General features: G+C 32.9%; 1 pseudogene; it reads right to left on the reverse strand.

Annotated features, from left to right (window-relative positions):
- Nucleotides 1–27488: 27488 nt before the first annotated feature.
- On the reverse strand, nt 27489–29450 carry LOC111720031 (annotated as a pseudogene).
- Between the last annotated feature and the right edge of the window lie 42639 nt (nt 29451–72089).

The following is a 72089-nucleotide window of genomic DNA, read 5'->3' on the forward strand; positions in this document are numbered from 1 at the left end:
GTCACTCATTAATTTTCAAACAGCTTTCTTGATAACAAATTTTCTCCTATGTCAACCTGAAATTTTTTCTCTTTACAGTTTCCATTCATTTCTCCATTTAAGTATAGCAAAAATTCATTAAATACTTGATAGTGTTTAGAGCATGATGCTGAAAATATTTAAAATCCTAGCTGCATTATAAAATCACTCAATGTTTGAGCCAGAATGGACACAAATAATTTGACCTGTTGTTCTTGGAGAGCAGAACTCTCACTGGAGTTACTGACAAATGCCATGGAGAGTCATGTTCAACATATTCATTCTGGCACTCACGTGGTAGCAAAGCATTTCTGTATAGTTTTTTTTTTTTGTCTAGACTTATAAAAACTGCCAATAAAGGAATGGAGACATACAAAAGCTTCCAGCCCTGTGGAAAATGCCAGCAAGCCCAGGTCATGTAGCATGCTATAAAATGACCTCTGGGCTTGTGACTGCTTGTTTAGTGCCTCCCGTGCATCAAAGAAAGGAAATCAGGAGCTATTCCCATTAATGGCACAGTATAGGGATTGTCTAGAAAGCTTGGGGTTAAGAAAGATTTTTATCAAGGGCTGAAACAAGTGAAGTAATTGTTTTATGATAAAGAACATCATTGTGAAAAACAGATTTAATCTGGAGTTTATTTCATCATATTTTGCCAGTAGTACATCCGTGCACAAGGGGAAGCCCATTTTCATCGCCCCAAGATTGAAACCATACCAGAAAATTGATGCCAGCTAACTCAAGTAAGATATCCTTTATGATTGTATACAGTGTAACCTTATTTTATGTTATATGCTTCCAACTAAATATTTTAAAGCTATAACATTTCTTACATTAAAAGACAGCAAAACAGAAAATAAACTAAAGTGAATGAGGAACAAATTCAGCCCACTTCCTTCATTGAAAGCAGACTGTCATTTCATCATATCTTTGGAGGGATAGACAGTCCCCCACTTCCAAAAAAGCTGGATAGCATTCATTTTTATTCTGTTCATTTGTACATTGGAACATATTTTCTTATATAATTGATGCTATGTACTTAGATACTGTGGTCAGCCCACAAAAGTTTATTTAGCATATCAAATCATTAATCTGTAAATAATGATTAAGAATTTACTATGTATTAGGATACACATAGATTACTGCTCTTGTATGTTATGGATTATTATTTTTTTTGAAACAGTCAGAGTTCCAAACTTGGATTCTAGGAATACATCTCTCTATTCACTGCTTTGGGGTGCATGCTTCTAGCTCCTTTTCTCACTACCTTGTGGGTATGTGGTAGTAGACTGAATTTTGAACTTAAAGTCAGAAAATCTGAATTCAATTCCTTCCTTAGATATTTAGTAAATGTGAGACTTTGGGGGATATTATTTAATTTTTCCCAGTCTCAGTACCCTCATCTGCAAAATGAATAAATTGGATTCAGTATTTGAGGTCCCTTCCAGATCTAAATCTATAATCCATGGTATGTTGGGACCAGCAAGGAACATAATGGGGTACAACTCTCTCAGAACCCAACACTTTTGTGGTTCTTTCTGGTGAACTAGATGCTCTATTAGGGTAATGAGTATTGTTAATAGAAGAGATAGGTTAAGAGCCAAGTGTACTTGAAACAAGAAAACTTGAAACAAGGTGTTAACTCAGTGGAATTGAGGAGATAATGGTTCTCTAGTTCACATATATCTAGTATATAATGATATGATCACTCTAGTTTGATATAATGGTACAATCACTCCAATTGGTATATACTCAGTATAATGAAATGATATAATTGTAATAGGGTATATAAAAACTGGAGACAGTCAGAAAGGAGGAAGTCAGATTCAGACTGCTGAGGGAGACTGGCTTAAGACTGAGACTGGGTCAGACTGTGACCCAAAACTAGCCAAAACATTACAGGCAGGGAAGAAAGAACCAAGAAAACAAGAATGTTAAGCACTTTGCAAATAAAGTATTAGATCTGCATACCTACCCTCTGAGGTAGGTTGTATTATTATATCCATTTTATAGAAAAGGAAACTGAGTCACAAAGAGATTAATTTCTTCCCCAGTATTCCACTTCTATTAAATGTCTAAGACAGGATGCAAACTCAGGTCTTTCTGATTCCAAGAAAGAAATGTTCTCCCTTTTGTTATTTAACTGTTTGTATGTGTGTTGTGTGAGTGGTGTAATAAAGAGTTGGAAAGGCTTGTTTTTCTCTGTTGCTGTAAAATAGGGACACTTTTCCAACATGGTTTTGATTAACTTTGCTGTTATTCCTTTTTTCAAGAGATTCTAAACAATTTCCCACTTGATTTCCTTTCTGTGGCCACCATCTTCGATTTTTCACCAAGGTTAGTCTTGGTTAGATTCACTATAAAACAGATTATATTCTTAAAAGATTCTCCGCTTTATTGGTCTCCCTGGATCAAGCATCAAATGGAAACCAAGGAATAATAAATATTCTCTCTTACAATTCCTACTTACCCCTTTCCATCATTTTCAATATAGATAACACTAGAAGAAAGAAGTTTTAGCCAAATCAAAGCATGAATCAACGGTGGATGAAATTGGTTTCATACAAAGGAAATAAGAAATACAAATTCATGACATATTTGTTCACTTTCTATTATAGTACTTGTGATAACCATTAAAAAACAAACTTGCCATAAAAATAATCGTAACATAGGTGCTAACATCCGTTGCAGCAAATAAAGAAGTTAAAGAAATTTGATGAAGACTTTCCTATCAATATATTATTAATATATTAATAGATATTTAATCAACATATTTGATACTTTGTTACTTCAATATAGAGAATATATGAAGATGGTGAAAAATATTTTGGAAAAGATAACTTGACAAAATGAATGAGAAAAGTCTTCTATATTATGTGAGAAGATGTGTTTGTACAAAGAAGCTTTATAGCTATATATTATGAATTCTTTCTTCCTGAGAACAATTAACACTGGACCAAGTGAGTTCAGAACAAAATCACAAAAATGATTTTTTTCCAGTTTTAATACAAAGAAAACAATTCATTGATGATGTAGGAATCAGTTATTTGTGTAGTCAGAGCAATATTAGAACAAAGCAAGAAAAACAGAAATAAGGAAAAAAAGAATGTAAAATTAAAGCAAGTTATACATGATCAGGTGAAAGAGTTACTGATACTGAAAAATAGAATTAGACATAATAAAGTATATAACAATTTTATATATATATATATATATTTAACTTATGCAAATTAATTGCTTTAAAAAGAATATAAAAAAACTAAAAAGCTCCTTAGTAATAATTCAACCTATCTATCTGAGAGACATGGCTGCAAAGGGCAACACAATTTAATATGTCCGTGTATCTATGTACATTCAAATATATGTATATGTATGTCTACTTATTTGTAAAATCTATTCGGGATGATGGGAGATTACGAAAAATATAATTTCATGAAAACAGAGAACCAGCAAATAGTAAAAATAGTTCAAATAAAACTTGTGCTTAAACCCAGCTAAACAAAGGTAGCATTTAAGGCATTTAAAAATGAAAGTGAGAAAAAAAAATAGAAGAAAATGGAAAATCTCTGTAAATATTTTTCTATTTTTTCAACAACACTTTTCATTTTTATATAACTTTAATTTTTGATCTTATACCTTTTCCTTCTACTTCCCTTAGAGTCATCTTTTGTAGCAAAGAGGGAAAAGCTAGCTTAGTAAAATCAATAAACATGTTAATTATTTCCAAGAATATATGCCCTCTACCACAAACATAGTTCTTTGCTTCTAGGAAGAGGGATATATTCCCTCAACACTTTTCTGGATCAAGTTTGGGCATTCTAACATAATAAACGACATTTTCTTTCTCTTTTTTCTTTCCATTTGCATTAATGTAATCTCGTATGTATTATTTTTCTCCTTCAGATTCCTTTATTATGTATCAGTTTATATAAATACCTTCATGCTTTGCTAAATTTATCACATTTTCTCCTTTTTATAATGTAAATGTATTCTGTTATATTGTTTAAGCATAATCTGTAAGTTTGTTTAATGTTGTTTTTTTTTCCCCCTCCAGTTTATAAAGGAGTTGTTGAATATGTCTGTCTCTCTCCATATGTGTATGTCCTTTACTTTCTGTACTAGACAATTGATTCTCTTTTTGAAAACTTAAGGATTTCTATTTTTGCTCCTTGTCATTTTTTCTTGTTCTTTTTTCAAACTTCTCAGCCACTCTGGAGATTGTTTTTCTCATCTGGTAACCGACAGTTACTATATCTTTATACCATACACAATGAATATAGAATTATTTCCTATTTTGAAGATTTTTTTCTTGCATTTGTTGATAAAATTTCTTTATTTTTATTATTTTTGTATATTAATTTGTTTAGTAGCTTTAATGGTTTTTCCATGGAGTTTTCCTCATGAGGTTTCTTTTTTTCTCTATTTTTTCTATTTTTGCTCTTATACTTTTTTGGACATAAATATTGCCATTTTGAAATGATGAATGGAATGTGATCTTAGTTATGACAATATTCACTCATCCACCTTCTTGATAATCTAATGTTTCATCTCACATCCTACACCAATATAAGGTTAAAATGGGCACACGATTTAGATATAAAGTTTAATAACATAAGTAAATCAGGAGAACAAGGAATACTTTACCAGTCAGATCTATGAGAAAGGAAGAATTTATGACCAAACAGGAAAGAGAGAACATTATAGAATGCAAGATGAATAATTTTGACTATGTAAAGTTTTTAAAAATCATAAAGTCAATGCAAACAAGATAAAAAGGGAAGCAGAAATCTGGGAAATTATTTTTATAGGAAGTATTTCTGATAAAGGCCTACTTTCTAAAAACAAAGAGAACTGAATCAAATTTATAAGAATACATGCCATTCCCCAAGTGATAAATGGTCAAAGTCAGGAAAAGATAATGATAAATGTTGGAGAGGATGTCGGAAAACTGAAACAGCAGTGTAATATTAGTGGAGTTATGAACTAATCCAGCCATTTTGGTGAGCAATTTGGAACTATGCCCAAAAGCCCATTAAAAAATGTACATACACTTTGATCCAATAGTGTCACTATTATCTCTGTACCCCAAAGATATAACAAAAGAGAGGAAAAGACTTGCATGTGCAAAACTGTTTGTAGCAGATCATTTTTTTGTGGTGGCAAGAAATTGGATTGAATAGACGTCTATCAAATGGGGAAAGGCTGAATAAATTTTGGTATATGAATGTAATGGAATACTATTGGTCAATATAAGAAATTCTGAGCAGACAGATTTCAGAAAATCCAGGAAAGCCTTACATGAACTGATGCTGAGTGAAGTGAGCAGAATCAGAACATTTTATACCACTGGTAGGGAATATCCATACATGGGCTGTATAAGGCTAAGGCAACCACAAGCGATGATGACTGAAAGCAGGGTACAACTCCTCTATCCTCGCCACTGCTTGGGTTTTATAAGTTGATAATTTTTGTTATAAATATCAAAATGATCTTTGGCAGAAAAAAAGTTTCCATAGCCTTGTTGTACACAGTCATAGAAAAAATTAATAGATGATCGATTTTGGTATATTTTGCACTTCTCAGCAATACAGTGATCCAAGACAATTCTAAAAGACTCATGATGAAAAATACTATCTACATCCAGAGAAGCAACTTTGGAGACTGAATGTGGATCAAGGCATGCTATTTTCACCTTTTATTTGTTTTGTTTTGTTTTGTTTTTCTTTCTTGTGGTTTTCTCCTTTTGTTCGGATTCTTCTTTCACAACATAATTAATGTGGAAATATATTGAACATGATTGCATGTGTATAATCCATGTTGGATTGATTGCTATCTCGAGGAACAGGAAAGCAAGGGAAGGAGGAAGGAAAAAATAGAAATCAAAATCTCATAAAATAAATGTCAAAAACTAATAAATTAAAAAAGAAAATCTAATGGATACTACTGAATCATGATTGAACTTTGTTCAATATCCCACTGAGTCAAAAATCTCATTAAATGAAACATAAATCATGGAATCTTTTGTTTGCTTACAGTGCTTGCCAACATCACAGAAGCTGTCCCTTATAGAGTATTTCCAAAATAAATATTTCATATTGAAAGTAAGTTTTTCTAAGTACATGTGTTTATAGATAGTAATATAGTAACTTCAACAAGATTCAGAACATTACCAAGACAATTACAAAAATCCATACTTTCATAAAATATACACCCTGTTTGAAAAACATAAATTGATGAAATTATGATGTATAGCTGGATTGATGGTATATTAAATTAGTTCCTCAATATGTTCAGTATAATATAGTGAAAAGAATACTGGCCTTAAAGTTATAAGGTTTTGGTTCAAATCTAGAACTGAATAATTTTAAGCTTTTATCTTGTGAGAGACACTATGAGACAATGTTATAGATTTTACTTTACCTTCTTTAATTTTTTCATGTCTAAAAAATGGGGACAATAATATTTGTATTACATACTTGTCAGGTTAATTGTACCAAAATGGCTTTATGATCAAACTTCTAAAGAGAAGTGAATAATAATAATTAATGATTTAAAAAATCATCTTTTAAGAACATAAACTCTCTCCAGCATTCTGCTAGCCAGTAAGCAAAAACAAAACAAAACAAAACAAAACAAAACACCAATAATATAATTCTTACCTTTAGATAGCTTATATTCTAACAGAGAAAAATAACTTATAGGGCAATATTAGACAGTGAAAGCTGTTTTGGACTGGAATGTTAAATCTATGTTGAACAAAGCAATAAGGCACTCAATTCTTTTGCACTTTGCAATAGCAATGGTATAATTGGTTTAACTATTATTCCAATAGCAAAAAAATGGATATTTGGAGAAAAGATATTTGGGTAGAAAGAAAATGGATATTTGGAGAAAGATTTGTTATATTATTATAAGATATATGACAAGATGCCCAGAGTGAAGTGAGAACTGGGTCTATTTTGTGGATTAAGTGAGTTTCTAATGAGGAAAGGTAGTTCTCAGGAAAGAGTTGAAAATTGGGATAAAATGTTTTTTTGGAAATATGGAGGGTGTTATTCCCATTGGAAAGAAGTGGCAGAGAAGATAACAAGATACGAGGGATGATTGGAAGAAACTAATATATCTACAATATACCATAATATATCACTAGATGTATTAGTATATGAAGTACTAGACCCAAAATTGAATCAGGGAAACAGATTGTCCTGGAATGAATTTGGACAACTAGGCAGTCACACTCTCCTCCCAAATTCCAAGATTTTGTTGCCACAAAAGCCCATTTCTTTAATTCTGGTATTATTCTGATGTTGTTATATGGCTATGCATCCTTTAATATCAGATGTTGTGATAATCTATTGTTAAACAAAGAAAGGCTACAAAAAAGTCCCTGATTTCAACGAGTTCATATTCTAATAAGGAAGTCAAAATGCAAACAACTACATATATCCAAAATAAGTGGGAGGGAATCTTAGAAGGAAGGAAAAACTAAACCATTAATTTTTTGTGGAAGCTGTGGGTACTCTTTGATATCCTCCTATAACACCTGTCTGTCCAATTTATTGCTTTTACAAATCATGGAGATAAAAAAGTCATAATTTAGGCTGTACTTGGGTAGTTAGGTGACTCAATGGTTAGAGAACCAGGCCTGGAGTCAGAAAGACCTGACATCAAATCTAGCCTCACATACTTACTAGCTATGCAACATTGGGCAAGTCTTGTAACCCCTTTTGCCTCACTTTCCCAATTTCTAAAATGAGTTGGAGAAGGAGATAGCAAACCACTTTAGCATCATTGCCAAGAAAATCCTAAATGGGGTCATAAAGATTCTCTCTTTCTGTCTCTGTCTCTCTCTCTCTCTTTTTCTCTCTCTCTGTTTCTCTCTGTCTCTGTCTTTCTCTGTTTCTCTCTCTGTGTTTCTCTCTCTCTCTTTCTTTCTCTCTCTCTCTCTGTGTCTCTGTTTCTCTCTCTCTCTTTTTCTCTCTCGCTTCTCTCTCTCTCTTTTTCTCTCTGTGTGTCTCTCTCTGTCTTTGTCTGTCTCTCCTTCTTTCTTGTCTTTCTAGCTCTTCAGAATAACTAAATAACTTATAAAATAAAATGAAGAAAAAATAAAGATGGAAGAGGGAGTAATAGGATTAACAATTCATCATAGATAAATTTTATTAATGCTTTCCCTTAACACTTTTATTACCAAAGAGGTTCAGATAGAGTGAGACCTGGATGGCACTCAGACTACTGATACATCTATGTAGCACTTTGCAAAGTTTGCAAAGCACTTTATGAATATTATTTTATTTGATACTTAGAACAACTCTAGAAGAAAGGTTCAACTATTTTCTCCATTTTATATGTTGAGGAAACAGTGGTAGTCTGTCACAGGTTAAGTGATTTGCCTTAGGACACAATTAATATGTCTAAAGCCATATTTAATTCAGGTCTTCCTGACTCAAAGTCCAGTCCTCCATCCTCTGTATCACTGAGCTTCCTGCTTACTTTTTTGAAAGAACTGTTGAAAATAATATGAATTTGGAGTGGGAAAAACTTCAAGATTTTAAAATCCTAAACAGTATTTTAGACCTTTCCATTGTCCTCTGTTTAGAGACTTGGTTTCATATGGTTTTCAAGGGAAACAAAGGAAACTGGAAGATCTTGAGAAGCTTCCTGGCTCCACCATGTTGGCTCCACCCCTGAAGATGAGTCAACTCTTTATACTGAGATCAACCATTGGCAATAAAACTACCTGAATTTCATCATCCTGTCCTAGGAGGCCTACAAATATAACACTAGCTCATATTTATATGGAGCTTTTGGGTTTATAAAATGTTTTCCTAAAGATCCAAGGAAGACAAGAATTCTTATAGCCATTTCACAGAAAAAGATGCAGAAACTCAGAGAGGGAACTTACTTGCCTCACATGACAGTGAGTTCATGGCACAGTCATAATTTGAGCCCAGGTTTTCTGACTGTAGTTCTGGTGAGCATCTCTATATGCTATATCTCCACAAAACTAATGTCATAAAAAAGTTTTCATAAAAGCCTTTTTGTAAAAATAAAATATTTTAAAAATCAATGTTTACCAAAAACAAACTTTTTAAAATGATAAGATCTCTATGGAATAAACAATTTATCTTACTGTAAAAAGGCAAGCTCACAATAACACAAATCTCACATGACCTGGAGGTCCCTTCAAGTTTGATGATTTGTTATTATGTGGAAGCCCTGTAATTACTTACTCTTCTAGCACTTTGTAGAATCTATTCAAATGAAGTTTATTCACAATGAACCTTAAAATATCAGTACCAGGACTTGTTCTGGAATAGTAATATAAATGCTAGTTGCAAAGCCACAAAAAGCATTCCAAAATGTGAATGATCCTGATTTTTAAAAGATGATTAATATAGAAAACACGAGTAAATTAAAGGGATATATCTATATGTTTATTAGAAGCATATATCTATATAATATACTCAGATTACTTTAGTGTGTGTGTGTGTGTGTGTGTGTGTGTGTGTGTGTGTGTGCAGATATACAAAAGCACCCAAAGCAGATCTCCTCATAATTTGAAAAAGAAAGTCATTTGAGAATCATTTGTTAAGATAATTTGATGGTATTGCTGCATACTTTAAACTATGAGGAGGAAATTAGTTATAACTTAAAGCACCCATGAGTCTTTCTGTTCACCTGAAAAAGAGAGAGACAGAGAGACACACACACACACAAAGAGATAGACAGAGAAAGAGAGACAGAGACAAAGAAACAGAGAGAGACAGAGAAAAGGAGAGGGAGGAAGAGAAGGAGAGAAGTAGAAAGAGGTAGCGAGGGGGGAAGGAAGAGAGAGAATGAGAGAGAGACTGGTCTTAATCTCTAAGGCTGTCATTTATTTCATTCACACAAAAAGTATGGGACACAGGTGGCCAGAAGTCAAAGATCATACTCCATCTGCATGCTTCATAAGGCATGGTACAAATGTATGAAACCTGCTGGATGAATACAAAAAAGTCACTAGAACTGGGTGCCATTTCAGTGACCCAGGTTAAAGGTCACATTGCTTTTGGTGTTTTACAAATGTTTGACAGATTAAATACTCACCTCCTATGGTTAACAAATAAGTTTCGCAAGCAAGAAGAGTTCATAAGCATTAAAGCTTCCTTCAATATTCTTATTGTGAATGATTCAGGTCCAATAATAAATTTTGTAATATTGCTATAATACTCTGAATCTATTCTGGTTTCTACAAATTATAAATAAGACAATGGTTATAAGTGCAACATTAATTTGTATTGTAAAAAATTATTATTTGATACCCACAATATAACTAAGTCATATAGACTTTTTTCTGTAGCTTGAATAGAACAGTTTTTTCCTTTGGTATCTACTTTTCTCTTATATTATTTGATTTTTGAAAAGGCAATGGTTAAATCTCTGAAATCTAGCAACAACTAATGATCATTATCTTCAAGAAAAAAAAATGGATATATGATTATCTTCATTCCTCCAGATAATTGTGAGATGTTATCACAACATCGTAATCTAGCATTATTATTTCACTTAATTTTGTGGATAGGGTTGGGGTGAGAGGGTAAAGATAATTAAATTGTTTTGTAATATGATTTCCAATAAATTTTGTACTTTTTTCTTTGGCTCTGGTTTTCATAAGAGAAAAGCAATGATTTCTGTTTATGTAATAACTGCTCCTATGAATGACCTATGAAAACTTCAAGAAATATGTTAAGTACTGGCAAATGTTGTCTAGATAGACACTGTAATATAAAATAATAATCCTCCCAAAATTTTCATTTTTTATTGGCGAGATTTAAGACCAAATAGACCCCACTTTTCTTTTTGCCTTAGGTTTACTAATTTTATCATTACTTTAAAGAATCTTAAATCTTATCTTAAGACCATTTAAAAGAAACTGAATTTTTATTGAAACTGCTGGACCTTATTATATAATAATATATAACATTTGTATAGTGCTTTAAGCTTTGCAAAGTAAATTATATTTGATCCTTATAACAACTCTGTGATATAAGTGCAATTATTTTCCTTGTTTCATTTATTATTTGAGAATATTAATCATTACTTAGACATTATTCATCATATCTTACAGATGGAGAAATTGAGGCACAGAGACATTAAGTTACTTGCCCAGAGTATCACAGTGTCTGAGGCAGATTTAAACTGAGGTCTTTCTGACTCCAAGACCCATCTTCTCCATATTATGTTCCCTGACTGCCTATGTATTTTAGTTATTAACTAACTGAAGATAAGACCCACAATATTCTTGTTTTTATGGATGTAGGTGAAATATTTTTTAAATAAAGAACATGCTTTGTATATTAGCTTGGTGTCTGTGACTTCTATTTAAAGATTGCTTTAAAAAAAGTTTCTTCTTTTTGATATTTCCAAGGCAGTAGAACTTTGCTTCTACCCATCCCTCTTAGAAATTCTGTTTTATCACCTCATGAGTTGACATACAAATAGAAATTTCATTTTTTTCAGTCTTACATCCATCAGGCCATTTGATCTTCACAAAAGCCTGTGAGGTCAATGATTTAAGTTGTATTCTCATTTTATGAATGAGAAACAAATTGTGAAGTTAAGTGATTTCAAAGTTACACATAAAGTACCAGACCTAGGATTAGAACAAACTGACCCCTTCTAATTTTGAAACATAATCTTTCCAATAGGAAACCTATTAGCAAGATTGTTTATCTTCCACAATACCCACATTAGTTGGATAGAGATACACTGTACACATAGATACATATAGGCACATAGATACATGTACACACTTAACTCTATGAGCAAAGCGGAACTGAAGTAACTCAGCAGAAATGTGAGATGCTCAAACTTAGAGAAGGCACCCAAATGTCCCTGGGGATTACTTCTGTCTGAACAGGGGCAGAACATTCCAAGCTTGTATTGGTCCGATCACCCACAATCAGCCATATTGTATCTTGACTCTAATATGTTGATGTTGGTCCTCTGAGAAATAAAGACAAACACCACCAACCAACCAACATGTGCCTATATTTCAGGATGCAGATACACATGTATATGTGTGCCTGTAGGGATGTAGTGTGTATATGTATATATTAATGTATTCCCCACTCCACACCTGTAATTTCCATGGTATAGTAAAGTGTGTGTGTGTGTGTGTGTGTGTGTGTGTGTGTGTGTGTATGAATTAATTTTTAGCTTGTTCCCTATTTTCTATCTCTGTGCCTTTGTACTCTCTCATTAAGATTATCTCTTGGAATTCTATATAGATTAAGCATCATTTTCCTTGTGAGATTTTTTTCAGATCCCCCTGGCTGCTATTACATCTTCTTTCACATCAAATCACCTCATATTTATTTTGTGTATATCTCTATATGTGTCTTTTTCTCCCTTGGTAGAATGCAAGCTCCTTGAGGGCTGGAATTTTTTTCTTTCATTTTTGTCTTTGGAATACGTGCTAGATAGGGCTAGATAGCCCAGCACCTAATAAGTACTTTTAAAAGATTTTTAATTGAGTTAATTGAGCAATTGATTCACTAATGAAACTTCCTTTATTAAAGTTGCAGATGAACAAATGGTCTGCTATTTAGCATCAGACAGATATCTGTCTGAAACAGAGAGAGTTCAGATGATGTCCACAAGGACATGCAACGAAGATGTACCATGGATTAGAACTTGAACACAGATCTTCCTTATGGAAGGTGAGTCTCTCTTCATTATGTCACACTTCCTTTCAAATGCTACACTGACTTAAAAATATAGAAATAATTGAAATTGATATGCTATCACAACTATTTCCCTGTTATCTGTGCAATTCTTTATAGCATTAAAATATAATTGAATGTAGCTAAATTCAGCTTATTTTAATTCTTTTGGTTTAGACAGGAAATTTTCTGATAACAATGAAAATATGAACCCTGATTTGTGATATTCTTTCCAATATATTCCAGTAACACATATACATGTACACACAAGCATATATGCATACACACACAGGAATTTCATGTTTTGTAACTGCAACAAACAAAAAAAAATAAATCAATTTTGGAAAGGCCAGTTACAGATGAATACAGGAAATGTACTTAACACAAAAGCATATGTTAAAATAACATTGAGTTAAATTTTTTTTTAAAATAACCCCATTGGAAACTTAGAACTAACAACTGTTTTTAAGTTTAAAATTTTATTTTTATTTTTTAACTTGCGTCCTGTCTTTTGGGGGTGGAGGGAAATGAGGGAGAAAATGGAGATATTGAATAACAGTAGAAGTTGTTTTTTTTTTTTTTTAAGATACATGGGTTGTCAACTCATTCTGATCTTCCTTCCCCCCCCTTCATTTTCTTTATACTGGTTTGACAAAATTTCATCTATTTGGGCAGAGGTAATATCCACAAGAAGATTTTTAAAAATTGTTACCATTCACCAAGTTTCTATCCTCTTTCTCCTCTAAGTCCATTTCTTTTCCACTTGATTATTCTCTTGCATTCCTAGTGTTATCTCCACTTATTGAAAAGCTAGTTTGAGAAAAAATTTGATATCAAGTATTTATACCTAATTGGTGATGAGTTTTAACTCAGTGGCATTTGTGTTTCAAACTTTACCTCTAATCGGGAACAAAGATTTTGATCTCTACTTAAAAAAAAAAAAAAGAAAGAAACATCATGGAAGAGTTTGATACAATACATTTTGGATCTTTCACGTGGCCTAATTTAGTCTGTGAATGAGATCTATCCTTATCCCTGTTTATTTAAATGTTTCTATTGTTTATGCTTTAATACATTTCATTCACGTTTGACAGGTATATTTCCCTTTCTCTTTCAGATTATAAACAGAGTACTAGCCAGGATGGTGCTTTTGAGGATGTTGTTATATTTAGGCATGGTGGAAAGTGCAAGACCTTAATTGGATATAATGCCCTTTGCTCTAATTACTAACCTATTTATATGACTTAACTAATGTAGTAGATAAAGTCAGGAAAATGTAAATTAAAATTTTCCCTTTGACACTTTCTAGCTGCCTGATCAAAGAAAAGTTACTGATTATCCTAAACCTTAGGCAAATTTCTCTTATGTTAAAAGATATAGGTAGATTATGATTTTCTTTGATTAATGAGATTTCCCACATTGAAGATATTGGTTCTTCACAGTGATTTAACTAATGCACAAGCCTCATTTGAAGGCAGATTCATAATAAGAACCTTAATTCTAATCATGTCCTTTGCTTTTTTTGTGAACACTGCATAGCACCTTGTGCATAAATCAGAACAGAAAAGAAGTCCAGCAGAAGCTGTTGACTGGATTTTTATTAAAGTTCATTTTGTATTTCTTTGGTTCACAAATTCAGGGTCTCAAATTAGGTAATGAATTTCCACAAAGACATAATTAAAGGCAAAATGAGAGCTGGGTTGATAGTTGCTTTTAGAGTTACACTGGTACAATACTTTAGATGGAAGGAAACTCTGGGACACATTAATGAGGCCCCAACAGTCAACATCATTGTGGAAGATCAACAAATGTCACAAGAACATATATTGAGGAAATGTGTGATTCAGGAAAGAATTTTCTAGTTTCCCTTGTATCTACTCAGAGTAGAGGCTAAGGAAAATATTCATATTAATCTTACCAAACTTTAAAAGAATCTGGATTATTTCAGTCACCTTGTGAAACCTGGACAGTATAACAGTGGCATACCAGGAAACGGGATCTGTTCCATTTGGGTTGTCTTAGGAAGATTCTGAAGATCACCTAACAAAATAAATATCAATCACTGATATCCATTTTCTTTTTTTTTCTTTTTTTTCTTTTTTTATTTAATAGCCTTTTATTTACAGGTTATATGCATGGGTAACTTTACAGCATTAACAATTGCCAAATCTCTTGTTCCAATTTTTCACCTCTTACCCCCCCCCACCTCCTCCCCTAGATGGCAGGATGACCAGTAGATGTTAAATACATTAAAATATAAATTAGATACACAATAAGTATACATGACCAAAACGTTATTTTGCTGTACAAAAAGAATCAGACTTTGAAATATTGTACAATTAGCTTGTGAAGGAAATCAAAAATGCAGGTGGGCATAAATATAGGGATTGGGAATTCAATGTAATGGTTTTTAGTCATCTCCTAGAGTTCTTTCTCTGGGCGTAGCTGGTTCAGTTCATTACTGATCCACTGGAAATGATTTGGTTGATCTCGTTCCTGAGGATGGCCAGGTCCATCAGAACTGGTCATCATATAATATTGTTGTTGAAGTATATAATGATCTCCTGGTCCTGCTCATTTCACTCAGCATCAGTTCATGTAAGTCTCTCCAGGCCTTTCTGAAATCATCCTGTTGGTCATTTCTTACAGAACAGTAATATTCCATAATATTCATATACCACAATTTATTCAGCCATTCTCCAACTGATGGACATCCATTCAGTTTCCAGTTTCTAGCCACTACAAAAAGGGCTGCCACAAACATTCGTGCACATACAGGTCCCTTTCCCTTCTTTATAATCTCTTTGGGATATAATCCCAGTAGTAACACTGCTGGATCAAAGGGTATGCACAGTTTGATAACTTTTTGAGCATAGTTCCAAACTACTCTCCAAAATGGTTGGATTCGTTCACAACTCCACCAACAATGCATCAATGTCCCAGTTTTCCCGCATCCCCTCCAACAATCATCATTATTTTTTCCTGTCATCTTAGCCAACCTGACAGGCATGTAGTGGTATCTTAGAGTTGTCTTAATTTGCATTTCTCTGATTAATAATGAATTGGAGCATCCTTTCATATGACTAGAAATAGTTTCAATTTCTTCATCTGAGAATTGTCTGTTCATATCCTTTGACCATTTTTCAATTGGAGAATGGCTTGATTATTTATAAATTAGAGTTAATTCTCTATATATTTTGGAAATGAGGCCTTTATCAGAACCTTTGACTGTAAAAATATTTTCCCAGTTTATTGCTTCCCTTCTAATCTTGTCTGCATTAGTTTTGTTTGTACAAAAACTTTTCAGTTTGGTATAATTGAAATTTTCTATTTTGTGATCAGTAATGATCTCTAGTTCTTCTTTGGTCATAAAGTCCTTCCTCTTCCACAGGTGTAAGAGGTAAACTATCCTGTGTTCCTCTAATTTATTAATAATTTCATTCTTTATGCCTAGGTCATGAACCCATTTTTCCCTTATCTTGGTGTACGTTGTTAAGTGTGGATCAATGCCTAGTTTCTGCCATATTAGTTTCCAATTTTCCCAGCAATTTTTATCAAACAGTAAGTTCTTATCCCAAAAGCTGGGGTCTTTGGGTTTGTCAAAGACTAGGTTGCTATATTTGTTGATTGCTTTATCCCTTGAACCTAACCTATTCCATTGATCAACTAATCTATTCCTTAGCCAATACCAAATGGTTTTGGTAACTGCTGCTCTATAATATAATTTTAGATCTGGTACAGCTAAGCCACCTTCATTTGATTTTTTTTTCATTAATTCCCTTGAAATTCTTGACCTTTTGTTTTTCCATATGAATTTTGTTGTTATTTTTTCTAGGTCATTAAAATAGTTTTTTGGGAGTCTGATTGGTATAGCGCTAAATAAATAGATTAGTTTAGGTAATATTGACTGATATCCATTTTCAAGCTAAACTATCAAACATTCAAAGTCTACTATAGAGGCACAATTCTGATGGGCTGGCCATGTTGTTTAAATGTCAAACATATATTTGTCTAAAACACTGTTCTATGGAGAACTTGGACAAGACAGATACTCACATAAATGTTAGAAGTAATTCAAAAACATTCTCAAGAAATCTCTGAAAAAATGAAAAAAAAATCTCAGATTTGTGTGACCTGGAAGACACTTGTAAAGGACTACTCAGCATGGTGTGATCACATCAAAGACGTCACTGTGCTCTGTGAATGAAGCAGAATTGCAATAACTCAAAAGAAACTTGATATGCTCAAATTTAGAGATATCTCTACTCTAAATGTTAATGTGGACTATCAGTGCCCAACCTGTGGTTCAGATTTCTGAGCTCATAATTTTCTTAACATTCAAAGTCAGATACAGGCTACCTAGACATATTGATGTCATTTTGGTCCTTTCTGAGAATGGAGAAAGATAACTAACACATTTTCTGTATAGTAGAACAGTTTTGTAATTTACTATTTTTCTGATGCTTCAGTGCAAAAGGCATGATAAAAGGTTGTTAAAGTTTGGAGACTTTAAACAAATCATGAGACTTTAATTTAGTCATGAGATGCTCAAGATCAGTGATTGTTTTTTGCCTTTTTTTTGTATTCCCAGCACTTACCATAGTGCCTGTCATATAATGAACACTTTAAAAATGCTTACTGATTGACTTTCTAGATCTTGTTTTCCTCATTTGTCAAAGAAGAAGGGTGAATTAATTAATTTCTTAGATTCCTTCTAACTTTAAAATTATAATCATAGATTCAGCTATGCTGAGAAATTTTTGAATATGGGCCTTTTGAATAGAAAATGTCTTTTGTAAGAGAACCAGATCAGTTAAGTATGGAACAAACTTTAACCAGGTTGTTCATAAGAATGTTAATAGGAAAGTTTCTGGACATAGAATTTCTTAAAGTCAAATCCCAAGATCTTGAGCTGTTATGATTAGTCAAGGGGGAGGAGATACTTATACTAATGAAACTATAAATCTATGAAGTATAAGAGTTTTTATCTAATCTTCCCAGTTATATTCTAGAATTTAGTATTGCCTTTGCTTATTTTTCACCTGGGAGTTCATTTCAAGAGTGAATTTCCAGGTCCAATTCCCATTTCTCTCTTATTCCCTTAATATTTTCATTTATCTTATAGAATGTAGGATTCAGTTTGTCAAAGAAAAGAGTAAGAAATTACTTTTAAGTAACATTATTTAGGACAAAGGATAACATATCTCTCATGCAAGATCAGGAATTTTGTCAAAGAAGGAAATTAAGTTTAGAATAATTTTTTGGACAAATCTGTATTCAGTACCATTTTAACATTGTATAATTCTTCAGGTGTTTGCAAATTTATTTTTAATGACCTATTCCAGAAACTTTCCAGTTATGGAAGCTAGGATAATTGACCTGTAATCCATAGATAATCCCCTTATTTGCCATTATAAAATATGGTATTGAGCCTCTACCCCTTCTTTTGCCCATCTAGTTATAGAGAATATTTTGAATCTTTCCCAAAATCATAAAATATAAATTTTAATAGTTCTAAGGTTGCACATTTTCATACTCTCTGGGGTATTTGCATATGTATTACTTTTTCAATAACGTCGTAAAATGTGCTATTGAAAAATATGCTGTGCCACACCAGTGTCTATGCAATGGCTGAATTTCTATAAAATGAACCCTCTCCCTCCTAAAAAAAAGTAGAATATATATAAATCATAGGAAAATAAATTATTAATGTGCATAAATTGAGGGAATTTGAGCAGAGTAAAAAGATTTAGATACAGATAATTTCAATAAGTATATTTCAGATTCCCTATTGAGAGATATAAAAATGATTTTTAGAAAAAAAATTTCTTTCCATTACTAAAGTTGATAAGCTCTTGAGTACTATGCCATCTTAGGTATAGAATTGGGAAAAACTTCTGTTTCCATTCTGCGTTACTTAAAATGACTGAGGCTATGCCCAGTCTAATGGTTGCAACTATTCCCCCCCCACTTACCCTAGCTCTACACAAGCTATATGGTGGCTGAGAAGAAATTATTCCAAACGGTGTCCAAAATATGAGCTCCTGGGGGTTGTAAGGAAGTAAGTAGTGGGGTATAATGACAGGATCCAAGTTTCATGTTTCCTGATTGCAACTTTCCTTGCCTTGGGCCATCCTCTCAAAATGAGGCTGTACAATCCCTGGGATATGCAAGCCATACAGAAATTGAATGTATCTTCATGTAACAAGCAGGATGGGGACATTCTCTCACCCTGTAGACATCCTGTTGCCCCTTCTAAGAGGAGGGGGAATGATGAAAGGAAGAAAGAAGCTTTAGTCAAACGAGTAGTTTATATTTTATGATATCATACTAAATGCTCTAATAAGTCTCTTGTTCTAATTAATGTTTAGGTAAAGACTGACACCATATGAGTCTCAAGAAAAGAAACTGAAATCAAAAAGTACACAAGTACCCATACTCAAAGATAGCTTAAGTAAGAGGGAATGCTTTGGTTAAATGTTAAAGTGAGTCCTTGATGTCTGGCCTGGACTGCTGGTTGAGAAATATCTGTAATTGAAATCCCACACTGGCACCATAGATTTCTATCTAGATGGATGACCTTGGAAATTGAATGATTACCTGAAATCTTGAAAGAGGAAGCAAACTTCCAAGAGAAACTTTGCGGCTGCTGTATACCCTTGTCATTTTAAAATAGAGTTTTCCATGGTTTGCATGTTATTAGCAGCACCAGATTGGTGGTTTTGTCTCCCAGCCAGACGATAAATCATCATCAGTGTTAGGCATAATATTCACTATTAATGCTTTGTGTTCTCTTGTGAAATGTCTTTTAGTGCTTATTTTCTCTTGATCCTTGGCATTCCACTAGCCATCAATCACAAAAACAACTCGGACATTCCTTGGTGTCTTGCCTCAGTGAACTCCTGCTTTTCTTGACCATTAACCACTCACTGGAATGTACATTGACTGTCTGTATCTCTGGGCCCCCTATTCTCTTCTCCCAACTAGCCTCCCTTTCTGGCACCAGTCAGCAAAGCTATATTTTCCATCTGTTGAATGAAGAGCATGTCATAGGCTGCTTGATATGGTTTGGGAGACCACAGCAGACCAGTGATGCACAACTCATCATCATGGAGGCTTTTATCCCACAAGCCTGTGAGAGCCTACAGGGATAAGGAACCTTTCTGCTAGGCCGAACACACTGCTTGACATACAAAAACAAATCTCCCTCCCTTCACTGTTCAATATGTTTCATATTTATGTCCAAGGGATTGTGGGTTAGAGTAATCTGAAGATGTATCTTAAGGGAAGTTATCTTGAAATGTGTGAGCAAGCTTCATTTTCATGCACCAGCTGTTTTCTTTCTTTCTAGTGTTTACAGGAGCAAGGGAACAGCCTGCCTTCATTATGCAGTGGTGAGGAAGTTTTGACTATTCCACTAGCCTCTCCAAAGCCCTTCAAAGGCAAGGAGAGGAAAAATGGTTCAACACAAGTTCAGGCAAATTCTGGACTCACTGCAAATGTCACATACCCAAATTTGGAAACTTCTCTTGTTTATGAAGCAGTTTATGCACTTCTCCCTGGGGTCATTTCTCTAAGGCAAAGGGTTGGGAAGACAGCTAAAACAGCATTGCTAAGTAATGAGTTTCTATGAAGGGTGTGATAATTCTGTAAGTTATAGGTGCAAAATAAAGTATTAAAACACTTAACACATTTCAAATGCTTTGGTAAGTGGGAATAGAAGGTCTGATTCAAATTATGCCCTTCCACAAAAAGGCTTTATTAGTGGTCACTGGAATTATTACCTTTAAGAATCAATAAAAGCAAGAATAAAGTCATAGATCAATTTTTACTATGGTTTAGAGACATATCTCTTGAGCTTCAAATTGCTCCCCCCCCAAAAAAAAAGAATGGGGTAGATATGGTAAATATTATGCCTAAATTACAGATGAAAAAAGTGAGAATAAGCTATGTTAATTGACTTTCCTAGCAACTCACTATTAGTAGGTGTTAAAGGAGGATTTTGAACAGGTCTTCCTGATGCTGTCAGTTTTATCAACCATAGTTCACTGTTATCTCCATAGTACTTTAACAATTGCAATATATTTCACATACGTTATTTCATTTGAACCTCATTAAAAACTTAGGTAAATATCCAGCTATTAATTTACTCAACTGAGGCTCACAGAGATAATGTAGTTTGCCTATGATCACATTAGTGTCAGAGGTATGATATAAAATCAGTTTTTCTTCCTGATTATTAGTTTAGTCCTTTATCTCCTATTCCATACTGAATTTTATGTGTCTGAAAAATTATATTCCAACTTGTGGAAAATATCAGTCACTGAAACTCACTAAATATTCCATCACAGAGACTTCAGATAATACGTTTTTCTACCTGCTGATGAAGTATATGTACATTATTATTCACACTGAGGTAAATAATATTTGCAGAAAATAAAGTTCAATATCAGTCTCTCTTACCACCTTCTTACAATTACTAAAATGCATGACACTTTAATACCAAACTCTTTTTGTAATTTTGATGGTTAAAATAACTCTGAAGCATTTTTTCCTATTCTGGATATTTGGCCATTTTAACTCTTGAAGTCAGAGCTTCCACCAATTGTTTGCTAGAATTTAGTTAGTAAGGGTTTGTTTGCTAAATGCATTGAACCATGCTCTCTGGTCACCAATACAACTCCCATCTCTGAGAGCCTAAAAGAATCCATTAAGATTATGATGAATAGCTGAAGAACAAAGCAGTCTGTAGCCTTTGAACCAAGGAGACATTCCAATCTTATCCTACCCACAGCTTATTTCTTCAGTAATACATTTTTAAAAAATATTGTTTCTATTGACATCCTACATTTTTACTATAGCCATACATTTTTGCTATTTGATTAATGAAGACTAGTTCTGATCAGAGTTCAATACTCCTTTTATAAAAATGCATGTGTGAATATATATATATATATATAATAAAAATTCAGTAAGATAAGTGAATTAAGTGTAAAAAAAGCCATCTAACATGTTGCCCCATCTCTTAACCCTTGCCCCAGAAACTACTTTAAACATTAAAATCATTTGGTAAAAGACATCAAAATTATGAAAGCAGGCTTGTAAAAATGTATCCTCATGTCAAGTTTTTCTTACCATAATAATTCAACTTTGGTCATACTTGATCACCTAATTCATTATATTTTCAAGTATCGAGACAGCAGTTTTCTGTATTCAAAGTTGAACAAATACACCAACCTATGTTGATCATCACTACTAACTCATTTCTATACTAAGTCTCATTTTGGAGTGAAAAGCAAACTTAGCATATTAATAGGTTTACTATTTTTACTATTTTAGTTTACTATTACTAAAATTACAAAAATTCTCTCCTTAATCATCAAAACCTCACCTTATCCCAACTTTAGGAAAAGACCTGATTCTTTTTAGATTAGCATCCCCTTTCTCAATCTAAAACTGCACACTTAATGAATTGGACCAAATTAATGGTAAATGGTGTCATACTTTGAAAGTATTTTCAGATGGCAAAGAATATAAGTAAAAATTTTAAACAAAATTCATCAGGCTCTGATATGAATGCAGTGGTAAGAAGTATGGGTGGGTGTTGAACCTCTTAACCCTACTATCCCACAAACATATACTTTCTCCCCACTAGGCCAGAGGGAGAAGAAGTTGGATAGGTAAAGAAGGCTTCTACATTATGTCTTCTAAGGAAGAAGAAGGTGTAGTGTGGACTTTAAGCTTATCACATTTTGCTTTCTTCCTCAGTTGATTAGAATTTACTCTACTTCCCTGACTTTTCTGCATATTCCATCAGTTCACAAAATCTTTGTTCTTAAACTTAAAATTGGACCTCAGAAACCATCTAAGCCTGAAGCATATATGCCATTTACAACACCTTTATATTCCTTTGTAACAACTCTTCTACATTAGATTGTGAGTTTTCCATGGGCAGGGACTGTATTTTTGTATCCCTAGGACATTGTATACACACTGACTGGCACATAATAGGCAATTAATAAATTATTATTAGTTGATTGTTGATTGAAAATTCTAGAGAAGCGGCCATCCAGCCCATGCTTTAACACCTTTAGTCATAAGGAACTCATTGGCAGATTACTAGCACATTAACAATATACCAAAAAGGCAGATAGAACTCTGGAAACTAAGAACTAGGCAGAAGAAGCCATATGTGAGAGATAAAATGGTGAACCTTCTTTTTTGACAAAGAGAGTCAGTTATCACATCTTTTAATATAACAAAATGTTCTGTACCTATTTTCCTATCTTCTCTGATCCCCAAAATAAACCTACCTCCCCAAGTAAAGCAAACAAGTGCATTTCATTCTGTCTTCTACCAGAAACAAGAATTGGTCCTTACTGTTAACAATGTTTGTAGGACAAATATTTTGAGAAATTATGTAACTCATTTAGGAAGGTCTGAAATATTCTTAGGACTGATGCATTCAACATATGGTCATCTGATTTGATATTTCCCTCTTTCTGATATTTTAATATTCAACCTCTCAATGACTTCAACATTGCATTATAAACATCCTCCTTGTACCTTTGGTCTTGTGTATCTGCTGTTCAAATTTCTAATTTCTTTAGTGCTATTATTATTCCCTCTTATAGCTCATCAAAAACTATGATATAAGAGACTAAATTTGAAAGTTCCACTGGCCTCAATGGAGAAAAAACAAAAACAAAAACATTGATTAAGAAATTTACTTGTTTTTCTCCATATACATGCACATGCATATAGTACATATATTTATATACAGAGATATATACACACATATGCATAGTTTGATAATATTAACAAAATTAATATGGAACTTTAAAGGCACAGTAATATACATACATACATATATATATATATATATATATATCTATATATATACACACATATATATATATCCATCCATTCATATATATATAAACACATGTACACTTATTTCTTTCCAATTGTACATTTTTTCCTTACAGGCCTTCTGATACAGGAATAGTTGTAGGAGGTAACAAAATAAGAAAAAAAATATGATAGTCATGTGAAGCTTAAAGTAAAACTAAGTGATGAGATGCCAAGTTTATATTAATCATAGTTAAGCCAGTTTTTTTTCTCATCATTAATCATATAGTAACTATCTGACTGAATTGTTTATAACTGATTGATAAGAAAAAATGACATTTGTTAGAGACATTAATTTATTTTGAGGATAGTAAAAAGCAGAATACCATTCTAAGTAAACTACAAAAACTACCCACATATGTCTACTATGAACTTTTAAATATAACATCAATTGGTATAAATTTAATTTATACATTATGGGGGTTTCTTTTTAAGTATTAAAGAAGCCAATTATCTTTTTTTTTTTTTTTTTTTTTTTTTTTGCTGATGCAATTGGGTTTAAGTTACTTGCCCAGGGTCATACAACCAGGAAGTGTCTATTTACTGCAAAGTCAGTTATCTTCTCTTTCCCACATGAAACCAATCGACATTTGTAAATATGTTTGTATTATGAAAAATTCTAAAATACATTATTATAGAATGGTTTTTCTTTTTAATGAAAAATACTTGATTTAACATTTTAAATCACTTACTAGTTGTATTTCTTAGGATGACTTTTTCAAGTTTTCATAAACAGAATAAACTGAGTCCTTCCTGTGTAATTAAAAGAGCATTAGCTATGTGTTTCAATGTAGCAAGTGAAACGAGTTCTTTCTATCTTCCTGCTCCAAATCCCCTGTTGCAGGTGGACTCAAGCAATGGGCTTTAGTCATCTTGGATATAAATGACCTACTGGTTTCTGTCTTTAATTTTTTGTTTGTTTGTTTGTAGAGGCTATTAATTTATTTGTACATTGTTGATATGTCCCAGAGTAAATCCACTCTAACCAGATTTCTATAAAACTTGGGTTCACATTCCTCTCTATTGAATTGAAAATTCAAAGAAACAATAGATTGCTCCTAGTGAATCCATTGGCCAACCTAATTTTTTTAACTGTAGTATCTTGATAAGTATTTTCTTTCTTCCTGGAATATTTAAATAGAATCTTACCCACATAAATGAAATATTTGCAGCATTATCTAGCTTAATATTTTGTCCCATTCTTCCATATCTTACTTAAGTTATAAGCATTATATTTTTTCTCATTCTGCCTTAATTTATGGATAGGGGGATTTATCCAAAACTTTTATCTTCAATCTATTATTAATATGCATTAATTGCATATTTTCTATTGTTTTCCAAATGCAAACAGCAACATATTAATTAGTTATTATTTAAACATTTTGACTAGAAATTTCCTCATAGGCAGTGCAAAGCAGAGGGTAAATCTAGTTGTAAATTAACATTTCATCAAGCAAACTCTGCTCTTGAAGAATTTGGAAAAGTGAGAGACAGATTAACGTTGACTAGAATAATCAGGGAAGATTTCATGAGAAGCAATTATAGAAGATGTACAAAGTCATGAGTTGTTCCTAAGTTGAAAGCTCAAGGCGAACCAGGAAGAACAGCTTAATTGTAACTACTGATAGGCCATCTAATCAAACTGCACTGTACACACACACACACACACACACACACATACACACACACACACACAAAATAAAGGCCCTGCTTAGGCCTGTATAAGTAGAAAGAACAAAAGGGTATGTGACTTCAAGATAGGGTTGAAGCTAAGAAAATCACTGGAAGCTGTACTTCCCATGTATTCTTGATATAGTTGCCAGTCTATTTGCCAAGTAAGGATAATTTCCTTCAGTTCTTGCTTTATTATTAGTGCTCATTGCCACAGCTTACAGATCTGATACAGACAATCAGTATGATTTTGTGAGTTATAGCATCAAGAAGACCTGGGGTTAAACCCTGTGAATAATTTCTAATTGGGTAAGTTACTGTAAGAAAACTCAGTTTCCTTATCTATAAAATCATGTAGTAATTAAACCTAATATGCTTATTTGTGAATAGCAAACCTTAAAGTAACATTTAACTGAACAACTATTATTATTCCAAGAACAGTTAAGACTACAGTTATACTTTGAAGAAAGGTAAAGATTTAAATATTATCCTAATAGATTTTTTTTTTAGTTTCTAAAATCTTAATTATGTAACTATTTATTTTGAATCCAACAAATATTCTCATAGTTACCACAATCCACCAAAAATGCAGTTAGCAAGATAAATAGAATGAAGTAAACTTTGAACAAGCTAAAGTCCTGGTCATAAGCCTAAGGGATTTCCTTTTCTTCATGAGCGTTTGAGGAGTAACTAAAGCATAATTACTCTGACTAAGGGTATGATATGAAATATTTACCATCTTATTCCCATAGCTTCATGCAGCTATACAAGGAACATCAATTAACAGTCCTCAAAATATACTAACATACAGAACCAAAACAGAATTACAAAATGGTGAGAAGAATTTCTCTAACAAAGGGGTTTAATTTTGGATGGCTGAAAATCTTCCTTCACTCCTACGATCAATCTAAGCCCTCAGATGTCAACATGGAGTCCCTGAGGACAAACAAAATTTTAGGGCCTCAAGAAGCCTAATCACCACCTTTAAAAATATAAGGGACTTGAAGGAAGACTTTGCTAGTTAGTCTGTAAATCCATGTGTAGCCAATCCAGTTTATGTAGCTGGACAAAAAAGTTGTGTTATTGTTGTTATTAGTTCAGAAAAGGCAACAACTTGGTGTTCTCTGCAGAAGAATGAATTGATGCTAAAATATGCAATGAGGAGTGAGTCAATATCATGGGTTTCTAAATGCAGCTTAAGAGCTGACTGTTTCCTCTCAGATGACAAACAGACCTTGAGCAGTACTTTTTCCAGCTGGGACAGCTTCTTCATTAGCAGGGCAGCAGGCACAGGACACACCACACATCCAATACAGTGATAATTCCCTGGGGTAGGAATTTCCATTACAACTATGGATAAAACTTTTCTTATTCAAAATGCACAATAAACATTTGATTCATGGAACTATCATACTTTTTTCTTCACTGAAAACGAAGAAAAGAAATATTAAACCATCTTAAAAATAACTACACTATATCATGTAGGATTTTTAGAATACTATCTTTCATGGGTTATCTAGTGTTTAAAACCAAAAAATATATATCTTTGGGTTTGCCATCTTTATTCACACATACAATAAATCTTTTGGAGAATAAATATTTATTTCTTAGTTCACTACACAACATTAAAACATATCATCTGTGTTCTTTCTGATGTAACTCCAATAAATTCCTTTTATGCTCATTTATTTTTATAAGAATGTCATCTTGTACTATGTCAATATCTGTTTTATTTCATTTTACTTCATATACTCCAAAGAAAATTGCAGTTTTCTTTAAAAAGTTAGCTATTTCTTCTGTAAATTCAGTACCTTGATATTTACAGTGAGTCTTTTAGTTGAGGAAAAAAAGCTATTCTAACTGAGGTGTAAAGTGATTAACAATGGAAAATGATAGAACTGAAATGCAACCTTATAGTGTATAAGATATGTTCAACAGAGAGAGAGACATTTAATGAATAAAACAAAACATTTGAAATAAAATCTATTGAAAGTAGGCACTGGAGGATCAATAGGGAGCCTGGGCACAGAGCACATTAAGAAAAGGCCCAATTTATAATGTTTGCTCTTTCAAGACATATACAACCCCAGTGTATATGAGGGGTAGATAGTCTACAATAACGTTTTCTATTCTGTCCTTTAGTACTAATGACTGCAAAGCACCTAACAAAATTTTTCTTTTAATCTAAATCTTTTCTTGTTGACAGATATCCTTTGTGAAATCTGAGCATTTGGTGTTTCCTCCCAATCTTTTGTGAAGCTCTTTCCATCTTTAATTGTTGCACAGTCGGTGATCTCCATTTTTGCCATGTAGTCACACGTTTCCATGTGCTACACCATTGTCACAACACTCAGAAGCAGGGCAATAGAATTGGCTGTGTCCTTCCCATCAATGTCTGGGATAGTTCTGTGAACCATGTAAAAAACTGTGACTTGTTGGCAACAATGTTTCCACTCAATGTGACATAAAGGATGTCCTAATGCAAGTTTGACATCACAAGAAGATCATCTGGGAGTGATCTTGTGCCATATTGAAACATGCAGTATCAAGATACATCACTTTAATTTCTTATCTTTACAGTTTTCTGTAACTTTCCAGCACTTTTGGAGAAAAAACTCATCTGACATTTGCCTGATATTTGCTTTGTGCACAGCAGTCTCATTGCTTTGATGATTGTTCCTAGCATACTCAAAAGACATATTTGACATTACTAATTCAGTGATGAGTTTGATACTCTGTATAACACCTCAACAATTGTATGCTCAATGCATTTTAATCTTCTTTGGTATTCTCCCAAATTGTGACACACACACACACACACACACACACACACACACACCCCACATACACACACACACACACACACACACACATATATATATGAGGAGTTTTTTGTGGAGATATGGATATAAAGGTGTGGAAAGATCAAAAATTTTACAAAGCAGTGGATTTACGGAAGGATGTCAAACTACTATTGGTGTCTTTAAGGGATCTTTCAGTCTTTTCTTGGTTTTGTTTATAGATTCTTTGGTGTCAGAAGGAATCTTCCACTTTCCTACAGGCTCTTTAATGGCAGTGATATTCTTCTCTTCTCACTGAATGGGTGCTTTAGCAAGATTAAAATAAACAAACAAGAAAACCCAAATCTTCATAAGAGAAACTGAGATTTATGGTCCAATAATTTCTGTTCTTTTAGGATTAAGGTCACTGTGTTTGTAACACCTCAGATCAACTGTTTTGGGTTGTTGAAGGCCCCAGGAGCTGAAATATCTTCATATTGGGGTGGATCATTACATCTGCTCCTCAAGCCCTGCAGGAGGGAAGGCAGGAGGCCAAGATATTCCCTTTTCCTGCTAATTAATTTTCAATAAAAGACAAATCTTATATTAAAGACATTCTGAGCTCCTCATTTGTTTTCCTGTTCTCATTTGGGTCAAATTCCAGTCACTGGCTTTAACTGCAAGGTTTTCTGTGTTTTATGCTCTGGTAATCCCAAAGATCCACTGTGCATCCTCAGTCCTTCCAAATCAGTACTCTAGAGAACAGGAGGGAAAAAATGCATTCAGTTAAGTACCATCATCTGTATGTCTTTTTGCTCCATATGGTCCATTTGATGATTATTACAGGTCTCTGCTCTACAATCATTCATGCACAAATTTTTCCTAAGGCATACCTTGTGTGTGACTAACAACCATGGAACATAGCCTATTATTACTGAGCATTTACAATGCATATAGCACTTAATCACCTCGACTCTTCCCTACCAACTGCAGAGAGCATAACAACATGCCCTCCAGAGCTATAAGAACAGAAACCCCTTATTTTGTAACGTTTGGGGCCTTCCTGCTTGAACCATTTGCATCCTTGGATTTGAATGGAGAATCACTTTTCTCTAATTAGTGGCCTTTTGTGGTCAGTTACTCCTTTGAGGAAAGAGAAGTCAGAAGCTGAGAGACCTGGCACAGTTTATATATAGACTAGGCAGAGTATCAGATACATCTAGGAGTGAAGTCATATGATTTTGCCTCCATCCTGTCCTCAAACAGAGTTGAAACATGAAAGTCACAAAAGCAGTCTTGCAGAGAGCTGCTGCTATTATCTACAGGTACCTGAAGTGTCTTCTTCCTTTTCGGTTAAGGAGGCCATTTAGTGAAGTGGGAGGGAAACAATAAGGCTTCCATAATAGTTATGTTGCCAACTTTTTGCAATTGCAGGTGAATCTGTCACTTTCTATTTGTGTGACCTTGGGCAACTCATTAAAATTCTTTTATTCTGTTTCTTCATTTGTAAAGTGAAGGGGTTGAATTGAATGCTCACTAAATTCCCCTAAATTAAAATCTATTACTTTAGGGATCCCTAAACCCTTACTATCTGTTTCCTCATAGATTAAATGTATAATAATGTCTACACATGATATAATTATATGTTGGGATATACTTTCATGGCTTTGGGTCAATAGATTTAATACAGTTAACATTCAACATGTAGAACATGAACAACATGGTAGGAATATCCAATCATTGTAAGAAAAATGTTTTGTAAATGTCAAAGCCCTCTAGAAAAATGAGTTGTTCTAAGTTAACAAAATTTATTTTGGGTAGACTTTCACATATTTATTTATGTTACTAAGAAGCTAGAAGGCACAATGGGTGGAATACTGATTCAAATCTGTCCTCAGATATTTAATAATTGTGTGATCACAGGCAAGTGACAACTTCAGTTTTCTTATTTATGAAATTCAGATAATAATAGCATTTACCTTTAGTTTTTAGGATCAGCTGAGATAATATAGATAAAACACTAATCAAATATTGTAAATTTTATATAAATATTAATATATTGTAATAATAATAATAAATATTTTTAGTCCTAGAGTAAAGAAGACACGAGTTCAAATCCTGTCTCAGAAATTTAATACCTATGTGATCTAGGTAAGCCACTTAAACTCTGTTTCTCTTAGTTTCCTCAACTGTAAAACAAAGATAATGATAGCACTTCCAGGATTATTATGAGAATCAAATGAGATAAAATTTACAAAAATCACTTAGCACAGTACCCAACAATGTCCTATTTGTCTGTCTGTCTGTCTATCTATCTATCTATCTATCTACCTACCTACCCATCTATCTATCTATCTATCTGTCCATCCATCTATCCATCCATCCATCCATCCTCCATCTATCCATGCATTCATGCATCCATCCATCTACCTATCATCTATGTCTCTTTCTGTCTCTCTCTCTCTCTCTCTCTCTCTCTCTCTCTCTCTATTTGGAATAGGTAACAACAAGCCTTAGCTATGAAAAATCTCACATATTCACTCATTTGTGTAGCACATTATGTTAATTTGTTTTATTATTAAATATACCTCTGAATGGGAACTTTAGGCAAGGACAATCCTTATGGGAAGGAAAATGAATTTTTCCAGGAAAGGGGGAAGAACTCATTTTAGGCTTTTTGTTTTGTTTTGTTTTGTTTATAAAGAGCTTGGGAGAAAAAACAAAACAGAGATATCACTGAACATTTCATTACTTTTAAATAAATGTCTTATTAGAACAAATAGCCTATAAGTCACCGTGACAAGTAGAGAACTTGTGTCCAGTATAATATACTAACTGAATTAAGCTCAATCTAATTCAATGATCATCTAAGTGCTTTTTTTTTTTACCATATATGAGAATTTTTTCTCATATAAGAGCTATTTTGTTACCATATATGAGAATACAAAGTCAAAAATAAACAGTCCTTGCCCTCATGCCAATTACATGCTATCAAAGGAAATAAGGTGTTGATGTAAAAGTATGTACTAAAATATGTGCAAAAGCTGAGGTTCCTGGTGTAAATAGACACTGTGAATATTATTAATTAATCATCATTACCAATTCTCTTCTAACTCATTTGTAGGGAGAATATAATCTTGAAATCTGGTTTTTAGTACTTTGGCAAAATACTAGTGTGAACAATAATGTCCTCCTCCAACTTCCTTTTTATGTATGATCTTCCCCCATTAGAATTTAAGCTCCTTGAGGCCAGGGACTGTCCTTTTTGTTTGTATTTTATCCCCACATAGTAAATTCTTAATAAATGCTTTTTAAACCTACCTGCTAATGGCAATCATGAATCTGTCATTATATTCATCATTTTGGACTTCTTTGCAGCATTTGACACTTGGTCACCTTCTCTCCCTGGATGTTCTCTCCATTAAGGGTTTTTATAATTATGCTTTCTCTTGGATTTCCTCCTACCTGATATTCTACCCCTTTCTAAATTTTTTTCCTATATCATCATAAATATATTGTACCCATATTTGTGAATACAACCTAAGAATTTGTCCTAGATCTTTTTTCTACTTTTTCTTATTACATTATATTATTTGTTAAACATAATGCGTAGCACATACTATGTGTTTAATAAATATTTATAAATGTTAATTCTGTTTTCTACATGATCTATCTCAGGGAGCTCAGAAGATCCCATAGATTCAATTAGCATCCTTGTTCAGATAATTTTCTGATCTCTCCATACAGCCTTAGTCTTTTGCTGGACTAGGTTTCTATATGCATTTCAAACTTAATATATCTTAAAGAGATAGCATTCTCCTTCCCTCAACTTCATGCATTTTCTAGCTTCTGTCAGGGCTAACACTATTCTTTTATTCACCCAGGAGTGTAATGTTGGAATTATCCTTAACTCCTCTTTCTTCCTCACTTAATTTATCCAATTGTTTGCTTCATTTAATTAATTTTACCTCCACCATAAATCACATATCCATTCATTTCTCCCTGTTCATTCTGCACTACCCTCATTCCAGGGATAAAGAGAAAGACACACATTATTGTATCTTATTTATATAATATCTGCTGTGAGCCAGGTAAATGTTGTGGTAAATGCTTTACAAATATTTTGTCTGATCTTCATAACGGCTCTTAGAGGTGGGTGCTTTTAGAGATACTAACTAGATTTAGCTGCCACCATCTTTCATCTTTTTCATCTAGAGCTGCACTTTTGACTAGTTACCTATATGAAGTTAGTTCTTCATTAACAAGGAAAATCTTTTGCTAAATTCATTTAAAAACATGTATTGAATCTTTATTGTAAAGCATTATGCTGAGAAATAACAAAGATATAAGAAAGAAACCAAGTCCCTTCCTTGAAAGATTTTGCATTCAATAAGATATATAACATGTGCCTAAAAAAGGAAAAGATAGTTTGAAGAAGGAGAATACAACAGCTGGGGAGACTTAAAAATATTCAAACAGGAGGTAGTATCTGATCAGAACTTGAATAGATGCTAGGGATTTTGTGGGAGTTATTTTTTAAAAAGCATGCATTTTATATATGGGAAACCTTCTGTGAAAAGATATAGAAATTGAAGATGGAAATGCCAAGCCTGGGGCAAAACTAATGAAACAGTTTGGCTAAAATATAGGGTTAATGAAACAGATTATTTTGAAATAAATTGGAAAAGCAAGATGGGAGATAGACTATCATGTCGACATTTTTATTTTGGCTTAACAATGCTAGGAAATCACCAAACTTTTTTTCACTTAATAGTGTTTTATTTTTTCCAATTGCATGTAAATATAATTTTCAACATTCATTTTTGTAAGATTTTGAGCTCCAAATTTTTTCTCCTCTTAACTCCTATTCTCTCCTCCCCAAGACAGCAAATAATCTGATGTAGATTATACATGTACAATCATTTTAAAATATTTCAATTTAATCATGTTATAAAAGAAAAAAAAAACAGAACAAAAGGGGAAAACCATGAGGCAAAAAGAATACAAAAAAGTTGTCTTCAGTTGGAAAATTGTTTCAGTATTTCTTTTTGTGGGTTCTGAACTTCTAAAATTTATTTAGAGCCATTATTTGAAGATATTTAAGCAGTTTGGACGACAGTTCAGGTCAGTACCTTTGCCTTTACTCTGCTGTTTTGCCCCCTTCTCTCCTCCCCACCAAAAACTTTACAAACATTTTCAGTATATTTGTGGAATAGAAAGCCAGAATGCAATGAATTTATAAGTAAGAAGTGAATAAATCTAAGCAACAAATATATATGTATATATATATATATATATATATATATATATATCTTTTCTAGAGTTTGTCTATGAAAAGGACAAGATGTATAATATTATTGTATAATGGAAGGTAAGCTCAAGTGAAGGATTTTTTGGAAGGGGGTGAATAGCTTTAAAACATCCCTTCCCCATTTGTTTCTCTAACTGAAGTATTATTTCTTTCTCCTCTAAGAAAATTGAAAGAATATTTTGAGAGAGATAAGATACTATAGCTTAACAATCTTAATGTGAAAGAATTTATCAGATTATTTCCTAATAAGAGCTTTTTATAGGAAAGCAGGGTGAAGAAAAAGAACTATTGGACATGTAAGGCACTATAGAATGGAGAAAAGGGGACAGAATAGAAAGCTAGGGGGAGGAAACCACAATCTGACTACTTTATAGTTGTGTCTATGACTAGCCTTGTTTCTACAATCAGCATCACTATGATAATAATACCATAATTATTGATTATGAGCCTTTGACTATTCTATTCTTATTACTTATTCATGTACTGTAAAATGTAAGATAGATCAAGCACAGTGAGAGTGCTAGAAAATCCCATTAAGCAACTACGTTATTTCATAGAAGTATTTTCCAACAATATCTTAATGTTATTTGAACTCACCGAGTTTAAAATTTTTAATTTATATCAAGGAAGAAAAGAGATTAAAGAACTATAGAATCACGGACTTAGAAATGGGAGGAATATAGGAAGCCATTTACTCCATTTTACAAATGAGGAAAGTGAGACTCATAGAGGTCAAGTTAGTTGACCAATATCATACAGGTAGTAAGCAGCAGAATAAAGATTTGAAACTAATTCTTTGCCTCCAAATTCTGTAATGTTTCCTCTGAAACATACTTCTTTGAACATGATTTCTGGACGGTCACACAGGAGAGAGAAATCTATCTTGGGAATCAGAGACACTGACTTTACACCCCCAGCTCTAATGTTTGTGACTTTTGTGATCTGGAGCAAATCAGTTGACCTCTCCAGGCCTCAGTTTCTTTTTCAATAAAAATGAGAATTATGGATAAGATGACCTTTGAGATCTCTTCCAGCTCTGGATCTATTGCCCTTTAAATAAGTGAACATGGGTTCAAACCTTCTATTTTTAACTTGCTACCTGTCTTGGCTTAGGTATTTAAACGAAATATATGAGTTGGACAAAGTGATTGCTCAGATACCTTTCAGACACCTCTAAATCTATGGTACTAGGAATGCTAATACATGTAATTTCTTTCACTTTGATGAATCTTAAGCATTTTTTAAAATGTAACTTCTGCTTTCTTTTTATGGTTAAAAACAAGCACCTGATGAATGTTAGTTAAGTAGGAAGGAAATTCAATCCAACTAAAAAAAAGGGAATCAAACATTAGACGGCAATGACTGCCAATTTTCAGAAATTGATTTTGTGGGTGTGGAAAGATAATCCTTTTCCCAAGTGTACCAGACTGAACATTTTTGCAAAGGGGTAGGACAGTAGGGCTGAATGAAAAGGCCAAGTATATTGTGGGTTGCTTAAGTTCAAGTCTGCAGGAAGTGATACTGAATAAATCATTTCTAATCCATTTGTCAATTTTGCTGCAATGGCTACAGAATTTAAAATTCTTCCTATAAAGAACCAGCAATATCTAGTTCTATTTGGCTAGCTTTGTGATGGCTAGATATTTTAGTAACATCTGTTTCTACATCTGGCTTCCCTCCTCTCTTTTTCTTAGGAAGAGAGACACAAACACATTTTGGGCATAGATAATGAAAATGGGTTATTTTATGCTGGTTTTTGCTGTCCAGAATATGAATTGAATACTCTTACTGCAATGTATCCCCTCCCTAACTAGGTAATAAAACATCCATAGAAGTCAACTATTTATGAGTAATTTTTTAAAAAATTACCTTATCCTTCAAGTTAATCTTCTAATGATCCAAAAAGTTTGGATGAGTCGTCCATTATTTAAATCTTTACTACTTGCCTGAATACTTTTGGCAAGGGTTTTGTAATATCAGCAGGAAAATAGGAAATGAGTTGGAAATATTAATAATATTAGAAAACAGTATTTAGGTGCTTTATCTTCTCATGACTTTCATATTAAATCATAATAATCTAAAACTATAGCACTATAAAAAGAAGGAAAGGGAACATTTTAAAATAATGTACAAACCAGATATGTCATTAACAGTTGAGAGTCAGGTTAGGTAACCTCTCCTGAACTTAACTGCTTTGTTTAGTCAAGGTTAAACTTGAAATAAGAGGTAGAAAATGGGGATCTTATGCATGGACTGTCTACATTTCTTTCTTTAAAATTCAAAATGAAGACTCCCATGATCATTCAATGGAAGGAATCTCTCAAGATCTTCCAATCTAATCCATTCATGAAAAAATTCATTCATAAACATCATACCCAAAGAGTGACTACAAAGACTTTACTTGAAGAACTTTAGGGGACCCAGTACCTATCCAGGATCTATGCAGTCCATTCCACTTTGGGGTAGCTCTAATTCTTGGGAAAAAAGACTAAATCTTTCTCACTAATGTAGCTACTCTACCAATATTTCTTTTAAAAAGAGTATTTTATTTTTCCAAATATATGCAAAGGTAGTTTTCATACTTCACCTTTGCAAAACCTTGTGTTCCAAATTTTCTCCCCCCCCTCCCTATCTTTCCCAAGCCAGCAAGGACTCTGATATTGATTATACATGTGCAATTCTTCTAAACATATTTCTATATTTGTCAAGCTCTGCAAGAAAAATCAGATGAAAAGGAATAAGAATAATATAATATAGATGCTATTTTATTTGTGTTTTAAAAATGCATTTATTTATTTAATATTTTCCCCAGTTACATTCAAAATAATTTTTCATATTTGTTTTTAAGATTTTTGAGTTTTAGATGCTCTCTCTTATGCTCACCCACAATTAAAAAACCACATGTAAAGTTATGCAAAACATTTCCATAAAATTCAAGTTGTGAAAGAAAACACCCTATCCTAAGGAAAACAAAACTCCTCAAGAAAAATTAAGTTAAGAAGAGAGAGAGAGAGAGAGAGAGAGAGAGAGAGAGAGAGAGAGAGAGAGAGAGAGAGAAATAGAGAGTACTTCAATCTGTATTCAGCCACAATCAGTTCCTTCTCTGGATATGGATAGGCGTTTTTATCATAAGTACTTCAGAGTAGTTAGCAAAGTCATTCACAACTGATCATTTCAGAACATTGCTATTATTTTGTATAGTAATTTCACTTTGTTCATGGAAGACTTTCAAGGTTTTTTTTTTCTTGAGAGCATGCTGATCAGCATTTCCTACAGATATTCCATTACAACACATACCACAATTTTTGAGCCATTCCCCAATTGATGGACATTCCCTCGATTTCCATTTATTTTTTGCCTGAGAAGAGAGCTGCTATGAATATTTTTTGTACATATAGGTCATTTTTTCTGTTTTTCCCCCTCAAATTTCTTTTGGTATTTATGCCTAGTATAAATGTTGTTAGATCACAGGATATGAATGAAATTATATTCATTGGGCACAGATCATATCTTTTGATCATTATCATTTGGGGGCATGGATCTTATGTTTTATAAATTTGATTCAGTTTCCTCTATGTTTGAGAAATGAAGCCTCATCAGAGAAACTTGCTTTGAATTTTTTTCACACTTACTATTGCTAATTGTATTTCCCCCATTTATTCTCTTTCTCCTTTCCTCCTGTCCCTCCTCAAAAGTATTTGCTACTGACTACTCTCTCCCATAATTTGCTTCTCTTTTATCACCTTCTCCTCCCTTCCCATATATCATTCCTCTCCTATTTTCCTGCAGGCTAAGATAGATTAATATATCCCTGTTGAGTATGTATGTTATTTCCTATTTGAGCCAATTCTGATGAATAAGGTTTGTTCACTTCCCCTTTCCTCTCCCTCTTCTCCTCCACTATAAAATTTTTTCTTGCTTCTTTTTTATGGCAGACAATTTGCACCATTCCATTTCTCCTTTTTTCCCTTTCTCCCAGTACATTCTTCTCTCATCTCTTAATTTCATCATTTAGAAAAATATTATCCTTCTATATTCAACTCATATCTGTGCCCTCTGTCTATATATGTACTCCTAATTGTCATAATAATGAGAAAGTTTTAATGAATTTCAAGTATCATCCTCCCATATAGGAATGCAAACAAATAAATCTTATTAAGTCCCTTATGATAGCATTTTCCTAATTACTTCCTTATGCTTCTCCAGAGTCCAATATTTGAAAATCAAAATTTCCATTCAGTTGTGGTCTTTTCATCACAAATGCTTGAAAATCCTCTATTTCATTGAATGACCACATTTTCTGCTGAAGGATTATGCTCAGTTTTTCTGGGTAGGTGATTCTTTGTTCCATTGCTCTCTAGAATATTATATTCCAAGCCCTTAGGTTCTTTAATGTTGAAGTTGTTAAATCTTGTTATAGCCTGGAACTCCCAGGTCAAGGAGAAAATATTGCCAGTGTCCAGAAACACTTCAAGTATAGCAGAGCCACAGTCAGGATAATACAAGTTGGGAGTTTTCATTTGGGGATCTCTTTCAGAAGGTAATTGATGGATTCATTCAATTTCTCTTTTTCCTCTGGTTCTAGAGTATCAGGACAGTTTTCCTTGATGATTTCTTGAAAGATGATGTCCAGGCTCTTTTATTGATCATGATTTTCAGGTAGACCAATAATTTTAAAATAATCTCTTCTGGATTGTTTTTCCAATGAGATATTTCACATTCTTTAATTTTTTTTGGTTTTGCTTTATTGTATCTTGATTTTTCATAAAGTCATTAGTTTCCAAGCTTCCATTTGCTCATTTTTAAGGAATCATTTTCGTCGGTGAGCTTTTGTACCTCCTTTCCCAACTGATCAATTTTGGTTTTTAATGCATTTTTCTCTTCATTAGCTTGTTGTATTTCCTGTTGTACTTTTCTCTCATCTTTCCTTAATTTTTCCTCTCTCTTATTTGATTTTCAAAGTCCCTTTGAAGCTCTTCCATAACCTCAGCCTAATTCTTATTTTTCTTGGAGGCTTTGGATGTATGAGCTTTGATTTTGTTATCATCTTCTGGGTATGTGTTTTGCATTTCTTTGTCACTATAATAACTTTCAATAGTCAGAAACTTTTTTTGTTGTCTGCTCATTTTCCTAGCCTGTTACTCTGATTTCGAGTCTGATAAATTGGACTCTATTTCCAGGATGGAGGGTATACTGTCTCAAATTTTAGTGGTGTTGTGCAGTTATTTTCAGAGATCCTTTTAGGAACTTGACCACAAACAAGCTTATCTTCCCTGGAGCTGTTAGGTATATCCCACCCCACTGGGGCTGTAAGATCTAGTGTGCTGGTTGAAGCTGGGACTGCACAAAAGACTCCCATGTCTTTATCACAAACTCTCTGTTTATCTTCTGAGTCCTCTCTGGTGTCCCGGGGCTGAGAGGTCCAGAAGCCTCCAGTACCACTGCTGATTCAGAGGTCCTGCCTTGATGACTCTGGGTTCCAGAAAGGATTGTGGGCTGGGCTCCCACTCTGATTATACAGACCTTTTCTGCTGACCTCTCTGGTCATCTTTGGTGTCTCTGGGCTGAGAGGTCTGGAAGCCATCAGTACTGCCACTGATTCAGAGGTGGGGCCTAGACTGGGGCTGGACCAGAGTGCAGGACTGCACTGGCATACCCTGTACCAGAACTGCATGCTGGACTCCCACTGGACTCCCACACCCACCTTTTTTGCTGGGCTTTTAAGTTTCCTTTGACTGAAAAATGTTCTAATACATCTTTTCGGATATTCTGGTGCTCTAACATTGTTTAGAGTCATTATTTAAAGGAATTTGGAACAGTTTGGGGGAGAGGTTGGGCAAGTTCTTGATATATATATATATATATATATACATATATATATTTTCCAATATATAAAGGAGTTCCAATAAAATGTGATTTATTAAATCTACTTATCAGAACTGGAATAATAGATAGAGTACCTATCTGGAGCCAGAGACACCTGGGTTTAAACCCTGATCACAGCACCCTTGGTTTTGTTACTTAGGCAAATTACGTTGTCCCAGTCAATTCTATAAAGCTATAAGTTACAGCAAGTTATTGGTGGAGAAAATTTGCACATGGGGTGTTTCACATACTTCTAAAATTCTAGTCAAATATGCCTCCTGTCCCTCAAATTGAAAAATAACAACAACAATAATCTAGTCCTAAAAAATAAACAATTCAACTCTGTGAATCTGTTTGTATGCTAAGATTTTAATGTAGAAATGTAAGCAATGGGTGTTTGACAATCAGTTGCCCTCAGGAACTTGCTTTAAAAGCAGAGGCAACTTGTGTCCAAATTTGTGATCCCATTTGTATTTTTCTAGGCAAAGATACTGGAGTGATTTGCCATTTCCTTCTCTAGCTCATTTTATAAATTCCTCTATATTGCTTTCTTATAATCATTTAATTATCACTACATAAACATGGCAGAATGTATTCTCTATTGTAAGGTTCCTTCCAACATTATTATGACTATCAAAAGAATGAAGAATTCGCCACATAAAATGAGAAGAAGAATCCATGTAGAAAGCCTTATGAAAAGCAATGAGATTTCATTATTCAATTTATCAAAAATTAAAGTTAGAAGACGGGGTTAATTTGGTATATGAGATGCATTGTAAATATCAGCTCATTTGCTCTCTCAACGTCCAAATAAGATGTGGTTATTTTTTAACCCCATTTATTATAGTGAACAATAACATAGAGGAGTCAAAATAACTTTCTACCAGCTGAGTGACAAAGCTCCTGCTTCTTGACTTTTGATATGGTGGCCTATTCACTAACAGTAATGATTAGTAAAGTATTATAGTCTTTCATATTTTGCCCCATATTTAGGTCCAGTCTCTTTTTAAGGTTGATAAAGAAAAGAAGTTTGAAATGAACTTTCGTAGGGCCTATGATGTTTGATAGATAAAAGAATCAAATCTTTTTTCATCCTTTGGACCTAGACTGGGGGAAGTGAAAAAAATGTCAACATTCTACATCTCAAGACAACATCTCATCACAAGTAAGAAAGAAAGCCTAGAGCTACAAATGTACAAATGATAGATTGTAGTGAATTCCACTTATTCAAACATTGATTATAAATGGGGAAGAAGAGGGAAAATTGGGGTGTGGGGGTGTGATTGTAAGAGGTTGGCAAAAATATATAACTCAGACCAGATATTTTAAAAATCAAGACTTAGTTTAGAGCTTTGTAGTGAAACCCAAAGCCAGGTACATTTTGCATGATTTGAGTTTTCATTATGAAAATTTTGTAGAATTCTATTGCTGACAGCTGTTGGTCAATCACACATCATGTTATAAATCCATACCTTCTGTTCTACAATCAAAACCATGGCCATTGCAGAGGAAATGAAAGAAAACATACTTCACCTCCAGGTCTCTTTCAATCATGATCTCATATCATTAAACTGATATTAATTTCCTAGAAAGAGAAGGGTTGATTCAATGAGGTAACTAAACAGGGAAGACAGACTTGCAGAGGATTATCATCTTTAGTAGTATAACTATTGAAAAGATAACTTCACCACTGAGGATAGACTCACAACTAGAAATATGAAATTCAATTACATTTCTGTTCCAGGAAATATGACTTAACTTGGAGGTTTTTTTAAAATTTGTTTTTAATAAATGACATAAAAAAGAACCAAGATTATTAGTGTTATTAGTGACATCTTTAAATTTATTTCCATTTACAGGAGTAAATTCCAAGGAAAAAAGTGAATATTTTTATATGCAACTTAAGTCTAATGTTTCTCTCATAATGATATTTCTCAATGATTTATTTTAAAAAGGAGGAAAATGCTCTGTTTTTATACTATGTATAAATAAAACCAATAATTTAGGCATTTATTTAGGCAAGTAATTAGTCTCTTTAATGATAAAATAGACTAATCTTGAAACTAAAAGTTCAACAACCCTCTATAAAATTAAAAATAATAAAATAATTGATGGCTACATTATTAAATTATTAAATAAATTAAATTATTAAAATTATTATGAACCATATAAAATATAACAGACTAGGTGGAGAGAAAAAGGATTCAGGCTAAAGTTCATAAATACCCAAGATTACTATTCCATATGTTAAAATATAAAATTCTCCATTTTAGAAAAAACAGTAAAAACTAGAATGTGGGACTTTTTGAGAAACAAACTTAAGAAATCAAAAAGGAGTCATATATAATTTTGTGGCTTTATACAAATGATCAAATGTATTAAAAGTTTATTATGTGCAAGGCATGTCCTAAGAAGAGGGAAAACACAAAGCAACACATAGGTCCTGCACTTAAGGACTGCCATTTTTGTAGTCTAATAAGTGGCACTTATCACACATAGTGATAATGTCCATTTTGTTGTTGTTGTTGTTTGTTATTTTCTTTTGTTTTTCCAGTTAGGAACTCCCCTCTATATGGGAACTATATTACCAATGCAGATCATAGATCAATAGAGCATTTCTTGACATTGAATTTGTGATATAGTTCAGTACTGTCAGATGTGTATGATTCAAATGTGAGAGAGCTTGACTCTTTTCATTTACTGTATTGCTTTCTAAAACTGTGCTTTAGTTACTTATATTACAGAAAAGATAAATGATCTGTCCAGGACACACAACTATGAGACCAAAAAAAAGAAACTTCTGAATTCTTGTCTTTTGGATCTAAAAAAAAAAAATCTGCATTTATTTCAGTACTTTGCTTGTCAGTGAGTTGCTTCTCATGTTAAAATCTTTAGTTAACAATTTGGTCAATAAAATGAAAATAATGCTTAGAGTATTGTTGTTACAATGCATGTATATAAATAAAATATATAGTTACACATATTAGACATTTTTTATTATCTACTTTCCATAAAAATGGTGCTAATAATACCTCACAAAAAGTTGGAATGAAATAATTTCCCAGTGCAAGAGAACGTAGGAGGACTTAAGGAAAGGTCTGCCTCACTTGAATAAAAGGGGATCATAGTGTGACATAGATGACTAGCAGGAGGCTTTAAACCACTGCATAGATCAAAGCTTCTTTTCTGGTTTGATGTGATTTTTCTTGTACAGCAAGATAATTGTATAAATATATGGATATATTTGAGTTAACAAGTATTTCTACCATGTTTAACATATATTAAACTGCTTGCCATCTAGGCGAGGTGGGGGAGAAGAGGAGGAAAACTGGAAAACAATGTTTTGCAAGGGCTAATGTTGCAGAATTATCTATGTATATGTTTTGAAATATAAAAAGCTTTAATAAAATTTTGGATCAATAAAATCAATAGAATGAAAAAATGAAAGAAAATCAGATGTACTCCTTTGTGCAAACAATTAATCTGAAAAATATATGCAGGAGACATAGTTTAAGAATTACTAAATTACTAGACTATTCTATCAAACATTTAAAGAACAATTAATTCCAAAATTATGTAAACTATTTGGAAAAATAAATTAAGAAGGAGTCCAGCCAAATATCTTCTGTGACACAGATATGGTATTGATACCTAAACCAAGAAGAGCCAAAACAGAGAAAGAAAATTACTGATCATTCTCCATAATGAATATTGATGCAAATTTTAAATAAAATATTAGCAAAGAGATTATAGCAATTTATTAACAGAATAATACACTACAACCAAGTGGAATTTATGCCAGGAATGTAGGGCTGGTTCAATATGAAGAAAACTATTACTGTAATTAAATTACCAGTATCAAAAATAAAAAGGGCAAACATCTCCAATGAAGAGAAAGTTACAGCAATAATTAGAAGCTATTTTGCCCAACTGCATGCCAGTAAATCAAACAATATAATTTAAATGAGTTAAAAAAATACATTTTGATCATATTAAAATAAAATGAAATAAAACTTTAAAACTCAACCCCATTTTAGAAAAGAAATTGAACAAGCTAATAATAAAATCCCTAAGAAAAAAATATCCAGATCTATTTGAATTTATAAGTGAATTCTACCAAATATTTAAAGAACAATTTATTTTGATACTATATAGATAGGAAAATAGACATAGTAAAAAAGTTGTATCAAATTTCTTTTATGACACAAATGTGCTGCTGATACCTAAGCAAGGAAGAGTCAAAACAAAATTGTTGATCAATTTTCTTAATGGATATTGTTACCGAAATTTTAAATAAACTATTAGCAAAAATGTTGTAATAATTTATCACCAATATAATGCATTATGACCAGGTGGGTCTCACACTAAGAATACAGGGCTTTGTTCAATATTAGGAAAAAATTAGTAAAATTGATGATATCAACAAAACCCACCAAAAATCATATGATTATCTCAATAGATGCTGAGAAAGCTTTTGAGAAAACACAGTGTCCATTTATATTAAAAAAAAAAAAAGCACTAAGAACATAGGAATAAAATGATCAGTAGTAGATATCTAAAATCATCACCTAGAATGATCTTTCATGGGGAACAATTAGAAACCCTCCTAATGAGATGAGGGGTAAAACAAGGATGCACATTATCATCTCTATTATTGAATATTATACTCGAGTACAATAGCTTTAGTAATAAGAGAAGAAAAGGAAATGGAAAGATTTAGACTAGTCAATAAGGAAACAAAACTTCACTTTGTGTAGATGATATCATGGTATACTTAGGTTATCCTATGCATAAGCTAAAAGAACCTAATGGAAATAATTAACAACTTCAGCAAAGTCACCAGATAGAAAAAGAACTCACAATTTTTTTTTTATTTAATAGCCTTTTATTTACAGGATATATGCATGGGTAACTTTACATCATTAACAATTGCCAAACCTCTTGTTCCAATTTTTCACCTCTTACCCCCCCTCCCAGTGCAGGATGCCAGTAGATCTAAGTACATTACAATAAAATTAGATACACAATAAGTATACATACCAAAACGTTATTTTGCTGTACAAAAAAATCAACTCTGAAATATTCAATTAGCTTGGAAGGAAATCAAAAATGCAGGTGGGCATAAATAGGTTGAATTCTGTTGGTTTTAGTCATCTCCCAGAGTTCTTTTCTGGGCATGCAATTCATTCTTACTTCCATAAAATATTTTGGTTGATCTTTTCAGGATGGTCCTCAGAACTGGTCATCATATAAATATTTTGGAAGTATATAATGATTCCTGGTCCTGTCATTTACTCAGCATCAGTTCGTGTAAGTCTCTCAGGCCTTTCTGAAATATCCTGTTGGTCATTTCTTACAGAACAGTAATATTCCTTTATTCATATACCACAATTTATTCACCATTCTCCAACTGATGGACATCCATTCAGTTTCAGTTTCCCACTACAAAAGGGCTGCACAAACAGTACTACCAAGGGCCCTTTCCTTCTTTATAATCTCTTTGGGATTTCCCTGTAACCTCTGGGTCAAAGGGTATACCGTTTGATAACTTTTGAGCATAGTTCCAAACTCTCCCAGAATGGTTGGTTAATTCCAAACTCCACCAACAATGCATCAATGTCCCAGTTTTCCCCCCCCTCCAACAATCATCATTATTTTTTCCTGTCATCTTAGCCAATCTACCGTATTGTGGTATCTTAAGTTGTCTTAATTTGCATTTCTCATTAATAATGACTTAACATCTTTTCATATGACTAGAAAAAATTTCTTTCATCTGAGAATTGTCTTTCATATCCAATTTTTTCAATTGGAGAATGGCTTGATTTTTTATAAATTGAGTTAATTCTTTATATATTTTGAAAGAACCTTTATCAGAACCTTTGACTTAAAATATTTTCCCAGTTTATTCTTCCTTCTAATCTTTTGCATTAGTTTTGTTTTACAAAAACTTTTAGTTTGTATTCGAAATTTTTTTCCATTTTGTGATCATAAGTCTGTGTTCTTTTTGGTCATAAAGACCTTCCCATTCCACAGGTCAATAAACTATCCTGTGTTTTAACTTATTAATAATTTCATTCTTTTACCTGGTCTGAACCCATTTTTTTCTTGGTGTCGTGTTAGGATTGGATAATCCTAGTTTCCCATATTAGTTTCAATTTTCCCAGCAATTTTATCAAACAGTAAGTTCTTATCCCAAAAAGGTCTTTGGTTTGTCAAATACTAGGTTACTATACTTTTGACTGTTTTATCCTTGAACCTAACCTATTCCACTGATCAATAATCTATTCCTTGAATACCAAATAGTTTTGGTAACTGCTGCTCTATAATATAATTTTAGATCTGGTACAGCTAAGCCACCTTCATTGGATTTTTTTTTTTTTCATTAATTCCCTTGAAATTCTTGACCTTTTGTTTTTCCATATGAATTTTGTTTTATTTTTTCTAGGTCATTAAAATATTTTTGGGGAGTCTGGTATGGCTAAATAAAATAGATTAGTTTAGGTAATATTGTCATCTTTATTATATTTCTGCCCTATCCAAGAGCATTTAATATTTTTTCAATTGGTTTACATCAGACTTAATTTGTTAAAAAAGTGGTTGAATTTTGCTCATAAAGTTTCTGGGATTTTTGTTAGTGATATTAAGAATCATACTTATGTGGGTTTTATTTTATAATCAACAACTTTGCTAAAGTTGTGGATTATTCTAATAACCAGGAATTCTGGGGTTCTCTAAGTATACCATCATGTCATCACCCAAAAGAGTGTAATTTGGTTTCCCTCATTGCCTATTTTATTCCTTTAATCTCTTTCTCACTCTTATTTCCAAAGCTAGCGTTTCTAATACAATATTAAATAATACTTTGATGGGCAACCTTGTTTCCTCAATCTTTTGGGAATGGTTGGTTTGTCTCCATTACATATGATGCTTACTGATGGTTTTAAATAGTCTGCTGATTATTTTAAGGAAAAGTCCTTTTTCTAACTCTCAATTTTTTTAGGAATGGATTTGGATTTTATCAATGCTTTTTCTGCATCTATTGAGATGATTATATTTTTTGTTAATTTGGTTATTCATGGAATTATATTGATAGTTTTTTCTAATTGAAATGCATTTGGTTAAATCCTATTGATCATAATTGTATTATCCTGGGGATGATTTTCTGTAGTCTTTTGATAATTCTTATTTAAGATTTTAGCATCAATATTCATTGGGAGTTGGTCTATAATTTTCTTTCTCTGTTTTCAACCTACCTGGTTTAGGTATCCAATACCTGTCTTGTCATAGAAGAATTTGGTAGGATTTCATTCCCTATTTTATAAATAATTTTTATAGCATTGGGGCCAATTGTTCTTAAATGTTTGGTAATTACATTAAATCATCTGGTCCTGGGGATTTTTTTCTTAGGGATTGTTTAATGCCCATTTCTTTTCTGAAATGGGACTTTAACAATTTTTCCTCCTCTTTAGTCTGGGAAGTCTATATTTTTGGAGGTATCATCCATTTCTTAGGTTATCAATTTATTGCAAAGTTGATCAAAATAAGTCCTTATTATTTCTCTAATTTCCTCTTATTGGTGGAAAGTTCTCCCTTTTCATTTTAAGACTATAATTTCATTTTCCTCCCTCCTTTTTCTAATCAGTTTCAAAACATCTTTGTATTGGCTTTTCATAGAACCAACTCTTGTTTTATTAATTAGTTAATGTTTTTTACTTTCAATATTTTTAATTTTCCAATTTTAAATTTCCAATTTAGTATTTGATTGGGGGTTTTAATTTGGTCTTTTTTAGTTTTTAGTTGCAACCCAATTCATTAATCTTTTTCTTTCTCTGTTTTATTCAAGTAAGCCTCTAAGGATATAAAATTCCCTCTTATTACCCTTTGGCTGGATCCCAAAATTTTGGTATGACATCTCATTTTTCATTATCTTGGGTAATATTAATTTATCTATAATTTGCTGTTCCAATATTCTTTAAGATGGTTTTTGTTTCAATTACTTTTGGTCTATTTCCACCTAACTTTTTGTTGAATGTACTTTTTATTATCATGATCTGAAAAGAAAGCATTACTATTTCTGCTTTCTTGCTTTTAATTTAGGTCTTTATGTCCTAAATATGGTCAATTTTTGAATAGGTTCCATGTGCTGATAAAAAGCATATTTTTCTATCTCCATTCAATTTTCTCCAAGTCCAACATACCTAAATTTTTCTAATATTCTATTTACTTCTTTAATTTCTTTCTTATTTGTTTTTTGGTTTGTTTTCCAATTCTGAAATGCAAGGTTGAGATCTCCCCCTATTAAATTTTGTTGCACTTCTTCGCTTCTTCCCCTTTAGGAAGTTGGATGATACCATTGGTGCAATATGTTTTAATATTGATATTGCTTGTTGTTTTTGCCCTTTAGCAGGATGGTTTCCTTCCTTATCTCTTTTAATTAGATCAATTTTTTTTTGCTTGGGTTGAGATAAGGATGGCTATCCTTTTGACTTCACCTGAAGCATAATAGATTTTGCTCCAGCCTTTTCCTTTACTCTTTGTATCTCCTGCTTTAAATGTGTTTCTTGTAAACAACATATTGTGGGGTTCTGACTTTTGATCCAGTCTGCTTCCCTCCTCTTTGGGGGTTCATCCCATTCACATTTATGGTTAGAATTACTAAATCTGTATTTCCTGCCATCCTAATTACCCCAGATTATGCTTTACTTTTTCTTGCCTCCCCCAACCCTCTTTCCCCTTTTTAAACTTATGTACCCCTCTTGTATCATGATGCTTACCCTCTTTTATAATCCCTCCCTCCCCCCCCCCTTTGAGTCTTTCCCCCTTCATTCCCTTATTAGTCTTTTTCTTTTCCCTTTTCCTCTCCCCCATTTTTAATGAGGCAAAAGAGAATTTTCTCTAAAACAAATGTCAATTATTTTTTCTTTGAGCCAACTCTGATGAGAGTAAGTTTCACACAATGTTCCTCCCCCTCTCTAAGTTCCCTTAGATATGATAAGTTTCCTTTGCCTCTTCGTGGGATGTGGTCTCCCTCTTTTTATCCCTCCTTCCCACCTTATTCTGCCATCATCCCTTTTCCATATCTACTTCCCTTTTTTATGTTATATCAGTAAAATCAAATTATACATGTATTCTTTTTGTATATCCACAACAGAAATACAATTCTCAAGAGTTATTTTTACCTTTTCTGCATCTCTTGAAGGAACTCACAAATTACCAGCATTTCTATATCTTACGTACGAAGCTCAGCAGCAAGAAATATAAAGAGAAAGTGCATTAAATAACTGTTGGCGATAGAAAATATTTGGGAGTCTACTTGCCAAGAAGAAACCCCAGGAACTATTTATCACAATTATAAAACACTTCTCACATAGATAAAATCAGATCTAACTAATTGGGAAAAAAATAAGCAATTTAAATTACATTAAATTAAAAAAAATTGTATAATCAAAACCAGCACAACTAAGATTTGAAGTAAAGCAAAAAATGGGAAACAAATTTTTACAGTCAATGCTTTTGAAAAAGGCCTCACTTTTCAAACATATAGAGATAAGAATACAAATCACTTTTCAGTTGATAATTTTTTCAGTTGATAAAGTTGATAAATGATAAAAGTTAAAGTATTTTTCTTTAAACAGGAAGTTTTCAGAAGAAATCAAAGCTATGTATAGCCATATGAAAAAAATGTATTAAGTCTGCATTTATTAGAGAAATACAAATTAAAGTAACTCTAAGGCACCACTTCATAGGCATCAAATTGGCTAATATGACAGAAAAGGAAAATGATAGATGTGGAAAAAGATATGGGAATATTGGCACACTAATTCCTGTTGAAGATGTGAATTGATCTCACCATTCTGGAGTGCAATTTGTTCTTTGCCTAAAGGACTAAGAAACCATGCATAGCCCTTTGATCCAGAAATACCACTACAATCTCTGTATTTCAAAGAGAACCAAAAAAAAGGGAGAGACTTACATGTACAAAAATATTGATATCAGTTCTTTTTATGGTGGCAAAGAATTGGAAATTAAGAGAATATCCATCAATTGGGGAATGATTGAACAAGTTGTGGTATATAAATGTAATGGAATACAATTGTGTTATAAGAAACGGTGAGTAGACAAATTTCAGAAAAAGTTGGAAAGACTTCCATGAAATAATGCTCAGTGAAGTGACTAATCATTGTAGTGAATATACCATTGTATATAGTACCATTCACATTGTGGGATTAGTTCTTCTCAGCAATAGATTAGCCCTTTTCAATAATTCAGTGATGCAAGACAATTCCAAAAGATGCATAATAGAAAATATCCACACCCAGAGAAGAACTCTGGAGAGATTGAAGCATAATATTTTTACTTTGTATATGTGTGTGTTTTCCTTTTTGTTCTGTTTCTTCTTTCACAACATGAGTGATATGGAAATATGTTTACATGATTGTACATGTGTAACCTATATCAGATTCCTTGTCATCTTGGGGAAAGAGGATAGAAGTTAGGGAGGGAGAAAAATTTGAAATGTAATATCTTATAAAAAATGAAAAGCTATCTTTGCATGCAATTAGAAAAAAATAAATATTATTTACCAAAAGGTATTATATAAATGTTAACTATAATTACCATATTATCCCTAACATATATTATAGTATCCAATACATAGCAAGTACTTATTATATACTGGCTGATTAATTGATCAAATATGGTTGTGTATGCACTATGTACCTTTCATAAGCCATAAAGCACTGCATTAGCATCAGTTACTATTACGATATATGACTCCCCCTTCAAATAAAATATATCCCCATACATTGAACATAATCCTTTTAAAAAATATAAATAACCCCAGGAAAGATTATGTCATGACCCACCCAAGGCAATCTTGGCACATGCCAGTAATTAGGGAAATCAAGGTTGGAATCTAAGGAGTTTAAATAGGATTAATCCTCACTTGAGGCTGAGGTTGGGAGGATTGAGGCAAAGAAGAGGCTGAGTAGTTTTAAAGCTCAAGCTGTATAATTTTAGTTATAAGAATGATAATATTATTTAAACAACTAATTAAATGTAGTAATAGAGTCTAAATCTGAGAGAAGATGGAAGAGAAGAGGTTCTAAAAGATGAGAGAAAGTTGGGGGAAAGAGAATGACAGGCCACCAAAGATAAAATTTATCCATATGACAATTTCACACAGGACCTTGTGTTGTGAGGCAAGTCAGGAAAGAACAGATGCTCCATAACAACCTTGCACATTGGTATAGTTGGCCCTGTACTGTCTATTATGTCTATCCTGATTTAGGATCAGGAGTTCTTAAACTCAGATTCACAAACTCCTTTCAGGCTGTGTATGAGTTTCAAAAGGTCCAAGAATTTGAATGAGACAACAAAGTTTCAGCTTTATTTTTGCTAACTTTTTACCAAAATTTATTTCAATTATTTTAAAACATTATTCTCAGAAGGGGTCTCTAGGTTTTGCCAAAGGGGTTCATGAAAAAAAAATGGTTAAGAACTCCTGCCACAGATTTATTTCAATCAACTTCTGAAAATAGTCTGGTGCTGGTGATCTGATTGGCTGACTTTTTTTAAGTTGACAAGTAATACAAAAAAATGGACATTTCATTTAATTTCACATGTAAGATACTCATAAAGAACCTTATACTTAGAGAAATTCCCTACATATACTTGGAAATATTTTATGTGAGTCTCTGGGTCTTCTTTTGGTCATTATGTTCTCAATGAAATTCACTATCAATTAATCACAAACAGCTTTTAAAAACCTTTGAGGACAAAATATTACTTCTAGACCTCTAAGACTCCTTCTTCCTTCACTTTCCTCTCTTTTCTTTTCTTTATTTTTTTTTTTAACATTCCCCTCCCTTCCCATTTTTATAGGCAACTGAGTAATGATTACTATTTCTAGCTAACTGTGTTTTTATAAGAAGCTGATCTCCATTATGGAGGAATGGAAGAAACTGGGCTCTCCATTCCATTCATTTTCAGAATACAATGAATGAATGAAAAAACCTGGGAAATAGATCAGGAGTTTAAAAATATTACCACTACTCATTTGGATAATGGAAAAAAATCAAGCACAAAGATTATTTTACCAAAGGTCATATAGTTATGAAATAAGGAACAAAGATTAGGGCCTTGGACACACAAAACATACTTCATTTCCAAAACTCTTTATACAGAAACAAACCAGTAACTATCTGCAATGTCATGTACTTACTGCATTATTAAAAAAGTGAGTACACATTCATCTTGATTCATTTTCTGGTCTAATAACTATCACATTTTATAGATTTTAGAGTCTTACTCATACAATTAATGTTTGAATTGACATTTAGATCCTTCTTGAACTTCTTAACATTAACATCTGTGTCCTTAAACTTCTGAAAGATGATGACCTGTATTATTTTAAAGATATTTTAATATAAATCAATGAAAGTTAAAAATATTTCATTATCATTTTCTTTCAAAGTTAGACACAATTACTAGGCACAATCACATTTCTTCAACTTGCATAGACAAATTAATCTCTTCATTATTAAGAATGTCTTTTATTCCAAACATTGTCTCTTTAGGACATTAGATATTTTTGTTCCAAAATAGGACTGGTTATTGAATCATTGAAAAGTAAATTGACCCAAGTTCAACTTTGTATTTCTTGACTTATTTTTAAAAAGATCTTCAGTCTTATTTTCCTTCCTCAAGATTTTTCAGATATGGATTCTGACAGTATAGCCTGAAAATGATGCAAATGCTCTCAAGACCCTTATCTTGGATTCCATTTCCTTCAGAATGAGAATTAGAGGAGCTTAACTTGGCAGGAAGAATAGTTATTGTCCTCATGTCTGAGAAGCAAATGTTTTAGAGATGTGCAAAATAGAACAAATATAACAAATTCCAAAGATATGGCAATTCTGTTTTAGGTGTGGGAGGCAAGTGCATCTGGAAACAAGGATTGTTTAGGGAGGATGGGTGGGCCTTAAAGGGTGGGGGTTTGTTCCAGGAATCAAAGGGACAGAAGAGGTGTGACTGAGAATCTTGTCCCTTGATAAGGAGTCTTGTCCAGAAAAAAAAAGGGTGGTGGTGATGCTGTCTGGCTTTTCTAATTTCCTCTTTCCTCATTTTTTTACTCTGTTTTTTCCTGTCCTCTTTAAACATGACACTTATTTTTCTCTCTTTCTTCATACAATGTTAATGAGACTTCTTTGATTATTTTCTTTCCCATTCTCCCCCTTCCCCCTGTCCACATCTAGGGTTCTCTATAATAGCAGAAGGAATCCGAGATTTGAAAGCAGCCATATTTCAATAATTTTCAGAAAGGCTTTAACTTCCTTGACAGCTGAGGAACATTCCTCAATTCTACTTAAACATTGCCTTGAATCAAATCATTCTGTTTTCTAGTATCATGAATTAGCCATTTCTTATTTGTGACAAAATAATGCAGTAATTTTTTTTCTTTCAAGCAACCCAAATAACCCAACCCAAATAGATATATATCATCTAGATTACATACATTAGATATTAAATATACATTAGATATGTAAACCATACCTATTTACCTAACCTACATACAATACACATATATATGGATTATTATCAGAAGAGGAGTAAAGTATAATGGATAGAACACAATTCAAAATCAAAGATCCTAGTTTTCAGTACTGACACTGCTGCTTATCAAGCATTTGACTTAGTCATTTATCTTCTAAAATCTTCAGATTTCATCTTTGGAGAACAGAGAGAAGAAAACATATACTATCTATCATATAGTGTAATGATGAAAATGAAATAAAGTGGTATCCATAAAATACTTTGTAAACTGTAAAATACATTTTACAATGTTAATTTGTATATATAAGTTGTTACACTTAAGTATAGGCAGTATTTGAATCTAGCAGTTAAAAAGTATTTATTAAGAGCTTACATGTGCTAGACACTATATTAGGTACTAGGAATACAAATATAAGTAAAAAGATAGTTTTTGTCCTCAAGGAATTTATATTCTATAAGGGGAAGAGAACACATAAAAGGGAACTGACGGGGAGAGGTACTCAGAAAAATTAAGAAATCTGGATTGTAGCCTGGAAGAAAATGTAGGGATAAAATAATTAAAATAATAGAATGAAACAAATGATTAAGTATTTGCTGAATAAGAACTATATATATATCATACATATACATGAGTGAATGTACTGAAAACTAAAAAAGAAGTGGTTTTTTGGGGGGGAATCTTCCTAGGGGCATATTCTATTTTTTACTGTAAATATCCCTTGCCATTGAATCAATAAACATATGATGACAAAGTGATTTTTCCCTCTTTTTTGTATACATTTCTGTATTCCTATATTTTCAGGACTTGTGTAGTAAGGCACCAGTGACAGCAAATTACTTTTGATGGCGAGTTGATATTATCAGTATTATCTACTTGAAATCCTTCTTTGATGAGAGAGAAGCAACTGATGGCCAACTGTTTCTATGAGAAATTGTGTAGATCAGTATGCATAAACACACATTTTAACAGTTAATATATCTGTACCTGGTGTATATATTTTGAATAACAAAATTTCTTTGGGTTGTTGTATGAAAAATATTTCACAAAGCCTGAATGTATGAGGCTTTCCCTGATGAGCTAAGATAGTGAAATCAAAAATCAATCTTTGCTGAAGCCATTTACGTACCATTTTATTTGTTTTTTCTGGGGCACAAAATACATATTTTATTGAGCTTGACAGGCCCATAAACAAAGTGGGCCAAAGTGTATAATCCACTCAGTATGACTCATTTTCACCCGTAATGGTTTACCACACGATCAATCACATGCCTAATAGAGAAGAACCTTGTGTGAGAGTCTTGAGTGAAGACTGAGAAGTGCTTGCAGAAATGAACACACCATTGGCAAAAAGCAGTTCATCTTCATTTTGGCCCTGTTTCTGGAACAGCAGCCAAGCTCTCCCTCAAATGGCTATCTGGGTGGTGTAATATGCAATAGTAGTGTTAACATATGCCCACATCCCATAGTCAGCTCTCCTCACTTAATCCACTCCTGTGGAGAGTAAGAAGAGCCAGTGTGAGGGACTGTGCATATTGGAAAGCTGGGTACTCAGAAACAGCTGATCTGGTCAGTCATGTTACCACATCTTCATTTTACCCCCCTCGAGACAGTCCTAGAGAATCGTGCAAAGCTTCAGGAAGTTGGAATTGGGGTGGCCTGTTTATGTGTAGCATAATAGGTACTGCACTGTGGTTTTCTCACTGAAGATTTTCTGGAATGCAATACACTTAAGTTTTGGCTAAATGTGGTCCCTATTAAAATGTATTTTGTTCATTGTGGTGTGAGGGATGAAGATGAAGAAGGATGTGAGTCTAGGAATACTGCCCTGCCCTGTTCATCACTAGCTCCTATTGTCTTTGGGCAGCAACTCTCCAGAAAATAATGCGGGGCACAGGGTTTGGTTGGAGCCTATGATGCTGTGGTCATGCACAGAGAGGGGCAGGTTGTGAGGAAATTCCTGCAGGATAATGTGGCTACGACATATGATCTCCTGACTCCCAAAGCAGTAATTCTCTAAGGGACACAGAGTGGCTTGGGTTAGAAGCAGCAGGAGCAGAAGCTGGAGCAGGGTGATGGCTAAAGTAGTGGTGGTAGAGGAAAACCCAAGACTCCTGGAATTGCCAGAGCCCTGGGCAGTTGAGGGCCCTGGATGGTAGCTTGCACCTCATTTCCAGTCCCCTAGGAACCTTGGACAGCATAGGATGGGTAGAGAATATAAAGGATTTAGTTTCTCTCAGAATGTGAGTTGAATTAAGAATGCTGAAAGCTGCTGGGCTGTGCCATACTGGCTTGTTTCTCTAAAAACCCCATTTCCTACCTTGGGGAATTGGGTGGGAAGGAATGATTAGGCTGTAAACTGGAGATGTACTCCTTATGGGAAAAATTATCTGGATAATTGTCATTTTTGCCGCTTGTGTCTTCTGGAACCAATTAACGATAAATACCAAGGTACCACTGTGGGTGTGTATGTGTGGGTATGTGTGTTGTGTGCATGTGTATGTGTTACCAAGGTACAACTTTATATGAATATGTAGTGTGTGTGTGTGTGTGTGTGTGTGTGTGTGTGTATTTATACCCACGCACATACACGAAAATATTTTGGCCTAATTTTATTCTCTTTTATCATTTAAAAACATTTTTAAGTTCCTACTATTTGCCTTCTAGAAATTTGTGGTATATCTGAGAGAAAAAATTGCACAAATACAAAGTTTATATAATTATTATATAACTATTATATAATTTGGGGAGGCAGGTAAAATCTTAGTGGCTGGAAGTATCAGGAAAGGACAAATGCACAAGAAAGTCATATCTTTATTTCTTAAAATTTGTCAAATGCTTTAATTTTTATTCAAATTTATTTATTTATTTAATTTGTTTATACAGTTATGTTCAAAATAGTTTTTTGTTTACATTTGTTTTTAAGATTTTTGAATTCTAGGTTCTCTCCCTTATCCTCATCTACAATTAAGAAAATACATATGAAGTTACTGAAACATTTCCATAAATATCTAGTTGTGAAAGAAAACATAGATTTTCTACCTTAATGAAAACAAAAACCTCAAGAAAGATTTAGTTGAAAAGAAAGAGAGATAGAGAAAGAAATAGAGAGCTCTTCAATCTGTATTCAGACACAATCTGTTTCTTCTCTGGGTATGGAGTGGGATTTTTTATCATAAGTCCTTCAGAATAGTTGTGGATGGTTGTACTATTGAGAATACCAAAGTCATTTACAGCTGGTCATCCCAGAACACTGCTATTACTTTGTATATAGTACATTTCACTTTGTTCATGGAAGACTTTCCAGGTTTCTTTTCTTTTCTTTTCTTTTCTTTTTTCAGAGAGCATGCTGCTCATCATTTCCCAGAGAACAATAATATTCTATCACAAACACATACCACAGTTTATTGAGCTATACCCCAATTAAAGACATCCCTTCAATTTTCAATTGTTTTTGCTCTAAGAAAAGAACTGCTATGAATATTTTAGTACATATAGGTAATGTTCCTTTTCTCTCTTTTTTCCCCCCAAAACTCTTTTGGTATTCATGCCTAGTAGTGGTGTTGTTAGGTCAAAGGATATGCATGAATTTATAGCCCTTTGAGCACAGATCATATCTTTTGATCATTTATGAACTGGGCCAGAAAGAGGATCTCACTTTCATAAATTTTATCTGTTAATTTTTTAAAAAGATGTACTAACATCTATTTTGATTCTTAATGAGCACATTTAAAATAATATGGTCATGAAATCCCAGATAGTCATCTCACTAAACATTCCAATGTTGATTCAGCATATGCACAGCATAAGGACAGACAATGGTTTTGTTTCTCCTGATGTTTTTTAACCTTGTTTGGCTATTTTCATTTATAACTATGTAATTCAGTAGTCATGTCCTCCTCTGCTCATGCTCCACTTTCCTCTGACTCACACTTTTAAAATTGATGTGTTAGAGATCACTCTAAGTGGGACTCACAATGTTCAGTTTCATCAAGATAACTCTTTACATATTTGAACACTTATCTGACCCTTTTTGCTTATGGTTTCATGCTTAAAATTTCTTTTCTCTGTTATTTGGAGGAGGTCAACAACATTTTACTGATTCCATACTTTTCCCTCTTTCTTAAATAAAGAAAAGGAGAGTAAACATGTTTTTTTCTTATAAAGAACCTAGAAAACATCAGAAGGTTGACTGGGTTCCCATGTCTTTTTTTTTTTTTTGTACCAAATAGGATATATTTTCTTTTTTTTTTCAGTAGTTTATAAAAAGTTTTTTTTTTTTTTTTTAAATAAAGCTTTTTATTTTCAAAACATATGCATGGATAATTTGACAACACTGATCCTTGCATAGCCTTGTGTTTAAGAGTTTCTCCTCCTTCCTCCCACTCCCTGCCCTAGATGGCAAGCAATTCAATATATGTTAAACATGTCAAAATATGTTAAATACAATGTGTCCTTCCAGGTTTTTCTGAGAGCATCCTGTTCATCATCACAGTTTGTTCAATCATCCTCCAATTGATGGATAGACTCTCAGTTTCCAATTCTTTGCCGCCAGAATAGAGCTGTTACAATTATTTTATATTTATTGATCCTTCTTTTTCTTTTAACTCTCTTTTGGGATATAGACCTAGTAGTAGCATTGCTACGTCAGAGGATATGCATCAACTCACAACTTAATCAACAATACATTGTTGTCTCATTTTTCTGACATCCTCTCCATCCTTTGTCATTTTCATTTTCTGATACATTAGCTAATCTAATAGGAATAACATTGTACTAGAATTGTTTTAATTTGCGTTTTCCAATAGTGATTTAGAGCATTTTTTCATATCACTATAGATATCTTTCATCATGTATCTAAAAATCGTTCTTACCTTATTTAATCAGTTAGGGAATGGCTTATTTTTAAAATTTGACTCAGTTCTTAATATATTTGAAAAATTAGGTCTTTATCAGAGAAACTTGCTTTAAATTTTTTTCCACAGTTACTGTTGCTAAATATATTTCCCTCCATTATATCCTCCCCATTGATTCAACTTGTTCAACTTCAAAACTGTTTTGCTGCTGACTACCACTTCCCCCAATCTGCTCTCCTTTCTATCATCTCCCATCCTCTCTTTCCTTCTTTCCCTCATATTTTTTCTGTAGAGTAGGAGATATTTTTATACTTAATTTAATGTTTATGATATTTTCTCTCTTAGCTAATTTTGATGAGAGTAAGGTTCATTTACTCACTACCTCTCTTCCACTGTAAAGTTTTTTTCTTGCCTTTTTTATTTTTATGTCTTCCTTTCCCTTTCTTGCACTGAATTCCTCTTTTTAAAAATTTTATTTATTTTTTAGATATACCCTTCATATTCAACTTACACCTGTTCTCTCTGTCTTCTTATTGACCTAATAATGAAAAAGTTCTTGAGTTACAAATATCATATTCATATGTAGGAATATAAATACTTTACTTTATTAAGACCATGATGATTTCCTTTTTCCTTTTCACACTTCTGTTGAGTCTTGTATTTGAGAGTCAAAGTTTCTATTAAGCTCAGGTCTTTTCATCAAGAATGCTTGAAAGTCCTCTATTTCATTGAATAGTAATTTTCCCCTTGGAGGATTATATTCAATTTTGCAGGGTAATTGATTCTTAATTGTTATCCTAGCTCCTTTGCCTTCTGGAATATTATATTTCAAACCCTCTGATCCTTTAATATAGAAATGCTAAATTTTATATTATGCTGACTATGGCTTCATGATGCTGGAATTGTTTCTTTCTGACTGCTTGAAATATTTTCTCCTTGACCTACAAAGCTATAGAATTTGACAATAGTATTCTTGGGAATTTTCATTTTGGGTTCTCTTTCAGGAGGTGATCGGTAGATTCTTTATTTTATTTTCTGATTCTAGAACAGCAGAACAATTTTCTTTAATAAATTTTTTAAAGATGATGTCTAGCTATTTTTTTTATTATGGCTTTCAGGTAGACTAATAATTTTTAAGTTAACTCTCCTGGATCTCTTTTCCATATCAATTGTTTTCCCAATGAGGCATTGCATCTAATCTTCTATATTTTTTGTATCATTTTGGTTTTGTTTTATTGTTTCTTCATTTCTCAGAAAGTTAGTAACTTCTGTTTGCTCAATTTAAAATTCTAAGTTATTATTTTTTTCAGTGAGCTTATACCTTCTCCCCATTGGCTTTTTGTACCTTGTTTATTATTGAGCCTATTATGTGTTGTTTGTTTGTTTCAAATAGTGGGATTTTCTTTTCAATATTTTTGGTGGGTCTCCTTTACCTTTTTTCATTATTTTCTTTTATCACTCTCATTTCTCTTCCAATTTTTTCTTTTACCTCTTTTACTTGATTTTCAAAAATTTTTTTAGCTCTTTCCTGACCTTTCATATTTTTTTTTTGTGGAGGCTTTGAATGTTGAAGCTTGACTTTATATCATTTTAAAACATCTTAATCTGCATTTTGATCTTTCTTGTCATCATAGTAATTTTATATGGTCACATTTTTTTCTGTTGTTTGTTCAATTTTTTAGTCCATTTCTTGATGTTTAACTCTTTGTTGAAATTGGGTTTTGCTTCCAAGGTGGTGGGCATCCTGTTCCAAGCTTCAAGGGTTCTGTGCTACTGTTGTCAGAGATGCTTCTAGAGATCTATAAGTTTGCAGTTCTTCCCATATGACAGGTTCTAAGGACTAGTGTCTTTACTACTTTCCTAACTTTTGCTCTAATCTGTAAGCAACCACAAACATTGTTTTCTGTCCTGGAACTATGACCAGAGTTACTACTCTTCCATAGCCTGAAGCTCTTGTGTGCTAATACTCCTCCTCACACTGGGATTGCCACAAAGAACTACCACCTGGATCTGAGTATGGACAAAGCAACATCAGTCCTGCCACCAAGAGATCCCTGTAATTTTCTTGTAATAAGTTGTTCAATCTCTTTACCATTTGTGGGCTGAGAGCTTTAGAAGCAGCTGCTAACATTGTTGATTCAATGGTTCCAGGGCTTACTCTTCATTTGCTGGCCCTGGTCTGTGCTGGACTGTGCTCTACTCTCACCTCTACTGTAACAGAAGTTTTCTGCTGACCTTCTAAGTTGTCTTTGTCTAGAAAATTATTTCAACTAATTCTTTTATGGGTTTTGCCATTCCAGGAATTGTTTTATGGCATTATTTCAAGATGTTGGGAAGAGCCCAGGCAAATTGCTGTCTTTTCTTTGCCATCTTATTTTTTCTCTCTCCTCACAATACCTATAATTAAAAAAGGGGTTGAACCAAAACTTCTTAGTATTTTATACAGATGGATAACATAAAGTTATATTAATCCTTTCATTAAAATGTCTCTGAGATAACTCTTTCCTGGCAGTTTTTGGCTGGATATAGGGGACTTTTCATAAAGGCCTGATTCTCCAAGAATCTTTCTCCAATGATATTAAGCTGCCATTTTAAAACTATAAATAAAAAATAATATAAAATAGACTAATATTATTAAAATTCTATTTGGAGGTCATATTTAACCAAGTGGTAAAGCTAATAACTATAAATAGCTCATTATCACCTATAATTTCTCATAAATAACAATCTAAGAATGTCTGTGAGAAATTTCACACAATTTCTAAATTACATAGAATAAAAAGCTTTCAAAATATATATACCTAACCGAAAAAAAATCAAAATCATTTGGAGACAAGTTGAGGTCCATGTCATTCCTGGCACATAGTAATTACTTAATAATTGTTTATTTACTCTGTGTTATAGGAGTTATGTCAACACACTATCTATTGTATTACCTAGCTGCTCAAATTCTAAGAGAAATCTCAGTGACCCAGGCAACTCTGAGACTATGTAAGTTACACAATAAGTGGTGATACTTCTACAATAGTAGTATGAATTTCCTCCCTGAGCTTTTTTTTATACCAAGGGAATATATGAATTCACATAAAATAACAACCACCACCGTCACCACTATCACCACTATTACCACCACCACCACCACCACCACCATCACCACTACTACTACTACTACTACTATTACTATTACTACTACTATTACTATTACTACTAGTAGTACAAATACTACTAGTACTACTACTATGGCTAATTTCAAAGGCTAATGTAGCTATGATTAACCACCCATAGTTAAATAAAAATGGATGCTTTTTAGCTTTTGGCTTTTATAATTTTCAATCTCTTTGATGTTTAAGGATTCTGATCTTAACTAAATGTCTGAAACAATGAAAATTAGGATGGGGTAGCTAGTCTGGATATGTTGGTTATATATGTTCCAGGAAGTTCTAATGGGCTTTGAAGGGCCTATTAAATTTTCAGTGTGAGCACTGATAACTGGGAAATTATCAAATTCTACAAACCAGGACTTCAATTATTGTTCTGTTGATTGTCTAGGTTTAGGAATGTGATAGGAAAATATTAGTAATGAAGATTAAACTTAAATATGCCTTCTGTATGGCTATTTTTTGGAGAACTGGTTATTAAATATTTGCCAGAACAGTTCTTTAGTGTAGATAAAAATGAGGTTTTTGTTGTTGTTGTTTGTTTTGTTTTTGTTATTTGTTTTTGTCCTTAATATTGCAGAAAATAGTTTTTTTGTATATTTTTCTCACTGGTTTGAATTTATGTATTGGGGGTAAAGTGGGTAAGTGGTTACAGTATCACAGTACTGTACATTGGAAGGGAAAGGAGCAAACATTGTGGCCTGGGAGAAGGAGCTAGCTGTAGAGAATGAGAATCACCTCATTCATGCCTTTGGCTACAGTTTCAGCTTTCAAAACTCTTTTTTCCCCTTTTCTGAAAACTAATTCAACTATTCCTGACAACTTTAACTGAGAGGAAATTCTATTCACATTAACTTTACAATAGATTTAACTACCTCTGTTTTGAGTTGTATGGCAGAGGCAGTTCATTTGTGGAACCAACTTGCTCTGTCAGTCAATAGGACGCTTTTCTTACCTGTTTAAGTGTTTGCAGGATTCTGAGCTTGTCAAAAGGTTCTCCATCTACCTATGGGTTCTTAACCTGGGTTCTGTGTACTTTTTTCCTAATGTTTTGATATTGTAAATATATAATATTTTTATAATAATATTAAAATAACATAATAATACATCAATATTAACACAATATATTATTTATCATATTTTATAATATACAACATATATAATATAATGATATAATATATAATATAAATAACATATCATATATATTATATTAAATATTCAAATTTCCTTTGTAAGTATGTGTGTTTTGTTTTATTCACTTAAAGACATCATTTCAAGAAGGTGTCCATAGTTTTTGCCAAAATGCCAAAGGGATTCCATTTGATGAAAAAGATGAAACATCTTTGTCAGTACTATATTTCGAAGAATTTAACACTCCTATTGAATTACTAAGCAATAGAATAAGTAATAAAAAGTAATAAACACACCAATCTCTACATGAATACTAACAAAAATGTATCTCTAAGTTTAATTTTTAGAATTGGATAGTTCATAGCTCTCTAATTTAGTTTTCAAAATCTTTACTGCATTAGTAAAAACAAAACAAAACAAACAAAAACAAATGAAAAACATGTATACATATATGTAGTTTTTTTCTCAGTTTATAATATATTTTATAAATTTCATGTTATTTAAAAGCTTTTCTAGGATGGCACACACCTGTAAATTGTTAGCTAGCACCCTTCGACATGTTTTATTACTCAGGCTATCGTCCTTTAACAAGTTGTAGTTCTTGCAGCTGGACTGGACTGCACATTTTGAATGCCTGAAATTTGACCTAAGTGGTGTTGACATTACAGTGACTGTGAAAGATGGAAAAGGAAACACAGAAACTTTGGATTTTTTCCCCTTAAAGATTCCCCTCCTCCCTGAGCTCAAAAACAATAACAGACCCAGAAAATATCTCAGGGACTACAAATTTTATCCAACAATACAGCTGCATAGTTACAACAGTCCCTCAAGGACCAATGCCTATCAACATCTGGCACCTAGCCAATCTTAAAAAGGTTCCAAAAAAGCAAACACTCCACCCAAAAACAAAACTACTCTCCATTAGTCTTTATTTTGGGAAGATTAAATGACAATAAATGAAAATTTGAAACATATCATTTTAGGGATATGAAAATCTTGCTATATTCTGGCTTGAAAGAAACAATCAGGAGAAAAATACTATTTCTAGTACTAAGAGGTGAAAGAATTATTGATGAATAAAAATAATGTTCTTAAAGTAACTCAAATTAATTTCAAAGAGATAAACACATTTATACCTTTCTATATAACTAAATTAGAGACATTGCTAGAAAGAGAAAATTCTATCAGTAGAGGAACTGTTAGAATTTTTAGAGCCTAGCTATAAGTATCTAACTGGAAAGGTTTTGAGAATCTCAGAAGACAGTATATGACAATTGGGGCTTGGCTTCAAGATGTTGAAGTTTTGATGGTGCTGACAGGTTTTGCAGTCCCTTCAGTATCTGAGTCCTTAAATCTAATAATTATATCTATATTAATTATCAGGAATAACTAGTTGGAAGCTACCATAAGGCATCTTCTTCCAAACATTGCTATTTAGTTGTTTAGTTGTTTCAGTCATATTCAATTCTTCATGAGCTCATATGGGACTTTCTAGACAAACATACTGGAATGGTTTGCCATTTCCTTCTCCAGCTCATTTTATAGATGAAGGAACTGAAGCAAATGTGGTTAAATGACTTGCCCAGTCAGGGTAATATAGACAAGTGTCTCAGGCCATATTTGAACTCAGAAAGGCAAGTCTTCTAGATCAAATACTCTATCCACTACACCACCTAGCTGCCCTAGCTTCATTCCCCTTTGATAATTGAAATTTCACTTTCTACTTTTGATGTCCTTTCAAAATAAAGTTATTTTAAAAAGTTGATCTAAGCTTATCAATTCTACTGTTTTCTAAGATACAGAAGTTGATTGTTATGAATCTGATGGTAAGTCATTATGAATGCTAATCATATGTCAGGGTTATTATTTTTTTAAGGTCATAGGAAATTTTGACTCTATGTTGATAGACTAACTTGTGCTACCATTTTACAGACAATTATTGAACAGAACTGAAATGAGGGAACTCTATTTCGGGTCTTTCATTTTTATATTTTTATCCCTGGGACCTAGCACAGTGTCTGCTATAAAGCAGGTCATTTATTAAGCAATTATTGAGCACTTATTATGTGCCAGACATTGTGCTAAATGATGGGATTAAAAAAGAGTGAAAGTTAGTTCCTGCCCTTAAAAAGTTCCCCATCCAATTAAGGCAAGCACTGCTTTAGTAAATGTCTATTAAATTTAATGAAATTCAATTAGAAAGAAAAATTTTCCAGAAAAATATATAATAATTTAAATTAAGCTATTGGTTAGATTCTTTCCTCCATGCCCCCTTTTCTAGTGTACTTTAGATATAGCTATTTTTTTCAGCAGATAGAAAGTAGCTAAGGTATTATTTATATACTTTCGAGATGGACTGGTGGTCTCATTTATGGTAGTCTTTCTCAACCTAAGTGGTGCATTCATGAGGGAAAAATATAAATGGTGAAAACATCACTTTATTTTTTTTAATAATTGACTTTTCAAGAACCTCAAACAGTAATTCTAAGAATTTGAGAATTGCTTAAACTATATATTCACATACAAAATAAATTAGAGGATTCAAATATATATATATCTAAATGATTTAAACCAAAAATAATTGTTGCTTCAACTCTCTCATCCTCATTCATATGTATTATTTTGCCTATATTCCTTTTAAAGGTAAAACATGAATTCCACAAATATCAACAAATATGAATATTTCAGCAAATGAAAAAAAAAGGATTATGTATGAAATACATACATAAAAATTGTGCACTTAAATTTAACATGATAGTTACAAAAGTGTTCTTGTCTGGGTCCTATTCTGAAATTCCTTCTGTTCTATTGTTTGTATTTAAAAAAAAAATCATTGATTTTTCCCCTCTCCTTGTTTTTTTTTTTTTTTTTTTTTTTTTTTTTTTTTATCACTCTCACTCTTACAACTTTCCCATTCCATAGAAAAAACTTCCCTTTTAACAAATAAACCTAGGAAAGAAAAATAATCTCACACCTTCATCATGTATCTGAAAACATTCCTTTTTCTGAACCCTTAGTCCATTGCCACTTTTGCAAGAGGTAGCAAACATGATTTACTATCATTAGTGTTCTTAAATCATGACTGATCTTTGCATTGACTTGATCAATGTGATCAAATGTAAAGTGTAATGCAAATTTAAAGCCTAACTTAAAATTATGCATTATAGCTAGCTATCCTCCTTCTCTTCATCCTAATTTTTAATGTTCATAAGGTTTTAAAATTTTTTTTCTTTTTTTTTACATACAGTACCCATGAAACTCCTCTTGATTCAAAGTACATTACTCTACATCAGTTCAAATAAGTTTTTTGCAGATTTTCTGTTTTGACATCTATCTAAAATAAGCTAAAACTTGTAATATATAATATTATATTGTCATATTACATATAATATATAGTAACATGTTGCAGTATGCTATATATTTCATTTAATAATATATAATATACATCCCTTAGCATAGCTTTTGGCCCATACTAGATGCTTTATAAATACTTGTTCCTTTTCTTTGTTCCTTCTGAATCATTTACTCATTTTAGATGACCCAATAATATTCCATTAACTTCCTTTGTTGTGATTTATTTCCAAATTGATAACCACAACTTTATTTCAAGTTCTTTTCTATAATACAAAGTACTACCATAAATATTTTTGTATAAATTTGTCTCTTGATTGTTTATTTCTTTGGGCTAGAAACCTAGTAGAGTTTTTTTTGGGTCAAATCGTCTGATGATTCCAAATTACTCTTGAGAATTGGATGGACCAATTCAGAACTCTATCAATAATGTATGAGTTTTCCCGCCTCCCACAGTTTCTCAAACAATTGTTTTTCATTTTTTGTGGTATTTTGCCCGTATTTCAGGTAAAAGTTAGCTAGAATGATATGGCTGTTATTCATTTTAAGGAAAAAAAATGATATTATTGTCTCTGTGTGAGGTGTGTGTGTGTGTGTGTGTGTTTGTGGATGTGTGTGTGTGTGTGTGTGTGTATGTGTGTATGGAAGAAAGAGAGTAGCAGTGTCCTTTTGTATATATATCCAACAAGCTATTATGGAAAGAGCATTAGATTAGATTTGATTAGATTGATTGCTTCTTCCCGGAATGTACAGTTCAAGGAGAAGACCCAGACCAGCTATACCTTTATTCAGGTTACACTCCTGACTTTTTCCTGGACTTTCTCTATCATTCTGTCTCCTTCTTCTACTCTCCCTTCATCCTACAGCAGGTACTATCATCTCTCCCACTCTCTTTCAACATTTTTTTTCTGTATTGTCTTATACTATTAAAATTCAAGTTCTTTGAAAGCAAAGTTTGTGTTTCTAGCACTTCGTACAGTGTTTTGCACAGAGTAATAATAAATGTTTATTGACTTGATCATAAGATCCTTAAATTCATGATCCTATCAAATATTTTAAAATAATTTTTGTTTATAATAATGAATGTACAGATATCAGATAAGCTAAACTGTACTGTGAATGTGTTTTTCTTGCTTCTAAAGAGTTTCATTAGCTTGGTCCCTATCTTTTCTAAAGGTATGATTATCTGTCCCTTTTTTGTTTTAGTAGTAGCCTTATAATATTTTTCTTTGAAGCCTTGGGATCATTTATTGATCTTAAAGAGCCCCAAGAGAGACTCTTTTTAGACTTGAAAGATATAATAACCTCTGAAAATATGTCCTTCATTACCTTAAAGACCTCAGATTTTCGATTATTTGTGGCTACTACTTGCCACAAAAGATTGTGTTATATGAGCCTGATAGATTTGGTCAGTTTAGAACAGGGAAATGTCCATATGTTCACATAGGAGAAACAAAATGATTTATACCAAAGAATCTTCTCTTTCTTTCTTTTTTTTTTTCTATAGTCTTTTGTTCAGTGTTGCTAATATCTGGGTGGTTCCCAGAGAGTGGAAGTTTTATTCCCGGCAGGCCTCAGGCCTCTGTGTCTGGCTTCCATTTGGACTCGGGACTGCATTTGCCAACAGACAATTGTCTCAATTCTCCACTCCACTTAATGTGTGAACACATTGATTTTATCTGCAACTGAAATATGAAGCTCAGGAAGTTGAGGTTTAAGTGATTGTCATGCAACTTACAAATATGATGTGCTAGATAATTAGTCTTCATTTTTATCTGTGCTTTTTTCTCCACCTTCCTCCCCAGTCCCAACCCTGGGAAAAAAAAAGGAATTCCAGTCTCCTGTATACCCTCTATCACCTCTCATCTCTAAGTACAGGAAGGTATTGGTACTCAGTATTGGTACATTCAGTGAGAACAAAAAGCCTTATTCTTATTCTTCTTATTGTATTAGATTCTTTCCTTTCCCTCTTCACCCCTGAAGGGAGAAGAGATTGTGGAAATGTTGCAAGAATGATACCTTTGCAATTTTCCAAATGGGAAGGAGAATGGTTCTTTCACTTTGACTGTCTTTCTCAATCTGTATATTTCAAGAGATGGCAATGGAGTTTTCATGTTAGTAAGTTAAAAGAAAGGATAAAGCTAAGAAGAATTATAGCTACAATAATTTTACCTTTCTGTGTTATAGTCCATGTGTTCCCTATCCTCTACCTTTTGGTGGAATTTTAAAAAATTCTTTTATATCACATAGAAAGCCCTTTCTCAGAAATTTTTTTTTTTCCCTAAAGTATAGCTGAAATCTCAGTTCAATGAATCTCTAAGGCTAGTTAGGTATGTGTTGCTTCTGGAGACAATGTGACCTTCCCTCTCCTGACCTGCAGTGCCTAGGTTCAACATATTATCATCATATATTATTATATTGTCTCTGAACTGAAATTTGGATTTCAGTTGGGGGATTTGGGGGAAATTGACTAAAACAAAATGTGAAGGGGGAGAAGAATTGAGAGTTGGTTCTCTTCCACATTATAGAACTGTTGACTACTTATTTACATTCCATGGTATCAATTTTTTTTTTTTTAACTAAATCCATGAAATTCAGTGAACATGTGATTCAACGATAAGATTAGGGCAAAAGAACTTTAAAAATAGCAAAAAAAAAATCCTGCTATGGATTCAGAAGCTTAAACTATGTATTGTTCATTTCATCACCAGTCACAGTACTGGAGAACATGAATTGACCATGTACATTTTGAGATTATTTAGATTCTATGTATTTGTAAATTAAGTCTAGTCAAATCCCTTATCCTTTTCTTTTTTCTTTAATAAATGGCAAATACCAGCTTTAGTGGATGTATCAAACAGAAGCCATGAGGAAAATAGCTTTCAAGAAAGGCTTTACAAACTTAACACATTTCCAATTTAATTTATCCTCATAGAACTCAAATCAAATATAAATGTGGATTGAGTATTATGTGCAAGGCACTGGTGGTGATCACTGTAGAATGGAAGTGGGAATGGGAGGAGAAGGGGAAAGACCTTCCTTACCTACCAGAAACTTAGAGTTAGTGACTTACTATTACAGGGAAGCTAGGTGGGTAGTGGATAGACTGCTGGCCCTGGAGTCAGGAAGAGTTACCTTCCTTAGTTCAAATCTGGCCTCAGACACTTGCTATGTATATTTATGAACCTGGGCAAATCTCTTATCCTATTTGCTTTAGTTTATTCATCTGTAAAAGGAAATGACAAATCACTAGTATCTTTGCCAAGAAAACTTCCAAGTGGAGTCAGGAAGAATTGGTCATGACAGAACAACAAAACTTGCCATCCAGGTCATTACTTTGAGACTCAAGGGTATCTATTTTATTTCACATATGCCCTAGTTCAAAATTAATCCAAATTATTAGGCAGCAAGATGGTAGAGTAAGTATTTACTCTATTTATTTATTTAAGTATTTAAGATCTGGAGGACCTGAATTCAAGTCCTAGTCAGACATTCCTAGCTGTTTGATACTGGGTAAATCACATAATTTCTTGGGAACTTCATTTCCTCTTTTGTAAAAATCAGGGAGTTGGATTCAATGGATTATAAATCCCTTGTAGCTCTAAATCTTAGGATCTTATATGTCTGACATAACAACAACATAGACAGCTAAATACAGCACATTCTCTCCACATATTTTGCTAGAGGCTATGTTAGTCATGATGCTGGTACCACATAGTTTTGTAACTTGAACATACTTGGCAAATTAATTTGTACTTGTTCAAATTGCCCCCACCCTATACATACTTAACTAAGACTGCAAAAATGCTTCCAAGTGTCTTCATGCTAGGTCAGAAGGGTTATCCCAATTGGAAAATAGGATTTCAGATGCTATTTCCTTTACATAAGCTAATTGTAACCAAATGTGGCTTTGACAGATTGGGAAACAAATCAAAATGAAACCCAGTGGGAAGACTAATTTTTTCTTCTTTCTTAAGTGCTTAACTTCCAGGTATTTGTGTTCTAGTTAGTGCCCACACACTTTTTAAATCCTTTGGTACACCTAACTTAATGTTGCATAGACTTAATTATCTTATAAGTACCTTAGTTTCTATATTTGTATTCATCATGTGGAGAATAAAAGGGCTTGACTTTAAGAAAAGTCTGATAATTAGAAGTGATTCAATATCTGTTGGATTTTAGAGAACACAATGTTGGTCATCACAGTAATTTCCACGTGTAATTGCCTGAAAGAAACTCAGAGAAGCCCCCTTTGAAAACATCTGCTGAAGTCTGATCATGTCATCTAAAATGTAGATGAGGAAAAACATGAAGTTTTGAAATACTCAAAAGACCTTGGGAAAGCCAGTTAACTTCCCTAAAACTCAATTTCTGAATTAGTCAGATGAAGGTATTTTGCTAGGGGATGTGGATCTCTGATCTTGCTACAAAGAAAAGAAACCAGTCCACTTTGATGCTCTGTAGCTATCAAGCTGTGCAAAGGAAAAACCCCAGCCTTCTAAATGAAAGAAAACCCATTGAATGTGAGGAACAAGCTGCTTTCTTTTTAATTTCATACTCGTATTACAAATGCCTGTTTGGCTTTTTCCCTCATTTGAAAGGCCTTCAGGGTTATGGAATGATTCAACCACTGTATGTATTAATTGGCAAACTTAAATCAATAGCCTCCTGCATGGGCTATAATACCCACATTCTTAGCCCTGCCATTGGCCACCTGTACTCAGCATGTTCTCACACATGGTCATTAACTTTGAAAACTAATGCAAGCCAAACAAAGGTTGAGGAATAAATGGGTTGCCATAAGAAAACAATTAAAAAGTCACCTGTTGTGAAAAGACATATTTAATCAAACCTGAGTAAAGAGACCACCCAAGATTAGACCAGAGTTTTGTATAAACTAAGTATTTACAATACAGGTGCATTTTTGTGAATGAGTGATTGTGAAGAAAGTATTCCCTCTCACTGGCTTCGTGGAAGTACCCAGTGAACAGTGGGCCTCAATAGAATAAAAGTGGGATTAGTTTGCTTCCTCTTTAGAATTGTAAGGAATCAATTTTATTCCTCTTAGTAAGCATTCTTAAATAGATATGACAAGCATTAGAAATAAAATGTTTCCACTTCACATAAAATTGACTATTAATGGTAACAAACAGATTATGCAAATCAAGGCAATTTTATTGTATATCGCATTAAGACCAATTGCTAAATACCAAGTACATGTTAACATTTGAAAAGGGGAATCCATTCATCTCTTTATGGAAGCACAATCAAAGGGACATTCATAGACTGAGCTCACAGACTTCTAACCTGGGCCAAATGATTAACTCTGAAATATGCAATTTATCTTTCTTCACACTTAACTGGTTGTATTTTCATTTCCTAGATTTTTTTTTCAGAGACTAAAAAGGCTCTGTCCAGACCTTGTGATCCTATTAGATCTCTGCTACCCTCAGCTTATTGAATGGTATAGAGACCACTTTGGAAAAATGCTTGAGTCATATTTCTAACTATTCACAGAATTTTCTAATGGAGAGATACAATTAGAGCTTTTGAAATATTCACACAATAGAATTCTTATTCAAAACATTCAAAGTGGGAATGTTTCAGGGTAAATAATGTTTTGAAGTTGGTAGTATGACATTGACACTGAAATGTGATATCAGAAGGATATAGGGGAAAGGACTGCTTATAAATACACATTTATACTATATACTTGCACATGCAAATATAAAATTATAAAACAAGCATTCCTATATTTATGTTTATTCAAAGGGCAAGACTAGGATGATATTAAATGAAAAATAATAAACAAATAATAAAATGTTAAATGATCATCCAGTATGACTGGAAAGCTGTTGTGTTACTATAGGTCATAGATACACATTTGTGTGTGTCTATAGATAGATAAATATAGCTAGCTAGTTATGACTGTGTTTGTATATCTGTGTATAAAGGTATATGTATATTTAAACATATACACATAAATATACATACATACACATTTAGACATAGTCTAAGAATAGGAAAGTAAGAACTAGATTTTCAGGCATTGACTTTATAGGTTAAATTATCAAAAGGGCATGGATATAATGGGTAGAAAATCAGAAAAAAGTCAATAGTTCTGTATTTTGGCATATATACCTACACACATATATACATAAATATATATGTATGTATAAATGATCTCATCAATATGTAAAGATTCAGATGACAATATACCTATGTCCTTTTTGTTCCAGGATTACTCTTGCCAATTGAATTGATTCAACAAATAAATATGATGAGGGACTTCTGGAGTTCTTGACATCATGCAGATCTTAGCAGAGCACATGAGCTCTGTAACTTTTTCTCGTTTTACAAAAATTTCTTTTTTCACTCATTTAGCCTTCAGTGTTCTACTTTGATTTTACTTCTACAACTTAGTTCATTTGTAATACACTATAGCCTCTTTTTTTGGGTGACCCACAACTTAAATTCTTTAGATTATTATTCTATTACTTATAATATCCTTAGAAGAGTATTGATATGCATTTGGTTGGGGTCTGAAAAGAAATCTGTGATTTCCAAAAGGCAAGTCAACCTAATCTTCCTTTTCTTAATAGAGTCTGAGTACATTTCATTGTACATCTGTCTGAGATAAATGCTGGGTAGTGAAATGGGCATAAGCCCATTTGGAACTGGAGTTGGGAAGATTTGAGTTCAAATCCTACTTCGAGCTTGGTACTATGTAATCCTAAACAGAACAACTACTTTAGTTTTCTAATCTAATAATTAGTTTCCT

Source organism: Sarcophilus harrisii, chromosome 3, assembly GCF_902635505.1.
Source record: "Sarcophilus harrisii chromosome 3, mSarHar1.11, whole genome shotgun sequence".
NCBI classification, from domain to species: domain Eukaryota; kingdom Metazoa; phylum Chordata; class Mammalia; order Dasyuromorphia; family Dasyuridae; genus Sarcophilus; species Sarcophilus harrisii.